This window comes from Pinus tabuliformis, chromosome 3_1, assembly GCF_031772625.1.
Source record: "Pinus tabuliformis cultivar Carrire ecotype Pingquan chromosome 3_1, CPIR1, whole genome shotgun sequence".
Classification (NCBI taxonomy): domain Eukaryota; kingdom Viridiplantae; phylum Streptophyta; class Pinopsida; order Pinales; family Pinaceae; genus Pinus; species Pinus tabuliformis.
The window spans coordinates 505,336,424-505,408,512 of NC_142301.1; the positions used below are offsets into that span (position 1 = coordinate 505,336,424).

General features: G+C 38.5%; 1 protein-coding gene and 1 long non-coding RNA gene across 2 annotated transcripts; one reads left to right on the forward strand and one right to left on the reverse strand.

The window, feature by feature from the left end:
- The first annotated feature begins 12,527 nt into the window (after positions 1-12,527).
- Positions 12,528-59,553, forward strand: LOC149188021 (uncharacterized). The gene is made up of 6 exons (XM_089411543.1): positions 12,528-13,461; positions 58,187-58,239; positions 58,334-58,421; positions 58,642-58,740; positions 59,029-59,159; positions 59,264-59,553. Exons 1-6 carry the CDS (start codon positions 12,607-12,609, stop codon positions 59,307-59,309), a joined length of 1,272 nt encoding a protein of 423 aa, XP_089267669.1. The 5' UTR covers positions 12,528-12,606; the 3' UTR covers positions 59,310-59,553.
- LOC149188022 (uncharacterized) lies at positions 27,041-27,460 on the reverse strand. The gene is made up of 2 exons (XR_016256032.1): positions 27,270-27,460; positions 27,041-27,186 (listed from the first exon to the last, which is right to left on the reverse strand). It is a non-coding gene; the product is annotated as an uncharacterized LOC149188022 (long non-coding RNA).
- Positions 59,554-72,089: the final 12,536 nt, after the last annotated feature.

Genomic DNA, 72,089 nt, shown 5'->3' on the forward strand with positions numbered 1-72,089 from the left:
TAGGTTATGCATACTTGTGATTAACTTAAAACTGGTTTTGGAAAGTTTTGGGCAGTTCTGGGTGGTGACATGTAGGCTAGCGCTAAAATTCAAGCACTGAATCCACGACCATAGGCACATGATTGAGTATTTTAGGCTATAGCTACATGGATAACAATTTATGCATGCGGATGGAGCCTTCTGGCCACATGGAAGGCTTGGAATGCATGTGGTTGTGCTGTAGAGTCAGGAAAAAAGAAAGTTCCAGCTCAGGGAGGGAACACCAGTGGGTTTTGTTTGGCATTTGGGCAATCAGGTGTCCCTAGGAGGTTGTAGTAAAGTTTAAAGATAGTAGGCCCCACTTCCATAACTGGAAGATGGTTGTTGGGTCATGCATAGTAACTCTCAGCTCATGTTTATCCTAGAGAACTTGTAAAAGCTGGTAAATGTTGGATGGGGTGTTACACAAAACACTTGACCTTGCTAATGTCCTTATTCTCTCTAGCTTCTGAGGTACCCTTTCCTATTTTGTTCTTCTTCCCCTTGCCCTTCCTTGCCTAACTAGTAAGGGAAAGGTTCTCATCGTCACTTTTAATGTGGTTCCCATAAAGAGACTCTGCTCGCATCTCCTCTTGTATGGAGTCAACCCATTACCTCTCCCAGTTAGGTAGGTGCTCATGTGCATGATCCCTTTGACAAAGGATGCCCATGGAATGGAAAAACCATTCAGGGTTGTCGTCACCAATTATACGTCTGTCATGGATTCTTGAATTACGGGCAGGTTGTCTGTGAACTATGTGATCATGGTGAGATATGTAGCAACTATACCTAACTTGGACATCATGGTGTTCCTCTCCTTCAATACCATTTTCTTGTTTACATTGTCACTTTGATATAAATTAGTTAGAGCCTCTCACATTTTCCTAGAATATTTCTTTCTGGAAATATGAGGGATCACATGATCCTTCACTCCATTCAGAATGATTCTCCTAGCTTTCACATATTTTTGGTTATGGATGGCTAATGGTGTAGCATCGGTAGGAGGGTTGAGTTGTTGATATGCAAACTCTCAGATCCCATTCTCTATCAACACTAATATTATCCTCTCCTTTCAAGAACTATAGTTGGATGCACCCTCCTACTTATATTCAAACTTTAACCATGTTGCAACCATCCTTGCAACCCTCTAAATCAAATACATAAAACCTTAGAAAATATAACTCTTAGAAAATAATAATTTGTTGTGGCAAACCCTTGTGGAAAATTGATCTTCCCCTTATAGTTTCTAGTGCTTTAATACCATGTTAACTTTTAGTACCAGGTCTGATTTATATTTTTCTCCATAATATTTTATGCCCATAAAATTATTTATGCTCAAATAATTTTGAAATTGTTGAAAAATAAATACATTGGTATTTATAACTTCACAATAAAACTATGCAATATAAATTTATATGAAAATCATTAACAAGATAGATTTTCTGTTGAACAAACCTTCTTTACTTTTATTAATATGGAAAATTATGGCTTTAACCCACAGAGAAATACACATAAAATTACAAAAATAAATGAACCTCTGGATTTTCAGCTTAAGGGAAATTCAACCACCAGAAATTGACTACTCTAGAAAATAAATCGGCCCTAGAAAATATCAGCCTCTGCGTACAAATCTTGGCCCTCCTACCTGTATAACCTGGGCATTTGAAAACTTGACCCCTCTAGAAAAACTCGCCCTCTAAGTCTCAACCCACTAGTGAACTCGCTCTCCTCCCTTTACTCCAAGTGATCATTTGGAAACCTTGGCCTTCACCTAAAGTCTTGCCTTACCAAAAATTTTCAGCCTCCCTCTCCAAGAACTTGGCCTCATCTAACTTCCCTTCCAAAAAACCTTTATTGCACTATTTTCTCTTCTTTTTAGTCACTGAGCCTGTCACTCATTGAGTCATTCACTTCCTCAATTACAATGTGTCTTCACCTCTCCCTTGGGCTTATTTTATAATTTAATTAATCCAAATCCCTAACCCTAATCTCCTGAGCGATCAATGGCTAGGATTAAATCCTAAGCCTGACTTGTGATCAACAATTGATATTAGATCTAAGTCACTTAAATAATTAAATTGTTTATCCTTAAAAACTTGGCTTTTTAGTTAACATTAAATAATGTACTTCTCCTAAGTTAAACTTAGGAAATAAATCATAATAATCACTTAACTCGTCTCAAGCAAGCACTTAAAGAGGTAATTTGACATATTTAACATTATAGACACCAAGCCTATGCAAAAGCATCCGTCTAATGTAATAACATTAACAAATAGTCATATTCGATAGAAAGCCCTTAGATGAGTGGACATAGTTTACAAACAAAAAGTTTTTAAGCAAAGAGATTAGCACTGTCGGAGACATCTATGATGGTCATGCAGTATCTTAGAAGCATTGTTCGACCTTAAATGTTGAGTTCATCTAGCTAACCTTGATATGCTTAAAATTGAATAAATCTAGGGCCTCATTCTAGACAATATTTTCCTTAAGCTCAACCTGGAAGGGTTATATGTTTGGTGACATAATTGAAGGTGGAATTGGAGCAATGGATCTCTTTCTCTCTCTCTCTCTCTCTATATATATATATATATATATATAATTGATTTTATTTTCAAAGGAAAGAAATCAGCCTCGCTCTTAGCCCGAGGGATAGAGTGAGGTTGTTGGTACTAAGCCAACACATAGGTATACTCAGTTAATATTTCATGGTTGAAGCCAATACAACAATATTCATAGGCATTAAGAACCCATTACAACAACATTTATCAAGCCATTATAGCTCATCATGTCACCAACAGGGATTTGAACCTGGGTGGGGAAGATAACAACCATTTTTCCCAACCACTCTAGATAACCTCAATTGACATCTCTCATATAGAAACTTTAGTCTAAGAAAAAACTTCATTGTAAACAATGAAGGCCATATGTAAATCCTCTTTGGAACCCATTAAGGTTTTCCCTGCATGGTATTTGGTATAATGTGGCTGATCCAGGTGGATGTGTGCGGCCACCTGTCTATTCCACTTAGACCCACACCACCGTCTCTTTCAGTTTTTCAGTTTCCTTATTTATAACACAATTTACTATATTTGGCAGTTTTTTCGGGTCCTGAACTTTCGGAGCTATTTTGAGGACCTAAACGACATTTTTTTTTTGGCAAAATGCTTTTAGACTTGCTAGGGAAATCACATCCACGGCTGTAGACCTCGGAGAGATCTTTCCAACGAGGTATCATACACGTCAAACGAAGATAATATGACCAAGTTATGACCTCGGGAAGTTGGTTGCCCAACTAACCCCAATGGGGCCCATAAACTCTTGGTGTTACATCTCCTCGGGTTAGGGTTTTGGTTGTTTAGGGTTTTCTCTTATTGTTCAATAATAAAAAGGCCCCTGAGCCTCATTGTAACTTAGTTCAAAGGAATGTAGCCACCACATCTCTTCTCAGAGATAAGCTACCATCACCTGAGATATCTTATTTCCATTTTGTTTGTAAGCATAGTTCAATATTTTTTATATTAATGAATTGAAGTGTTTTTTCTACTACATCTATGTGTTTATGATTATATCTATAAGTTGTTGTGTTCTTTTTTAAATCTGGATCAATGGTATCAGAGCGGTCTGCTCTTTCTTTGTTTTTCTTTGCATGTCCCCAACAACGTCGAGATATAAGGAGTTAGGGCTTGAACTGGTCGAACCTTTTCAAAACCAACCTTGCAAATCCTGATGACCTCCCATGGTGAAAGAGAAGAAAGACAAGGGGGTAGGATATCTTATCAAAATATTTCTCAAAGAAGCCCTCGAGCAACAAAGGAACACGATGATGGACAACTTTGCCCAGATCCTTCAGCGGCTACCCAGGGGTGATGCATCTACTTCCAGCAGCTACTCTGGAAGCGCCACACCCTTTAAGGTACACGTTAATTTTGAAATCCCCATATTTGAGGATCAGATAGATGCAGATACCATATATAAATGGTTAAATCTACTAGAAGGGTATTTTTATGTTCACGATTTTTCCAGACGGGAAAATATTACTTTTGCACTTCTCGAAACTGCCCCCCACGTCAAGGGCTGGTGGGAAACATACTGTGAGCAGAAGGACGAGAGGGAACCCTCGCTCTATTCAGTTGCACCCACTTGGAATTCGTTTTGGGACACCATCAAGGAATAGTACTACCTTGTCGGGAGCTATGAGGATAAGTACATAAAGTGGACCACACTGCGAGAGGGAAGGGACCAAGACGTGTCAGTGTTTACGAATATTTTTCATACCCTTCACATGAAGTTGGGTATCAAGGATTCTGAGTGGCATTTGATGCTCAAATACCGCAGCTGCCTACATAGGTACATCTAGGATGAGATGGAGTTCCTAGACATCTCCTTGCTCGGCACGACGTACCGATACACTATCAAGATCAAGCAGAAGTTTAAATAGAAGAAGCGAGACTTTGGATCCGCGAATCCAAAGTGATGGAAAGACATCCTCAAACCGCAGAACCAAGGACAAAGCCAAGTCGGGGTTACCCGAGACAACCCACAAGAAAATAACAACACCGTGAAATCAAAAAAGGATATAGGAAAGTGGTGTGAGTTCCATAAGAGCCCCACTCACAACACAAGTGAGTGTCGGGCCAAGCAGTCGCTGGTGGCCGAGTTGAAGGCTTCAGAATCAGATGCATGTTCTGACCCTTAGTCAAAACCTAACAAGAGGAATGACAAAGGGAAGAAAATTATTGATGCAGAGCCTAGCACCACTGTTTCCACCACCAAGATCTAGAAGAATGAACCCGAAGATCCAAAGGAGGGTGAGTGTCTCTTCCACTCACATATGTGGGTGAAGGGTTCGCCGCTGCAATCTATTGTTGACAGTGGGAGCTAAAAGAACCTCATTTCAGCAGAGGTTGTGAAGCAATTGGGCCTACCGACCACACCACACTTGCAGTCGTACAGTATTGGGTGTCTTCACCAAGGACATGATCTCTGAGTCAACCAACAGTGTTGCCTTCCCTACAACATCAAGCCCTTCACATATGAGGTATTGTGTGATGTTGCTCCTCTTGATGTTTGTGATGTATTATTAGGCCAACCATACTTGTGAAAGCGACATGTTGTGTATGAGTCAAGGCCTCGCGCTGTTATTATTTCTTTGGGTAATACATTATACAGGATACCAGAAGTAGCCCCACCTACCACCACCTCTTTGATCTCTGCTAAGCAATGCTCTCAAAGTAAGGAGAAGATCGTAGCCACATCCATGGCCCCCGGGAAGGGTTCCTCCACGCAGCAGAAGCAGGTGGATACAGTCATGAAAGATCACAGGGACATCTTCTCCTCACTTACAGGGGTACCATTGCACTATCAGGTCAAGCATTCATTCAATCTGACTCATAGAGCACCTCTACCCAATAGGGCGATATGTTGTCGTTTCATTGTGAAAAATGCCAAGTACAAGCAGTGACATGATCAACATCGAGTTCCACACAAGTTTCAGGTGGGCGACAAAGTTTGGTTGCATTTGCAGAAATAATGCCTTACCGGAGCCCATCGGAAACTCAGACCACTCTGATATGGTCCTTACACCATTACCAAGACTATGGGAGACAATGCTTTGGAGCATAGGATTCCCCCATTCCTTGGCTTGCACCCAGTTTTCAATGTGGACCGCCTTCGACCATGCTTCCCACCATTACTGGACACATCAGACATTGCAGAACAACTCACACCAACAGAAGTTTCCCCATCTCATGGAGGCACTCAATACAATGGGGACCATTGCTTCTTAAGGAGGGAGGATTGATCTAGTGGATGTGGGTGGCCAACTATCTATTCCACTTGGACCCACACCATTGTCTCTTTCAGTTTTTCAATTTCCTTATTTGTAGCAAAATTTACTATTTTGGCAATTTTCGGGTCCTAAACTTCCGGAGCTGTTTTGAGGCCCTAAACGGTTTTAGTGAATGCAATGACAATTACATTAATAACTGCAGTCCTCGAAGAGATCTTTCCAACGAGGTATCATACGTGTCAAACGAAGATAATATGACCAAGTTACGACCCCGGGAAGTTGGCTGCCCAACTAACCCCAATGGGGCCCATAAACTCTTGGTGTCACATATCCTCGGGTTAAGGTTTTGGTTGTTTAGGGTTTTATCTTATTATTCAATAACAAAAATGCCCTTGAACCTCATTGTAATTGAGTTCAGAGGCATGTAGCCACCACATCTCTTCTTAGAGATAAGCTACCATCGCCCGAGCTATCTCATTTCCATTCTGTTTGTAAGCACAGTTCAGTATTTTTCTATTAATGAAATGAAGTGTTTTTCTACTGCATCTCCATGTTTATGATTATATCTGTAAGTTGTTGCATTCATGTTTAAATCTAGATCAGTGGCTTTGTTGTATCCTTGGGTATGATTCGACCACAATGACCCTTATTTGGAAATAAATAAACAATTAAGAACCTCTTCTTAGGATCAGATCTGTATATTTTGTAGCTAATTGCTCCTTGCTCCCATTTCATGGAAATCAACCCTTTCACAAAACAGACACTCGTGGGTTTCCAAGTCTCACACAACATGGTGGATGATTAAAGTGGATATTTTGTATCACATATGAATACATGTTTAATAATGCATGACATTTCACTTCTTTACTTGGCTTGATAACTTGGTGATATGTGCCATTTCGTGTTTGCAAAAATTGTGCAAACAAGCAAGGTGGAGATGAAGGTGGCACTCCTGTACTAATTATACTTTTAGCTAGGGCACATTGTACCAAAATTAAGGTGTTGTTCATGAACTTTAAGAGCAACATAGCAGTTGGGATCTACCTCGAGTTCTTGAAGTACCTTGGTTTGACATGTTTCCTTTGTACCTTTAACTATATTTAAACCATAGTGGACTACAAATCCCAAGTAGGGAAATGACTGGCGAGAGAGCCAACTCTCATTGTTTATGGGACTACAACAAAATGATTGAGGTTGATCCTGTTGATTTTTCCACGATACTTAAGAATCAAGTTTGAGTCTAAAATCACGATCACAAACACACTCAAATGCCACAACACAAGCACTTTACATAGCGGAAAATAAATAACAGTGGACCAACCACATGTACAAGACAAATTTTAACCCACAATTTGTTATATTACAAATATTTAATGCAACAATTTTAGGGCTCCTGTACCAGGGATCACGACCCTTACAATCAACTGTGATATAAGACACAACTAGAGCTTGGTATCAACAACTATGATGATTGATCTTTCCCTGAACAAAGTACACTTGACTTACTTGCTGATGGTGCACATCCATAGTCCTTTCAATCCACGTACCTTGAACACATATGGCAGGTAGTTTTCCTCCTCTTTTGCTAATCACTGCAACTTTTGATCCCTCAGAAAACTCACATCTCCAGCGCATCAAACTGCGACTATCAACCCTCCTGCTACTCCAATAGTGATTTAGCTTTGGCCCATAAATTTTTTCCCACTAGATGCTCTCCTGCTCCACCAAGAGTTCCATCTCTTAGGGTATTCACAACTACCCTCTTCTTGCATCTATGTTACTCCAAAGAAGACCAAACTTAGGGCTCAACAAACTTCCCTCTTATACTTAGTTTGTCCACCTACAATCACACTGAACTAGGTCACACAAAACTACCCTCACATAATCCACAAGCTGACGTATCTATGGCTCAATCCACAACCCACTCTTCTATAATTTTCCTCCTCAAATTGTACATAACTAAGGCTCTTCGTAATATCCCACAAAAAAATGGATCCTCACTATAACTTAGGGCTACTGGTCTATTGGTCAATGCCTATTAACAAACCTACCATCCCTAGCAAATCATCCATAAGAATACCAATCACTTACCTCTTCAAGACGTCCAACATAGTCCTGAATTTGTCACGGTTTTGAGCACAATGAATAGAGGTTTGCAGACCTCTTTTAGGGTTCCTGAACCAACTCCATGCCAGCCCTACTTTCTGTCACAATAGACCTCACAAACACTTGTAACCATTTCTTCCAACCACTGAAATATCTGCGCTAATCCTTTAAGTAATGCGACCTTGCTCCAGCTATATGACAGGCCTTTCGACCCTCCAAAACAATCACTGTAGGGGACTTGACCATCCTCTTAAGAAACTAATTTTACTGCGGCTAGATCACATAGAATTACCATCAACTTCATGTCCAAAACTCAACTACACATGTCTAACAAGATCCCTAACTTGGCCAATCTAAAATAACACAAGAAAAATAAAAACTTCGATCTTTTTCTTCACTTGGATGAGTTGCTTTAGGTCTACGACCTCCTTAGATTGTTATTCACTTTGATGAGATGCACTTGGATGGATGCTCTCTAATTAACTAATTTGATCTTTACTTACATCAATCTTGGTGGAGTCTTTTAGCCCTCAAGGGACACTACTTCCACCAAGCTGACTTGAGTTGGTATCTCAATCGTAGATAACTTAAGAGATAAAAATATTCTCGTTCATCCAATGCCACCTCATTGAGGCCTTTGGTACCCCTTAGCCCCTTAAGGGTGCCCCATATGTTCTTAATGATCAAAACATCAAAATCTCCTCTTAGTTTTGTGCCCACAACTTTGGGTGCAAAACCCACTGCTTGGGTACACTTGTCCATAAAGCCCATGTGGGCCAAACTTCTCCCGAATCTAGTACTACCCTATGGTGTGGGAGTACCTCCCAAACTATACAAATCAACAGATCCTTGAGGATAAAAGCACTCTTCCTAGCATAGGCACTAGCCCATAAACAATTTGACATGACATTTCGTGCTAGTTAGGGCACCCGATGATTTTGTTCTTAAGGATCTTTAGTAGTTTACATTATGATGCCTTTCTTAAGTACCTTAGATTTTAAAATGTAGTCACTCACAAGGTATCCAAGAATAAGATAGAAAACCGACTTTACTTGATTATATCAAAATACCATCAAGGTGGAGAAACACCTTGCAATGATCCTTTTATGGAAGGAATCCATTCCTTTTCATTTGCCTCTTATGGTTGTGTGACATTTCAATGAGCTAATATCCAAATATAAAAACCTTGACATTTCCCATAAGGATGATTCCATTCTTGTTTATAACTAAGAAGAGAACCGTAATCATAACAACCTCCTAACTACTAGTGAACCTGTTTAACCCGACTATGTTATATTTACATATTACAAAGCACCATCGTGAGTTTTATTTAATAATAATAAGCATAGTGGACCTAGTCCACCTTACATTGAATGATTTTCACTATTACTACTCTATTATGGGCTCTTTAGCCACCCATTATATGTCCAGTGAGGATCCCAACTTTCCAACCTCCATTGGAAAAGCATTGCCCTCAACCATAAACTAGGGTCCCATGGATGAGTGTTGACTACAACATTGAAGTAACCCAAAGAACCAGGGTCCCATGTACAAGCGCTACCCCATTTTGAAGTAATGTAATAAGCTCCACCATAAACTTGGATCCATGTATAAGTGTTGACAACTACGTTTACGTGTCTAGTGTCCCATGTGCAAGTACCAACTACAATACGTAAGTAATCCAAGGAGTTTATCCATAAACCCAAGTTCCATGTCCAAGGGCTCATCTTAAATCCTCACTAAGTATACTTAAGATCAATACTCGACTGAGAATGGCGCTCTAAATGCTTAACATAGTCGTGTGGATCCAAATATATAGATCAAACCATATCCAAAAAATTGCTCACATAAGTGTAATAGGTTTGATGTGGATTTGGAAGGTACAATATTACTAGAGAATAGGAAAGATGAAAATTAGTAGTCATAACTAGCTCTTGACTTCCTGCAACAATGTTCTCCACATAAGATGGAGAAGAGTCATCAAATATTTAGAAGGTGAAAGTAGATGTTTTCCTATAAATTAGAATTGTCCATATACCATTTATCACAAGCCTTTTGTAAATCACACCAACCCTAACATATGTTTCTTGTATAATCATCTTCAACATCACCCCAAATTTCCATCCTTTAGATTGCTTCATAGGCTTCTTGTATCTTTTGTATGCAGTGCTCCATTTGGAGTCACACTATACAAACTCCTTCACACAGTTGAATATTTTCCACTTTGTGTAACTATGTTTGATATACTCTTCATATTCCATAGGCTCTTCAAGAAAAATTATAGGAGGGGTTTCTTCCGCATAATTTGCATTTGCCATATGATCTACATAGATTACTAGATATTCTTCAAGCAGGGGGGCTGATATATATGTGTAAAGTGCCATTAGTCATTATAAGTACGAGATCTAGGGCATTGAGGATGAAAATTTGCAAGGGTTGTAGCACATTCAATATTGATCGGGAGTATATAATATAATATAACATACAAAATTAAATCCCAAAATTCCTTTTGCAATGGCATTGGCATGATGATAATCTTAAGCACCCTACCAAAAGATATTTGCACTATAGTCCACACGATGGTCACATAAAAACTCTAAAATCATGATATATTCACTTCTTGAATTAATTTGGACAATTTATTTTGAACACAAGTGTTTTTTCACGATGAACTCATAAATATAGATAATTTCTTCCAATTACATTCGAAAATTTATAGTAGTTGACTTGAGTGTCATGACTGTGTTCTTCCCTTGGAAAACCTACGAAATAGAGAAAACAAATCTTTTTTTTTTGCCCAAGATAGAGCTCTAATACCACTTGTTAAGTACCTTAGATATGGAAACATTCTTACTCACAAAATATAAAAGAATAATGTATATAGTCCCATTTGCTTGATTATATCAAAATACCCTTAAAGCAGGGTAACCCATTACAATGATTCTTTTATGGAAGGAATCTCTCTTAAAGTTTAGAAACCTTGGCGAATATTAGTAATCCCTAACATGCAAACTGCAAAATCCTTGGCAATATTTTTGTTTAAAGAATCAAAATTTTAAAGTATTTATAGTGTATAACATTTTGATGGTTTTTAAGGTAAAATATTTTACGCTATAAACTTTGGGCGAATCATTTTGAGGAAAAATGAAAATTCATGATTTTTTTTCTTCAAAATTGCATGAGAAATTAGCCATCTTTGAATACTAACCCTTAAAATTTTCCCTGCATAGCATTTAATATTTACAAGAATAGTAAATCTAGTCCACCTTATATTCAATGATGTCCATTAATATTACTCTACTATAAACCCTTTAACCATCCATTATATTCTTAAAAAGGAATAACAAGAATAGTAAATCTAGTCTACCTTATATTCAATGATGTCCATTAATATTACTCTACTATAAACCCTTTAACCATCCATTATATTCTTAAAAAGGATCATAATAGATTTTGTTCTTAAAAATCTTTAGTAATTTACCCTGTATTACCTTTCTAGAGAACAATTATTTGTTGGTCTTGTACAACATTCATTTTGATTCATTACTAAGATTGGTGGATTTTTTTAAAGTAAATTCCCCTCTTCTTGCTCAATTCAAGGAAAAAATACATAATATAACATATTTCAATATAATCCACATATTTTAGGATAACTATACATGGTCATATCAATAAGACTTGAATTTGGGTGAGAAGGCTATCATTAAACCCTCCCAACCCCTTGGGACACACTCAATTGACTAATAAGATTGATAGATATCAATATTATCTTTGTTACCACTGAAAGAGTGTATGTTTCCAAAGTTATTCATATTGAGATTTTTTTTTTTGAGATGAAATTGTGTGAAGGATGCTTAATCCTATCCAACATTTCGGATGTTTCCAAAGTTATTCATATTGAGATTTTTTTTTTGAGATAAAATTGTGTGGAGGATGTTTAATCCTATCCAACATTTCGGGCAGACACTCCACACTCAGTGTCCACCCAAAATATTGAACAAGATTAAACATCCTCCACACAATTTAGTTCGAAAAAAATTCTCTTAACTTGTAACCACAGTTTGTAAAACCCATTTTTATGATTTAAAATACACACCCAAAATAATCCATCTGCACACAATTTCATTCCAAAAAAATTCTCACCCATTTTTATAATTTAAAATACATATAAATTTAATTATATATAATAAAAGAAAATAACATTTCTTCATTAAACAAAGTCTATGACCATGGATGAAATGTCCACCATAAATTTTGGACATAATTAAACATCCACAAAGACATTCCTTATCTAGTACACTTGTGAAGAGAATGATTTATGGCAAAGTCCATCCAATGAATAATAAATAATAACATTGTACAACGTATCCTTGTACCGAGGAGATTGCGGGATGATTCCCAATTTCTTTTTCCACTAAAGGCCATCGTTATCCGCAGAAGCGAAAGCTTTGCATTGCGAGATCGGAGGAACAACGCCACCCGTCACGTGGTCTACGGCCACATGTGAGGCCCTAGGGCCACAGGGAGGGCCCAAACGATGGATGGCACTTTTCCCGATGAATCTCCTGCCAACAACGCAAAAATAAAAACCAAAATTATTTCACGCTTTTCCGATATAGAAGACATGGCCACTGTTTGCGTGACTATATCTAGACGAGCTGCGGGATTGAGCAGAACTATTCTGAGGGACTGCAATGGCAGCGGAAGTCGAAACGTGGTGGGTATTGCCAGCGGGCTTAGTCTGTTTGTCGGCCCTGCTTCTTCTTCTTCTGCTAGTTTTAGCGAAGAAGAACCATCCCACGCCCAAGGATTTGACGCTTTCCACATCTGGCGAAACAGGGAAGCCAAGTACTAATTCGCAGCGAAGGTTGGTTTTGGAGATCCTCATGTCCTCGGGACGAACCAAGAGCTTCCGGCTAAAGCTGGAGGCCGACGCCGCCAATTTCACTGCGCTGACAAATCTGGCTTCGTCGTTCCAGTCCGCCGGGAATGGGTGCCCATGTGACCCTGCGGACGCCGAAGAAAAGGAAGAGGAGGGGGAAGAAACTAGGGCTTCAGGGGTCCCGAAGGCGCTCCATAAGGCCCGGTCGGTAACGAGCCATGTGACCTTAGGCATGGAAAATAACGTCACTGGCGCTGAGGCGGAGGGGAATTACGTTGTGCTGGAGGCAGAGGAGGGGAATTATAGTGGCCTGGAGGCGGAGACGAAGATGTCCGGCGATGACGTGGCGGGGCTAGGTGGAGAGGGATGCGAATCTGTTTGGGCAGATGGTAGGGTGGAGAAGAAAAGGAGGCGGCGGCGGAGGAGACGGAAGAAAAAAGCGGCGGCGAACGGGGAGCTTGTGACGGGGAGGGGCGGAGAAGAAGAAGAAGAAGAGGGGGAGCTAGGGTGCACATGCGGCAATTGGAAGGTTGGGGATTGCCATAAGGGCAGCTGCCCCTATCCATTCACCTCCTTGGGCAGAGGGAGCGTGATGCAGAGGAGAATTAAGCAGCAGTACGATGAGCTCCTTCACTCTAATAAGGCCGGCCCTCTCACCTTAGCCCAGGTATATCAACTAGTACCACCAGTCTATGACATTTTCTATATATATATATATATATATATAATTTTTTTTTAAAGATCAAACTGACGCGAAAAATCAACACTATTGGGAGATTTGTTCACCGTGACTGAGTGAATGTAATGCTGACGTGGCATGCTAACGAAAAATATTACCTAAAAAATAAATATTCATGCCAACGAAAAATATTACCTAAAATATAAATATTAACTTATTATTATGAAATTAGGAAAAAAACATCTACAAAAATAAATATTCATGCCAACGAAAAATATTACCTAAAATATAAATATTTACTTATTATTATGAAATTAGGAAAAAAACATCTACATAGATATATATAACCCTAGATCAATGTTATCAAGTATCTTAACATGCAAAACATTTGAATTATAAAATTAGGAAAACACATCTACGTAGATATATATAACCCTAGATCAATGTTATCAAGTATCTTAACATGCAAAACATTTGAACCTCAATCAGATTTTATCCCTCTCTGCTTGAAATATTTCATCCCTGATGTTTTCCAAAGCAAACATAGCAGGATTCCCCGTATTCCCAAAAATTCCAGATAGAGGGTGGTGTAACTGGAAACCACAATATCCACTGGTAATCACGAGGGACTTAATTGGGTTTGAATCTATGACATATATTCTCCCCATCAACCAAATGCCTTGCGTAAATGGTTCAACCAATTGAGCTGCGGCATGAACTTAAAAGTGTAAGAGGGGTTTTTACCCATGGACAATAGGTCTAGAAGAGGTTTTACCATATGCGGCAAGGCTATAGTAAATTTCTACCTTATCTCCCCATGTGAGTCATAGATATAACATACACACACATTTTTAAATGAGAATATATATTTTAATATTATGGATGATAAATCTGAGAAGAAGCTCAACTTGTTCTCAAACACTTAACACTTCAACAAAGAATAGGGTTTGCTGGAACCTTGCGAATTGTTAAATTTCCAATACTAGCCCAGATTTATTTATGCCTCAACAATTTTTATTCCCATAAAATTATTTTATTACTTCAAACAGAATTTTGAATTGCTTGAAAATAAAATCATTGGCAGACATCAAAGATGGTACGTATAACATTGCAGACACCACATATATTGGACATGGCAGACATCTCATATATTGGACATGGTAGACATCATGTATTTGACACGGCAGGCGTCTCTTGTATGGATATGACAGACATCATGTATTTAACATGATAAACATCTTATATATTGGACATGGCAGACATCACATATTTGACATGGCAGACATCTCAGGTATGGACATAGTAGACATCAGAAATTTGGCATGGCAGACACCATACATTTGACATGGCAGACTCCACCTGCATGGTCACCATGACATCTCTGTGGTTGTGTATCTCTTTATGTCCTCATATCTCCGTAGCAAATTTATTGTGATACTTTGGATACTTTGACAAAGATGCCTGTACTATGTCCCACTTAATACATGGCCTCTCTAATGCATATAATCCTATGCATATTGCTTGGGATCTAATGTTATCCTGATGACAGAAGATATAATACTTAAACAGTTTCAGAGGTGGATCAGTGATGGTATATAGTGGCAGGGACAAAGATAACAAAGCTATACAATATCATGAACAATGGAACTAATGTTTGGTGGCAGTAAACCATGATATGGCAGTATTGTTGATGTATCTCAATATACTTTGTATCTTAGCTGGACAATTGATGAAATCTAATAGAAGAAGAAGAATTGAATTCTTGGTTTTCCACCTTGTGGGGTTTTGCCCTGGTCTTTGACCAATCCTAGTGTCTCTATGTGTGTGTATGCTTTGCTTCTAATATTCCTTTTATTTCCGCTGCATTTTTGTTGATGTTGTTCTTTCTACATAATTGCTAATGATGTTAAGTTATATTGGGGTGAATGAATATGTAAATTATGAAAAGTATATAAGAATGCAATTATCAAAGCAAAGAACAATACGCCCTAAGAAAAATTAACATGGTAATAGAGCTGGGCTGAAGAAAGTTATTGAGATCACCCCTATAAAGTCACTGATGATTGAAGCAAGTGAAAATGGCGGAGACCTAAAAGAATGCCAGAATTTGAAGTAAACCCTAGACAACTTTGTTCTAGCAAGAGAGGTTAGGGTTTGGAAGCGACCCCTGAAGTGTGCTTGGAATAAGAGTTGGGATATAATAAATGCTTGGGATCTTGAAACCCTAGCACAATCAGTGAAAGGTTGATCCAACACTGTGGCAAATTCTATGTAACCCTAGGTATAACATTGCAGACACCACATATATTGGACATTGCAGACATCTCATATATTGGACATGGTAGACATCATGTATTTGACACGGCAGGCGTCTCTTGTATGGATATGACAAACATCATGTATTTAACATGATAAACATCTTATATATTGGACATGGTAGACATCACATATTTGACATGGCGGACATCTTAGGTATGGACATAGTAGACATCATAAATTTGGCATGGCAGACACCATATATTTGACATGGCAGACTCCACCTGCATTGACATGGCAGAGTCCACCTGCATGGTTACCATGACATCTCTGTGGTTGTGTATCTCTTTATGTCCTCATATCTCCGTAGCAAATTTATTGTGATACTTTGGATACTTTGACAAAGATGCCTGTACTATGTCCCACTTTATACATGACCTCTCTAATGCATATAATCCTATGCATATTGCTTGGGATCTAATGTTATCCTGATGACAGAAGATATAATACTTAGACAGTTTCAAAGGTGGATCAGTGATGGTATATAGTGGCAGGGACAAAGATAACAAAGCTATACAATATCATGAACAATGGAACTAATGTTTGGTGGCAGTAAACCATGATATGGCAGTATTGTTGATGTATCTCAATATAGTTTGTATCTTAGCTGGACAGTTGATGAAATCTAATAGAAGAAGAATTGAACTCTTGGTTTTCCACCTTGTGGGGTTTTGCCCTGGTCTCTGACCAATCCTAGTGTCTCTATGTGTGTGTATGCTTTGCTTCTAATATTCTTTTTATTTCCGCTGCATTTTTGTTGATGTTGTTCTTTCTACATAATTGCTAATGATGTTAAGTTATATTGGGGTGAATGAATATGTAAATTATGAAAAGTATATAAGAATGCAATTATCAAAGCAAAGAACAATACGCGCTAAGAAAAATTAACATGGTATTAGAGCTGGGCTGAAGAAAATTTATTGAGATCACCCCTGTAAAGTCACCGATGATTGAAGCAAGTGAAAATGGCGGAGACCTAAAAGAATGCCAGGATTTGAAGTAAACCCTAGACAATTTTTTTCTAGTAAGAGAGGTTAGGGTTTGGAAGCAACCCCTGAAGTGTGCTTGCAATAAGAGTTTGGATATAATAAATGCTTGGGATCTTGAAACCCTAGCACAACCAGTGAAAGGTTGATCCAACACTGTGGCAAATTCTATGTAACCCTAGGTATAACATGGCAGACGCCACATATATTGGACATGGCAGACATCTCATATATTGGACATGGTAGACGTCATGTATTTGACACGACAGGCGTCTCTTGTATGGATATGACAGACATCATGTATTTAACATGATAAACATCTTATATATTGGACATGGCAGACATCACATATTTGACATGGCGGACATCTCAGGTATGGACAAGTAGACATCATAAATTTGGCATGGCAGACACCATACATTTGACATGGCAGACTCCACCTACATTGACATGGCAGACTCCACCTACATTGACATGGTCACCATGACATATCTGTGGTTGTGTATCTCTTTATGTCCTCATATCTCCGTAGCAAATTTATTGTGATACTTTGACAAATATGCCTGTACCATGTCCCACTTAATACATGACCTCTCTAATGCATATAATCCTATGCATACTGCTTGGGATCTAATGTTATTCTGATGAAAGAAGATATAATACTTAGACAGTTTCAAAGGTGGATCAGTGATGGTATATAGTGGCAAGGACAAAGATAACAAAGCTATACACTATCATGAACAATGGAACTAATGCTTGGGCGCAGTAAACCATGATATGGCAGTATTGTTGATGTATCTCAATATACTTTGTATCTTAGCTGGACAATTGATGAAATCTAATAGAAGAAGAAGAATTGAATTCTGGGTTTTCCACCTTGTGGGGTTTTTCCCTGGTCTTTGACCAATCCTAGTGCCTTTATGTGTTTGTATGCTTTGCTTCTAATATTCCTTTTATTTCTGCTGCATTTTTGTTGATGTTGTTCTTTCTACATAATTGCTAATGATGTTAAGTTATATTATTGTGAATGAATATGTAAATTATGAAAAGTATATAAGAATGCAATTATCAAAGCAGAGAACAATACGCCCTAAGAAAAATTAACATGGTATCAGAGTTGTGCTGAAGAAAAGTTATTGAGATCACCCCTGTAAAGTCACTGATGATTGAAGCAAGTGAAATGGCGGAGACCTAAAAGAATGCCAGGATTTGAAGTAAACCCTAGACAACTTTGTTCTAGCAAGAGATGTTAGGGTTTGATGGTTAGGGTTTGGAAGAAACCCCTGAAGTGTGCTTGGAAGAAGAGTTTGGATATAATAAATGCTTGGGATCTTGAAACCCTAGCACAATCAGTGAAAGGTTGATCCAACACTGTGGCAAATTCTATGTAACCCTAGGTAAACTAATCTCACTCTAGGAGATGGTGTGATGATCATTGGACTTAGCTACTGATAAAGAAGATTAAAGGCAACATTGACATAATGACTCTTGGAGGTTGGATCAAGAGGGAGCTCATCACCTCTTGTTAAAGGTAAGTACCTTCTAGATTTATGTTATGACATTGCTCTTGGTTAGATTTATTTTGATTGTGATTTATCATTCTTGCATGAAGATTTGAGTATCTGAGTATTTCTAACCTCTTGATGAAGATTTGATTAGTTGATCTTTCTTAAGGATCATTTAGATGCACGCTGGTGCAACAAGAAGAAATTGGTGCAGGAACAAGATGAAAGTTGGTACAGGAAAGAGGAAGCTAGAGCAATATGCAAACTCTATTACTGCCAATGACAAAGCATATATGAATGCTACAAGTTGATAAAGGTATCTGAATGTTGCAAGGTATATTATATTTTTTCTATGCTTTTGATTTCATTGCGATGTTGGACAACAAGTTAAGCCCAAAAGTATGCCAAAATATTTTCGTGAGCACATATGAAAGTAAGTATGATCTTTGGTACATGTGATATATTGGTGCATATGACTTAAGTTTTCTTGGTATCTTGAATACGTTTTACAATACCTGTATATGAAGCAACTGATGATGACTTGTCATGACCATGACATAGAAAGAACCTAATATAGTTTGACGTAGTGATCTGACAATTTTGTTGATGCATGACAGTAATATGAGAGACAGGTTGATGTTGTGTTTGATGACGATTGAAGAGGCTTCTCATTCAGAATAAGAAACCCATGATTAGATCCCAACACCTATTACTTAATTGCGGTGGATGATTAGAAGTCAAATGATTACATAATGAAACAATGAACATATGATGTTACTGAGAGTATGCCTTTGATTATTGATTTTATGAGCTAACAATGCTTTGCTGACAGGATTGGTTTACCCCATGCAGTATTAAGATCCACTTCTAGTATAAAAGCACTTTTATGATATGTTGGATTACATTAGTGAATTATTGTTACCGAGTTAAATAAAATTTGGTCATAACTGGAACTATGGCATCTTCATGAATTGAGAGACTACTGCTGGATGAGACAAGCTTAAGCTCACGTTTGCTGCCTATCTGCGCAAGAGGGAGAAATGATGAGTATGTTATCCTTTTTCTTAGTGCTACATATTTTGCTCTGACGTTTGATGCCCTATATGAATAGGATAACAAAGAACTGTTGCTCATGGTAATGTATGAGGCAATATGTTAATTTTAGGTATGTTCTGTTGCTTAGCGCAATTTACTTCAATTTTTCCATATTAGCCTAATGACAATATTCAGATTAGCAATCACATCAACATGATAGCAAAGTGCAGATAGAACATAAACATAAATCGCAGAAAACAAGCCAAGACCAGAGGACACAAGATGTGGCACCGGCCAGGGACAAACCCCAATGTGGGGAAACCCTTGAGCAATTCTTCTTATATTCTTCAATAGTTCAATAGAGAGAGATATAGTACATATACATAAGAAGTCAACACTTTGACTTGACAAGATCAAACGTCAGAGATCTTCACCATGAAGATAACACAATGAGGTTGCAGATCTGATGACAAGGACTGCAGATCCAAACTTAGGTGAAGGCCTACTTCTTCAGCTGATTCTCCAAGGTGATTCCATCACCATGCTGCATCCAATCATCCTGCATCCATCATGCTGCAACCATGCTGCATCTATCGTGCATCCAACCATGCCGCATTCATCACTATGACAATATTTTTGTCAAACTCATGTTGCAGCAACATCATACAACCCTCTAATAGTTTGAGATCTTAGCAATTTTACAATGTTAATGATTTGAGCCTTCAAATATCCATATGAAATTGACTGTGATGTTATGGCCTGCGGCCTAACACACAGTTTTCAAGCAACATATTCATTGTGCTTGTCCCTTCACACAGTGACCCACTCAGCGTATAAACAACAGTCACAAGCACCTCCTTACATCAGATTCTTCTTTTCTTTAAATCGACCTCAGGAACAATACTAACATGGCCAAACAGTTATGTTGCCACCTACAACAATGTGACAATATCACAGATCCTTTGCTGTAATGTAATTACCCTTGCAGCGGTTTAGTTGTAGCATCTAAGGGTCCTTTCATACATAGATACGGGTTCCTTAAATTAAGGCTTTCCTCCTTTATTTGCTGCAACCAAGATGTCCTCCTTTAGGACTGGGACAAGGGCAACACTAGCACTACTTTGACAGCAGAAGAGGGCACACCTGAATGGAGCTTAAACTCCTTGATTGGTAAAGGATGGAACCTCCTTATTGGAATGCGGCTAGGGTAGATAGGAGCCTCATCAAATTGCTGCGTATGAGTGCCTCTTGACTGCGTTTAGACTGCAGATCAGACCCCTTCCTTGGACAACAAATAAATCTCTTCCTTGACTGCGTCTAGGGCATGCTAGAACACTAGCTCATGATAGCGTATAAACCCTCATTGACTGCGGCTTTGAGTAGCATATAGAAGGCCAGATCTTGCTGCAAAGATTCCCTCCTTGACTGTGTCCTAGATGTCTTCTATGACTCCTCCGGGACAACGTTTAGGTCACATAAGGATCTTTGTGTTTAGGGCAAATTGACAGCGTTAGAACTTCTCCTTGCTGCACTTATAGAAGCCTCCTCCATGACTGCGTTGAGGTCTTTATTTCATGACTGCTAGGGCAGCGTTAGGGCTTCTTCATTAGGGCAACATTAGGGCTTCATTAGGGTAGTGTTAGAGCTTCTCCATTAGGGCAGCGTAGAGCCTAGGGCACTCCCTCTAGATCTCTCCTTCATCAAAACCCAAAATAGAAATGAAGAGAGATCACAAGAGTGTGTGAAAATGACTTGAAGGCCACCTCTATTTATAGTAAAATGTTGAGGATAGGTGGGGGCAATTTGGTTGCTGGCCGACCTTGACGAATTGTCACATAACACAAATAAATTCATATCTCCATGAATACATGTCGAAATCAGATGATCTTTAGATCAATCCTACACCTCTTGACGAGAGGAATCCAAGAAAAATATCAGCTGCCATAAATAAGAAGACCCTCATGGAGTTTGGCCCTAGTTGCCAATTTTAACACTCCCTCTCAACTAGGGAGAACTCCATCTACTAATCCATCTGCCAGTCTGTACTATCTCAGTTATCAGTGCCCTGCACTGCTCTGCTCTGTTGAACCTTGAAGAAGAAGAAGTGGTCGAGAATGTATCATACCATCCTCTACTAACCCGAAGTTAGTCCCATATAAAAGAGAGTGTCTCATACCACTCTTATTGACCCGAAGCCAGTTCCAATAAAGAGAGTGTGTCATACCACTCTTACTGATTCGAAATCAGTTCCAAATAAAGAGAGTGTGTCATACCACTTTTACTGATCTGAAATTAGTTCCAAATAAAGAGAGTGTATCATACCACTCTTACTGATCTGAAATCAGTTCCAAAAGAGAGTGAGTTATATCACTCTTACTGACTCGAAGTCAGTTCCAATTGATCACAGGTCAATATCATCCTAGCATAGGGAGTATGATAGTTACACGATGTGTCCATCGATACTACTATGGTCCCTATCTTCATTTCCCTACTCATTGGCCAAATGAGAGGTACTTACCATGAGTCCCAGACTGCATGGATAGGATGTCTCAGTAGGAGAAGGATGAACCACTCATCCTGCCTACATGTCGCCAGGGGTATCCCTAGGGAAGGCTAAACCACTCAGCCTGCCTACATAGCAGACCACTAGGGGAAGGTTGAACCATTCACCCTATGGTTGCTCATCGCTCCAAGAAGTACCCCCAAGTCGCTCGAAGCTTCTAGAGCTCAATGTCCATATTATACTAGACCTTCAGGACAGAGTCTCTCCACAACTCCTAGTCGTTCTCAGAAAGTCAAGAATTTGACCTTTCCTAGGGGCTTCATCTGAATATCGACGACTTGCACATCAGCCCCAATGTGTTGGAGCCTTCTTGCTCCCCATTGTACCATATCCCTGATAAAGTGGTACCTGATGTTTATATTCTTGGAGCGACCATAGAACACGGGATTCCTCAACAAATGAATCCCATAGTGGTTGTCACAGAAGATCATGGTGGTATCCAACATGTGTCCAAACAATTCACTGAAGAGCTTCCTCAACCAGGCAACTTGACACGAGGTCATACTCGTAGCTATGTATTCGGCCTCAGTGGTGCTCAAAGCAACCGACTTCTGCTTCCTACTCATCCAAGGTATCAAAGCAGAACCCAAAGAGAACCAACACCCAGGAGCGCTCTTGCAATCCTCCACACTGCCTGCCTAATCAGCATCAGAATAATGATGCAGCTTCACATTTCTAGCAGTGCATCTCAATCCATGAGAGATTGTGCCCTGAAGATATCTCAAATGATTCTTGGCACCAATCCAGTGAGGCTCAACCATATATGAGCTCAACATGCTAATTGCAAAACATATATCTGGACGAGAGTTCACCAAGAACATCAATGCTAGTATGAGTTTATGAAACTCAGAGGCATTTCCCAAATCAGGTCTAGCATCACTACCGCATAACTTCTTAAAGTTAGGCTTCATTGAGGTAGTCATGGGCTTGCAGTTCACCATTCCAAATCCAGAATCCAACTCTCTCTTACTTTTGTAAATGAGAGGGTCTGTACCTACCAGAAAGAGAGCGTCCACATAAGGTACCAGTATGAGAGGTTTATCATCCATAACCTCAAAGTAATGATTTGGATCGGCTTCACTCCTAGTGAATCTCAGCTTCATCAGATAACTGTCAATCCTCTCATACCAAGCTCGGGGTGCTTGCTTTAAATCATAGAGAGCTTTCCTTCACCTGCATACATGAGATTCCTGATCATGAATCTCAAACCCCTCGGGTTGCTCCACATCTGAGGTCTTGCTATTACATGAGGGGAATGGTCCCCTTTGTAAGATTTCCTTTGGTACATCTCGGGCATGTACCTTCATGCTCTTCTTGAATTCAGGCATCCCTGTCACCATCTGTCTCACATCGGGTAGGGCCCCACAATGAAGATGGGCAGACCTCCGGTGCCATAGAAGAGATGTGACATATGACATGGTCTCCATTGGACTTCCTGCAATTTGATACAAATTGCCAACCCTGAACCCAAGAGTAAAAGCATCTTTAAAATTCTTTTTCCAAACACGTACCTTTCCATTGATGAATGCCACCTTGAAACCTTTGACTTCCATTGTCGAAATGGACACCAGGTTCTTCTTGAGATCAGGTACATAAAGAACTTCTTGTAAATGAATCATGTTACCCTCATTCAATTGAGGGGTAACATTCCTTACACCCTTTCCGGGATAGGTGGCATTGACTCCAAGTATAATCTCCACGATTGTTTCCTTCTCTATCAAATTAGAGAGAGCTTCCTTCTATCCGATGAAGTGCCTTGAAGCACTACTATCAATAAGCCAGATTCCCAAAGAGTCCGGAGGAGAAGTAGTGGAGAGGGCCAATATAAGATAATACTCCTTTAGCTTATCAGAAACAACATTTGATTCTTCATACTTGGAGCTCCTTGCTTTCTTTGAAGAGTCGGCGATTTCCTTGATGACTTGCATTCCTCCGATCATTGAAGATGCCCTTGGAATGATTGTTATCATCATCAAGTGATGTGTCCCTTCTATTCGGACACTCCCTCGCATAATGGCCAAACTTATTGCAAGCAAGGCATCTGCCTTTCCTTTCATCCTTGGATCCAGACTTCCGATTGAAGTGACCTTTAGGTAGGCCACCAGATGCTTCTGTTGCGCCACTCTGATAATCTTCTTTGCTTCAACTTCACCCTTGGTGAATTTGAAGTGGGATGAGGAACCCATTGAGCCTTTTGACCTTGTCCAACTGTCTTCGGCGATTGCTCTTTCATTCTTGCTTGGGCTTTGTCTTCACCTCAACTCTGATACCATGTTAATTTTAGGTATTTTCTATGCTTAGCGCAATTTACTTCAATTTTTCCATATTAGCCGAATGACCATATTCAGATTAGTAATCACATCAACATGATATTAAGTGCAGATAGAACATAAACATAAATCGTAGAAAACAAGCCAAGACAAGAGGACACAAGATGTGGCACCAGCCAAGGACAAACCCCAATGTGGTGAAACCCTTGATCAATTCTTCTTATATTCTTAAATAGTTCAGCAGAGAGAGAGATAGTACATATACATCATAAGTCAACATTTTGACTTGACAAGATCAGACATCAGAGATCTTCACTATGAAGATGACATAATGAGGTTGCAGATCTGATGACAAGGACTATAGATCTGAACTCAGGTGAAGGTATATTTCTTCCACTGATTCTCTAAGGTGATTCCATCACCATGCTGCATCCAACACCATGCTGCAACCACGCTGCATCCATTGTGCATCCAACCATGCTGCATCCATCACTATGACAATAGTTTTGTCAACCTCATGTTGCAGCAGCATCATACATCCCTCTAATAGTTTGATATCTTAGAAGTTTTACAATGCTAATGATTTGAGCCTTCAAATATCCATACGAAATTGACTGTGATGTTATGGCATGCGGCCTAACACACAGTCTTCAGGCAGCGTATTCATTGTGCTTGTCCCTTCACACAGTGACCCAGTCAGCCTACAAACAACAGTCACAAGCACCTCCTTACTGCAGATTCTTCTTCTCTTTAAATCGACCTCAGGAACAATACTAACATGCCCAAACAGTTATGCTACCACCTACAACAATGTGACAATATCACAGATCCTCTGTTGTAATGTAATTACCCTTGCTACGGTTTAGTTGTAGCATCTAAGGGTCCTTTCATACATAGATAAGGGCTCCTTCAATTAAGGCTTTCCTCCTTTATTTGCTGCAGCCAAGATGTCCTCCTTTAGGACTGGGACAAGGGCAACACTAGCCCTACTTTGACAGCGGAAGAGGGCACACCTGAATGCAACTTAAACTCCTTGATTGGTAAAGGATGGAACCTCCTTATTGGACTGCGGCTAGGGCAGATAGGAGCCTCATCAAACTGCGGATTAGGGCTCCTAGATTAGGTTGCGTCTGAGTGCCTCTTCACTGCAGATTAGACCCCTTCCTTGGACAACATATAAATCTCTTCCTTGACTGCGTCTAGGGCACGCTAGAACACCAACTCATGACAACATATAAACCCTCATTGACTGCGGCTTTGAGTAGCATATAGAAGGCCAAATCTTGCTGCAAAGATACTCTCCTTGACTGCGTCCTAGATGTCTTCTATGACTCCTCCAGGACAATGTTTAGGTCACATAAGGATCTTTGCGTTTAGGGCAAATTGACAACGTTAGAACTTCTCCTTGCTGCACTTATAGAAGCCTCCTCCATGATTGCGTTGAGGTCTTTCTTTCATGACTGCTAGGGCAGTGTTAGGGCTTCTTCATTAGGGTAGCGTTAGGGCTTCATTAGGGCAATGTTAGAGCTTCATTAGGGCAATGTTAGAGCTTCTCCATTAGGGCAGCGTTAGAGCTTCATTAGGGCAACGTTAGAGCTTCTCCATTAGGGCAGCGTAGAGCCTAGGGCACTCCCTCTAGATCTCTCCTTCATCAAAACCCAAAACAAAAATGAAGAGAGATCACAAGAGTGTGTGTGAAAATGACTTGAAGGCCACCTCTATTTATTCACATAACACAAATAAATTCATATCTCCATGAATACATGTCGGAATCGGATGATCTTTAGATCAATCCTACACCTCTCGACGAGAGGAATCCAAGAAGAATATTAGCTGCCATAAATAAGAAGACCCTCATGGAGTTTGGCCCTAGTTGCCAATTTTAACACAATATGATTGAACTCTTCAGTAAGTTGTTTGAGTCAGTACCAGATAGTAATGTGGAAAAAGTCGAAGTCGGGATTAATTCGGCAAGGGTCCAAAAGTTGAAAAACTCGGCAAAGTCGGGAGTTTTTCGAAAAAGTCGGCAAAATTAAAAAAACACAAAATTATTCATTTTTAATTTTTTTTTTAACATCTAGAGTATCCACAACATCAAATAAATGCATTTCCACATAAACATGTAAAGAAAGCTAATATATAATATGTATATGAAGTCTAGTGCTACATCACATATCAAAATAGTGAATCAACTCCTGAATTTTGAGTCCTGTCTGAGTCTCAACTCTCAAGAGTCAAAATATCAACAAAAAATATAATAAATGTACATCATGAGTCATCTAAAAGTCATCAAGTAATCACTAATCAGTCACTGAGATCCTCTTCCCCTTTTACGGGAATAGGGAATGGCTTTGCCTTTTCCTCTAGAGGAAGAAGACCCTGCCCCTGGGGATACAAAATGAAATGGACTCAATCGTCCTCTAGAAGCCGATGGAAGAGGTGGCCTCTGTGCGATGTTGCCGCTGCTGCTGCCCACCCTAGACGGTGTCACCTCCTCCTCAACATCCTCATCAAGCTCTGCTACTGCCTCCTGACCCTGATGTTGCTCCGCCTCCTCCTCCTCTATCTCTGGCTCTCCCTCCTCTGCAACTGCTACATCCTCTAGATCCACACCTAACCAATCCGGGATCGTGTCCAAGATCGGCCTCTCAGTCTCGACTCTCCATGCAGCGGTGGTATCAATATTGTCCAATGAGATGGCTTCCACATCAGTAGGTTTCTGAAGCTGTCTCACCCACAATCGAAGATTGTAGTAGACGTAGACCATGTCATTGAGGCATTGGGACTCCAATCTGTATTAGGGTCATAGATTGTAAATTAGTACTTAGAAAATTTAAATATTAAAATTAATCAAACGAATTCAAAAAATTTAATTTGAAATCTTTTTAGTTTTTACCTGTTGTGCTTTTTGGAGTGTATTTTGTCAAATACACTCCAGTTGCGCTCACACCCAGAGGAACTGCATGTTTGGCTGAGCACTCGAATGGCAAGCTTTTGGAGATGGGGTACTCTGGCACCATAGCTTGTCCACCAAGCATCTACAAGTTAAAAGAAAAATGAGAAACATAAAAAAAAACATTGAAATTCTAAACTTGAAAGTTTGAAACAAACTGAAGCTTACCTGGCATTTTGGTCGTCCTATTCTTAATAGCCATGTTAAAACCAAATGTGCCACCTCCCATCCTATAGACCTCCATTTCTTTAGAAATCTCCTCACGTTCTTGCTCAGATGACACCATCCTCTCGACACAAGTGAAGAATCCATCCATCACCTCGGCATCAAATCTGAAACCACAAGCATAAGAAAATGCAGGGTTGAGGTAGACACCTGCAGCATGAATGGGGCGATGGAGGGTATTGTTCCATCGCCGATCAATCACTCTCCATATGACCTGTTGTTTCTCTAACCCCTCATCTCCCTTATCTGCATAATAAGCACGGATGGCTTTTTTGGCCCTATCCATGGCCTCATACAAGTAGCCCATTGCGGGCTTCTCTCCATCAACCAACTGAAGAACCTTTACCAAAGGTTCTGAAATGGCATACACCTCCTCTACTGCTGCCCAAAAGCTCTGATCATATGAAACTAGTCTGCATATGCCCTCTCCCTCCAGTTTGCGGCTAATAGATAAAGAACGCCAATCCGCTGAGAGAAACATGCTCTTCACCTCCCACATAGAATTCAACAGAGACTGAAGAGATATGAAAGGAGTGGCCATCGTGTAATGACAGGCCGCACCAACTCTTTGTTGTTGGTGAATTTTCTCATCAAGCTAAGCACAAATGAATGATTATATATAAATTTTGTTATGCTTTTGGATGATTCAACAATATCCCTCACAGTAGGAATTTTACCTATATCCTCAACATCAAGTCAATGCAATGAGTAGCACAAGGTGTCCAAAACAAGTTAGGATACCTCTCCATAAGCATCTTGCCAACTGCAACATAATTTGCAGCGTTTTCCGTTATGACTTGGACAACATTGCTTGGGCCTACTTTCTGAATGAAGAGGTCCAACAACTCACATAATGTACGTGCATCTTTAATGTGTGCAGATGCATCAACAGATTTCATAAACATTGTCCCCTTGGGAGAACTAACCAAGAAGTTAAGAAGGGTCCTACCCTTCTGGTCAGTCCAACCATCTGACATGACTGTGCATCTAGTGTGCTCCCATGATGCCCTAAACTCTGCCAATCTAGCAGTGCACTCAGTGTTTTCATCTTGAAGAAGAGGCCCTCTCAATTCTGCAAAGGTGGGGGCTTTGTACCCCGGGCCAATGACAACAACAGCATCAAACATAGGCTAGTAGAATGGGTTTGTCTTGGCAATGTTGAAGGGAACATCACTCCATAGAAGACACCTATTGACCAACTTGTCAGCTTCTGCCTTTTCCTTTTTTTTCATTGATGATTTGATCCCAGGTTGTGAACCAGCTGTTGTTCTAGGAACAAAAAAAGATGAGATAGAAGGATGAGTACCCATGGGTGAGGAAGGTGATGCTGCTGTAGAAGCACTGCCACTCTCAATTCCCCCCACTCTTGAGCCCCCTACAAGTTGGTTTCTTAGTGCTGCCCTGGTGTCTTTTCCTTCCTCTTTATCCATCAATGATTGAATGGCCCGTCGGATGATTTCTGGACTTGGTTTTTTGCAAAGTTCAACATTTTGCCCCGGAATTTGCCCCAAATGGAATTTTAATCTGTTGATGCCTCCTGACATATGCTTGCCACACAACTTGCAAGTCAAATACATTCTATTGACCCCCCCAGTTTCGGGTGTAGCATCAGGCTCACCAAACTCCCACATAGAATCCAAATCCTTGGCATTTTGTTTTAAACTTTGAGCTTGAATTTAAAGTTTAAACCTGGGCACGAAAAAAATTGAAACAAATTCAATTAGCAATGATCCATCAAAATAGTAGCAATGATCCATCAATTTAATGACAGAACAAAATGTCACTGTAATATATATGACTTCTCAATAATATATGACAAGAATCCATAGGTAATACCGTAATACATCACATAAAATTTGATCATATTTTTCCCAAAATATGGAAATATTAAATGTCGTTCAGTGACCAGTCACAGTGATTTTCATTTGATGCCCTTTCTGCAACTGTGCTACTCTACACTGCCCACTAACAGATTCAAATTTCATAGGCATTAATGTGACTCCATGGGCATGAATCTGTTAAAAAATTAGCATAGTGCAAGTGAGGAAAGCTACCATGTAACAGGCATCAACAAGTTTCCTTTTGATGAATTCAACTTCATCCCAACGTTTGGATTCAACATGTTCCCAGATTTTGGAATAGCCCCATTTGGCTTCCATGAATCTTTCACAATTGATGAAGTTTATAACTTTATTGTTATTGTCCATGAAAATGCCTTGATGACTGTTTTCGCATTTTCTTTGAATGGAAAGAATGCATGAAAGTGGTACTGTCACTGTGATTTCAATTTTCAGCCCTTGTCATTTCCACATCTTGTTAAGAAATTTCAAAAATATTGGATGTGTGGATATGGTAATTAGTAATTACTAATGAGGACTCGAGATATAGCATATATTCAATGGTTTGATTCAACTATTTCACCTTCCTTTTCTACAGCAGTTGATATTTTTGTGGTTGAATTTTAGTATTTTACTCATCAAATTCATGCTTTCTGCTGTCCTAAATAGTAAACAGACCTTCATTGTAACTGTTGATCCTATGATACGATGAATGATTCAATTCCCTTTGACTTGGAATGGTTTTCCATTGGTTAATAAACTGTTAACTTGTTAAGTTTCCAACGAAAATTTTCAAACCCACAAAATTGAGAAATCAACCACCAGAATCCTTTAAAAGTTTAACGTGTGTAGCAGTAGAACCAATTCATGCAGGACTTTTGTTTTTAATATTTATAGGGAAATGAAAAGCAATAAATATTAAACAGGAAAGGATTTAACATTGGATCTACCGGCAATGTTGAACTGGAACAGTTATTCAACGGCAGATTGTTCAACGGTCAACCTTGGCAAATGCTATCAATCCGGCTCACAATTTGAATTTACGCCGGCTCCTCTCCACGCTTGCAAACCCTCGTTCTCTCGGTTCTCCACAGCAGCCACAACGAGCAATGAAAAACGCACAGGCCAAATGGCAAAAACTAAACCGAGTTAATAACCCTTTGCGGCTTTTTATCAGCCAAAAAAATTTCACGCTGATTTTTTCGATCGACTCGCGATTTAATTGGGAGTATTTCGATAAAATCGCGATTTTTTCGTTTATGAAAAAATCGCCAAAAAATCGGCCGATTTAATCCTTTCGCTGAAAAAATCGCAATTTTAGGAATAAATCCCGATTTTTTCGGGACTTTTTCCACACTACTAGATACAAGCATTTTGATATGTTTTTGATCTTTAGAGAGTAGCATGGATTGATGGATGCGACCCTCTTTGGTAAGGGTCTGGGCTGATCGAGAACAATGAGCATTGCTCTTCCCCCTTGGTTGAGCTCCCAGGGTGGGGAATGGAACCTCTAGATCTCTCCTTCATCAAAACCCAAAACAAAAATGAAGAGAGATCACAAGAGTGTGTGTGAAAATGACTTGAAGGCCACCTCTATTTATAGTAAAACGTTGAGGACAGGTGGGGGCAATTTGGTTGTTGGCCGACCTTGACGAATTGTCACATAACACAAATAAATTCATATCTCCATGAATACATGTTGGAATCGGATGATATTTAGATCAATCCTACACCTCTCGACGAGAGGAATCCAAGAAAAATATCAGCTGCCATAAATAAGAAGACCCTCATGGAGTTTGGCCCTAGTTGCCAATTTTAACACAATATGATTGAACTCTTCAGTAAGTTGTTTGAGTTAGTACCAGATACAAGCATTTTGATATGTTTTTGATCTTTAGAGAGTAGCATGGATTGATGGATGCGACCCTCTTGGGCAAGGGTTTGGGCTGATCGAGAACAATGAGCATTGCTCTTCCCCCTTGGTTGAGCTCCCAGGGTGGGGAATGGAGCTGGAAGGTTCTCGGGGATGAGAGACCTCTAACCGATAAGGCTAGGGTCTCCCCTAGAGTATGCCCTAGCTAGCATCTTGCCCACTTTGTGGGATAACCTCCCCATCTGGCCAATGGGAGGAGGGACTTGGGATAGAGTGTGATCCCCACCCCTTACAGTAGGTGGATCTCGCCCAAGTTGGTGGATGCAAGTGTTTTACCATCTAACTCTCTAGGGTCAAGATGGGATGATCAAGGACAATAGGGTAGAGTGTGATCCTTACCTTTGGTAAGTTGATCTCACCTATTGTCAGGGACTTTGGGATAGAGTGTGATCCCTACGCATTGGGGTAGGTTTGATCTCACCCACTGTCTTTGGATATAGGGTGGAAGCTGAGGGCTCCCCAGTGGTGATTCTTCTTCTTTGGGTTCAAAAGTGTTCAACATGAGACGATTAGAGATGATAACGAGACATTTGAGACAAGAAGATCAACAGAGACAATAGGATAGGCATGATCCTTACCTCTCACTGTAAGTGGTATCCCTCCTATTTTCTGTGGTTTCCGGGTGGTAGCATTGGCTCCCCAATGACAAGATTCCGGGGTAGTAGCATTGGGCTCCCTGATGTGGTTATAGGTTGAGCAAGGCTCCCTGATGTTGTTCCCGATTGAGCTAAGCTCTCCAAGTCCCACTTTGTCAGCCCCTGGCACTAGTTCTCTGCCTCAAAACCCTACAGTTCATCATTCATAAGAAGTCATAAAAAAATAGATTTTTTTTGAAGGTAGTTCGGCATTTCCTCAATCTGTTTTTCCTGAGCCTACTCTTGAACTTTCGAGTTTGTTTCTTTCTTTTCCAGCGATTTCAGAAGTTGAAGAAATAAAAACAGTTGATTTTTCTGCTTCATACCAGACTGCCCCTGCGATTTCTCAACTAGTTCCTATATCTGTGGTTCCACCTCCTCCTTTTGTGTTTCAAGCAAGAAACTCTCCTCTTCCATTCTAAAATCAAAATATGGCGATTCCAGGATTTCTTTAAAACCGTTATGCCCCTCTCAATCTACCCCAGCCCATGAATGCTATGCCTCAGGATTATTTAAAGTTGCTACCAAGATTCATTGGAGAAGATGACATAACGACATAAAAGCATGTAGCAACTTTTTGTGCTTTTGCAAAAAACTTGAATGTGGAGTATCTTGATGTGGTTATGAGATTATTTGTACAATCATTGGATGGGGAAACAAGAAAATGGTCCAAGACCCTCCCAGCTAATTCAATCAATAATTGGATAATTCTTTTATACAGAGATGGGGAGAAAAGAAAGATCATGGATATTTCTTAACTGAATTTAATGCAATAAAGAGAAAACTAGATGAAGAAGTAGCCGAGTTTATCAAAAGATTTAACAATGTGTATAATAGTCTCCCTTTATAGATAAAACCACCTCTTGCTGGTGCAAAAGTAGTTTTTGGAGGAGCATTCGAGTCAGATTTTGGTTTTACTTTAAGAGAAAGACGGTCTCCCACCTTAGATCAAATTCACACTGATGCATTGGAGATTGAAGCTAATCTGTTTGCAACAGGAAAAATAAAACAAAAATCAGAAACATTAGATAAAAAGAAGGGAAAAGAAGAAGCAGGATCTTCTTATCATCCTAAAGATTCACATGAGCAAAAGCTGGATGAGATGACGAAGGTTATTAGAAATTTGTCTAATAAGTTGGTCAAGCTTGAACTAGACAATAAGAATCCTCCTAGACAAATTCAACAAGGACAAAATAGAAATTTTAATCCTTAGTTTAGAAGAGCACCATTGCAGATTATGCAGAGGGAGAAGAAAGACCAAGATCAGGTTCAACCTCCTCTGTACATTGAAGATGAACCAGAAGAAGCAGTGGAACAGACTCTAAGATTACAGGAGAATCAATATTCTACTCTGTCAGAGGAGGAAGGAGAAGGAATATATGATGAGGATTCAAATCCTGAGCCCCAAATTGCATTAGATGATGAAGAGATTGATGAATATTGCAGGAAGTTTACAGATTTAATGCAGGCATAATTGCATAAGAAGTATGATCTCAGATCAAGTGAAAGGCGGAGGACTCGGGATCATGTAGAAGAGCAATCAAAACAACCAGCTCAACAGTTTGTGCCAAAGACGGATGAAAAGGGGAAGCAACCTTTGAGAACAATTCCTATTCAGTAGGCAGAAACTTCTAGGAGCCAACAAGTTAAGGTGGCACAGGAAAAACAGGTCCAACAACCTGTAATAAGTCAGAAAAATGTGCAAAAAGAGAAGCCAACAGAGGAGGAGAAGTCCAAAGTAGCAAAGGAGGCTCATTCTTTTAGTATTCAGAAAGAATTAGAGAAGATCAAAATACCTATTCCATTGACTGAGTTGGTGAAACAATCTGCTTACAAAAAGCAGATTTCAGATTTTATCAATTTATCTCAAACCAATGATGCAACAGATACAGTCAATTTGCAGGAGGAGAGGCCAGTGGTGATGTTTGGCCCTCATGTGGAGGAACAAGATTCTTCAACTCTTTTTTATATTTCTCTTCTAATACATACTTTTATTCCTCATAATTGTATGTTGGATTCAGGGGCTTTTCACAATTTAACGCCTCTCTCAGTGATGAAGTAGTTAAACTTCTAGATCACCAAAGTGGTGATGTCTAGCCCTCATGTGGAGGAACAAGATTCTTCAACTCCTTTTTATATTTCTCTTCTAATACATACTTTTATTCTTCATAATTGTATGTTGGATTCAGGGGCTTCTCACAATTTAATGCCTCTCTCAGTGATGAAGTAGTTAAACTTCTAGATCACCAAACCATACAAGGATTTATATTCCTTTGATTCTAAAAAAGTCAAGTGTGTTGGGCTTATTAAAGACCTTGTGGTCTCTCTGGCTCAAATTCCAGCTAGAAGTATTGTGATGGATGTGGTAGTGGTAGATATTCCAGCTCGATTTGGAATGCTGCTTTCAAGATCTTGGGGAGCTAAACTGGGAGGAGTATTGAAGCTGGAATTTACTTATGCCATCATTCCAGTCTTCGGTGGAGAAGAAAGAAGACTGTATAAGGAGTCTAGGTTGTAAAGACTATCACAAAGGAAGGTTCTAGTAATTATCCTATTTATAGCTAGGAGAAAGATGATTTTTCTTGTTTTATGTTGCAAGTACCTGAAGAAATTGTTGAAGATACAAAGGTGCAGGTTTCTTTAGCAGTCCAGAACAAAGAAGCAATAGTAAGTGGAGTTTGGAAGTTATATTTTGATGGAGAATATTCAAAGGAAGGGAATGGTGCAGGTGTTCTTCTGCTTTCCCCAAAAGGTGAGATCATTCCTCTTTCTTACAAATTGGAATTTGATTCTACCAATAATATAACAGAGTATGAGGCTCTAATTCTTGGTTTGCAAGCTGCTAAGAATATGAAGATAGAATGTATTTCTGTCTTTGGAGATTCCGAGTTAGTTGTGAAACAGATCAAAGGGTAGTGCCAGACAAAGCACCCAAGGCCTAACAGAATGAAGTTTGGGACCTAGTGGATAATTTCTTTTCAGCTTTCAATATTCAATTTCTACCAAGGGAAGGAAATAGATTGGCTGATTCACTTGCAGTGGCAGCCAACACCTTTAAACCTCCACAAAATCCTAAGTTGAGGTATGAAGTTGAGGTTCGAAACAGACCTTCAATACCAGACAATGTTAAATATTGGCAGGTATTTGAAGATGATGAACAAATCAAAAGGTTCTTGGAAGTGGTAGGTGAATTTTCTAATTCAGAAATTGATCAAGAAGCAGAAGTTGAAGATAATGCAGAGCAAGGAGTTAATGATGAACCACATTGGAAGAATTCCATGGCTGGCCAAAAAATTGTTCAATTGAAGGGTAATGTGATTCCCAAAGGTTTGGTACCCCTGGAAAAATTGTTTGATGCAAATGATGTTCCAGTAACTGTCAATAAGCAGAGTTGGGAGGATGATGTTGAAGATTGTAACCTTGGAACTGAACAAAAACCCAAACTTGTGAAGCTGACAAAGGGCATTTCTAAAGATTATAAGCACAGGTATGTGGATCTGTTCAAAAAATATATTGATGTTTTTGCATGGTCTTATGAAGACCTCAAAACTTATGACACAAACATCATACAACATAAGATTCCTTTGAAGCAAGGGGTCAAACCATATAAACATAAATTAAGACAGATTAACCCTTTGCTTTTGCCTTCAATAGAAAAGGAAGTGAAGAAATTATTGCAGGCAAAAATAATTGTTCCTTTGAGGTACTCAGATTGGGTTGCTAATTTAGTACCAGTGAGGAAGAAAAATGGAGAAATTAGATTATGTATAGACTTTCGAAATCTGAATAGAGCCTCACTGAAGGATAATTACCCTCTTTTGAAATGGATCATATTTTGCAGAGAGTCACAAGGTCTTCAAGGCTATCCATGATTGATGGGTTATCAGGTTATAATCATATTGTAGTGCACCCAGAGGATCATAAGAAAACAACCTTCATAACTCCATGGGGAACCTTTATGTATGCTGGTGCAACCTTTCAAAGGGCTATGGATATAGCCTTTGTGGTGGAAATAAATAAATTTGTGGTCATATAATTAGATGACATCACAATGTTTTCCAGATCAGATGAAGATCATCTAAAACACCTTCAACAGACATTTGAAAAGTGCAGAAAATATGGACTATCACTAAATCCAAAGAAGTCTCACTTTGCTTTAAGAGAAGGGAAATTGTTGGGGCATATCGTGTCAAAGGAGGGAGTCAAAATTGATCCAAAGCGAGTAGAAGCAATCAATAATATAGCTCTGCCTAGAAATAAAAAAGAAATTTAGGTTTTCTTGGGGAGAATTAATTTTCTCAGGAGATTCATTCCTAATTATGCAGAGATTGTTAAAGAAATCATTGATATGCTAAAGAAGGATGCAAAAGTTAAATGGACCCCAACAACCAAGGAATCTTTTGCTAGAATTAAAAAGGCTTTTGGTGAAGCACTTGTTTTGGTAAGTCTTGATTACCAGAAACCATTCCAAATTTTTTCTTTTGCTTCACCTTCTACTGTTGCAATTGTTCTTTTACAGAGAAATCAGGACAATAAGGAGCAACCAGTAGCATTTTTCAGCAAAGTATTAAGAGATGCTGAGTTGAAGTATAACATTTTGGAGAAACAAGCCTATGCTTTGGTTAAAGCCTTGAAGGCTTTCAAAACATATGTTTTGCAGTCTCAAATCATTGCATATGTACCAAACTCAGTTGTTAAAGATGTGTTGACACAGGGTGACAGTGAAGGAAGAAGGGGAAAGTGGATAACTAAGATTCAGGAGTATGATATGGATATTAAGCCAACAAAATTAATAAAGGGACAAGGATTAGCAAAGATTTTAACAAAAGCAAATTACCAGGCGATGGGAATTAATTTGCTTGCAGAAATTTCAGAATCAAAATCAGATGATGAAAAAGGTAAAGAGAAGGAACCAGATAACATAATTCAATATAAATATCTCTGCTCTGATTGGTATAAAAATATTGTTCATTAATTATCATTTCTTAGCTGCCCAACTTCCCTAGACAGAACAAAATATAAAGCACTAAGACTGAAAGCACTAAAGTATAACAAATGGCCAGTTATATTGGAAAGATCCTGTTGGTGTTTTGCTGCTTTGTCTGACAGAGGGGGAAACAATTGAAATTTTTAATGAGTATCATGGATGTGCTTGTGGAGGACATTATAATTGGAAAGTAACAACACAAAATCTTGAAGGCTGGTTTTTATTGGCCTACTTTATTCTCAGATGTTTACAGATTGGTTAGATGTTGTGAAAAGTGCCAACTTTTTGCTGAAAAGAAAAAGTTAGCACCACTGCCATTAATTCCTGTGTTTGTTGAAGAGCCTTTTAGGCAGTGGGGATTGGATTTCATAGGGGAGATAAATCCACCTTCCAGTGGACAACACAAGTGGATTTTAACAACCATTGATTACTTTACAAAATGGGTGGAAGCAATTCCAACTAGGAAGGCAACTGATACAGTGGTGATCAAGTTCCTGGAAGAAAATATTTTTACAAGATTTGGCTGCCCTAAGAAATTGGTTACAGACAATGCCCAAGTATTCAAATCTGCAAAACTAATTAATTTATGCCAAAATTACAATGTCATTCTTTCTCATTCTACCACCTATTACCCTCAAGGAAATGGGTTGGCAGAATCCTCAAATAAAGCTCTGGTAAGGATACTCAAGAAAACAATTGCAGAAAATAAAAAGAATTGGGATTCTCAGCTAAAGTTTGCCTTATGGGAAAACAAAGTGACTACCAAAAGGTCCACTGGTAAGTCACCTTTTGAATTAGCATATGGAGTAGCAACCCTTTTCCCTAGTCAGTTAGCAAACAACAGTAGCTGCACTCATTCAAGATGTTGAGGAGGAACCCAATGCATTGACTCGAAGGATTAACTAGCTAGTAGAATTGAATGAGAATAGAGAGCAGATGATTGACAATTTGATTAGCTATCAAGAAAAAATGAAACTCATTTTTGACAGAAAGGCCAAAGAAATATTTTTTCAGCTTGGTGACCTTGCCTTGAGATGGGATGTAAGAATGGAAGATAAAGGTAAGCATGGAAAATTTGATCCTCTGTGGTTTGGAACTTTTAAAATAGCAGAAGCCAGAGTCAACAATACTTTCATTCTAGAAAATTTGGATGGAGAACTAGTGCAGCTGCCTGCCAATGGGCAATGTTTGAAACACTACTTTCAGCATTGAGCATTTTTAATTTCCTCCATTTTAAATATCTGTTTGACCACTGTAAGTACCCAATGATTTTTTCATTATAATGTTCTAAGCTATATAATATGACTCCATGACTGAGGTGAATGCACTAATTTGTGGTTCTTAGTGTTTTGTTCCAAAACACTATCCCCAGGTGGAGCAAAATGTTGTAGCTTGTTTTCAATGTCTAAAATGTGAAAGGATCATTTTAATGCATGCGCTTTGGTGGGGCCCAGCAGGAGTCAAAAGTCCGAAGGTTAAGTGTCGGGCAAATTCATTGCGTGATGTTGATGGTGGTGTTGGGTCTTCCCCATAGGACATCACAACAAGCACGAACGTTATCAATAGGGGTGCCTCTGTAAAGATGTCAGCGGGTAAACCGCTTTTTCTTGATCAACAGTCGTGATCTTCTGCGGCATCACCCCTGATGGGCCTGCTTACCACCATTGGTGCTCTCGTGAGTTAAGGGGGTGCCATTTGTGGTCTACGACAAGTGAGCGCGGTATAGCCATGTCCCCTGCCACATCACCGCCACATATTCCACATCACTGTCACGTCTTCCACGTCATCATATCGTACACCCTTCACTTCTTCGTTTAATTTTGTTTTCCCCACTTTTTTCCCGTTTACCGATAAAACCTTGTTTTTGCATTAAAGTTCACTTATTTGCTGTTCATGTTGGAGCATCCCCGAGTACACCTGCGTCCGCCAACTCATCGATTTGCAATCCAACGTTGTCTAAAACTTCCAGGTATTTATCCATTGTGTCTACCCCACTTAGTTGTTCAAAATGTCAAAGCAAGTTTCTATGGCAGGTTCTACCACCCACATTCCCTTAATGGACACAAAGAGACATCCTTGACCCTTTCTGCTTGTTGAACATGATGGAGCTTCGTCAAAACATTTTGGCTGGTCAATTAGACTCCCTTGTATACTCTGCTGTTGTAAAATCAAGGCTATTTTCTACCATTATTCCTCAAACATATGTTTACCCAGAATTTATCACTTGGTTGGTCTCTTCCCTGTATCCTCAGAAATGTTTTGTCATGAATTCATTGAGGGAGAACATTTTCCAAGTTTCTGCCTTGTTAATTCAGCAGGCCCTTGATTTTCCACCCTCAGAGCATTATACCTCTTTTTCTGAAGAAACCTTGGTTTCTGAGTTCCAAAACTTGTTTGGAGGAAATTATGTTAAATTGTCTTTTCACCTCATGCCAGTTGGGCATGTTTAATCTTTAGAACCAATTGTGTTCCCCCTAGGTAGTTTTGCTGAAGAAGTTCAACTAGTTTTGCAAGTAATTGCTAGGGTTTTGGGGAGGGAAAATACTTCCAATATTAACCGTGTAGTTATTGGATTGTTTAATTTGGTTATGTACCTTGGAGTGACTCTTAACATACTAGCTTTTTGGGAGGGTTTTGTGAATTCCCAACTACCAAATTTGAATCTCACTGGTTGTTTTAGATTTCCATCTTTGTTGATTTACCTCTTCCTTTATGTCCATGTTGAGAAATTCATGCATTTAGGGCTGAACATAATGGATTTGCATAAAAAGAAACGACCAGTGATAAACTGGAAAGATATTGTTAGAAGTCACCCTGACCATGAGGGTTTTTCATATTTCACTGCCTCTTTTATGTCAGTTGCCTACTTAGTTAGAAACAACTCTGTCCCACCATGCCTTTTGCCAAAAGCCCAATCCATTTTACAACAAAGCAAAGATGTCAAAGTGGGGGATTGGTTTTGGTTTGAAGATTATGTTGAGATCAGATTATATGGAGTAGAGGTCGCCCCTTATATTCTTCCTTCTTTTGTACCAATGAGATTGCTTGCTTTAGAGTTTAGTAGACAAAGTTTGAATGTGAATCAAGTTCATTTTGTACCAACAAAGAAGGGACATTTATTCAAATTGCCTAGAATTGTTGGACCATTTATTGTTAGTAATAGACATGCTATGAAATAGGTTGAAGATATGCTTCAAGATATGCATCTTCAAGAAGGAGATAAATGGCCATATGATCCTCATCAAATTATTTCAAGGAGAAGGGTAGAGAATTCTTATGCTCCTTATATACATGAATCAAGTCCATAAATTGAAAAGTTGGCTAATGGTGGTAAATTTGTAGCACAGAAGGGAATAGAAGTTGAAACTCCTCATCCTGTAGAAAAAGGATTGAAAATAGGAATTGAAGAGATCATTGAGCTGGATGAAGAAACTACTCACAGTTCTAAGAAATTAAAGATACATGAGAAAGAAAAGGAGTCTGAGCCTCTAGTAGGAAGTTCCTCTACTGCAGCTGGTTTTCAATTACAACTGGGAGAGATGATATGCACACCTTCTTCCCATGCCCCTGAAGATAGTCAACAAAGCTCTGTTTCTATTTTGGAAGAGTTATATGGTCAAATTGAAGAAAAGAATAAGAAGATCAGGGAGAATGTTGTGTCTCAGCTTGAAGCCCAATTTGAATCAGAGTACCACACCAGGCTGTTATTAGCCATGGATTTGGAAAGGAATCAACTTAAATTGTCCTTTTCTCATCTTTCTTCTTTGTCTGTCTCTTCAACCTCAGGTTTCAAAACTGTGAATCTAACTGTGGATGCAAGGGATATTCCATTGCCTGACAAGATCAATTTGCACAGGCAAACTGGAGAACTAATTTATAGTGATTTGAGCAAAATAGAGGCCTTATTGGGGAAGGTAATTAATCAATTGAAGCTAGAAAAGGCAAACTCCAGAGCCTTGTACACCCAAAATGAAGAATTAAAGAAATTGATTGCTAAGATTGGTGTAAATCCTGAGGATAGATCTGCTGTGCAGAAGCTTTTACAGGGAGCAAAGAAAGAAATTCAAGTGTTGAGAAAGAAGTTAAAGTTTCCTACGGTTGAGCATGTTATGGCCCCAGAGGTAGCTCAGATTGAAAAAGAAAAAGAGCTTCTAACCAAAGAATTACTGGAGAGGAACAATGAAGTGGCTACCTTGAAGGAACTCAATGCTAATTTATAGCAGAGGATGGATACTCATGTTTGTACAATTATGGTATAATCAGATTCAGAAGATCCAGTTCGTAAACTGACCAGGGTTATGACTGAATTGAAAATCAGAGGATGAAATGAAGAAAATGCAAAAGAACTTGGATGACCCCAAGGAACTGTTAAAAGTTAAAGAGAGGCAATTGACTATGACAAAAGATAATGCATCACAATACCAGAAAGATTATCAAACAACTTGTAATGAAATCAAAGACTTGAGAGAGAAGGTAAAGGGCAATATGTCACTTATATAGGTCAGAGAGATTATCTGGAATGATATCATTCGACAAGTGAAGGCTATTTGGGATTATATGTTGATCATAGTAGAAGAGAAGGCCATTGTCAGAGACCTAGAAAGCATCATTGCTACTCACAAAGAGAAATCCCAACGAAGTGCCCAACTAGCAAAGAAAATGAAGACTTTCTTAATTCCAAATCACCTCAGGAGTTTAAGAAATATGCAAGTTGAAGACAGGACAAAGCTAGTGTTAGAAATAAACAAAATGGTGCAGGAAAATTTGTATAGAAACACTATAGAGGCAAAATTAGGAGAAATAAAGGAATCTGTTCCAAGATTTAATACAAATTTTGATAAAAGGATCAGGGCAGGGTTGCCCTCATGTTGGGATCAACAAGGAAATTTGCTTCCATGGGAAAACTGAGACTTTCTTAGTAGAAGCAAAGAGTAAGATTGATTCTTCCCATGAGAAAACAATAGTTCTTAATGGGTCTACTATTGTGAATTACCTTCACAGAAATTTTCAATTGCTATGGTTGATTAAAACCCTCTTTATAGAGAAACCAACTTACAGTTGGATAACCAATTTTAGGATGGCTCATGCAAGATTTGTTAAATGCCAGAGTTCAGATTTGACAATATGGAAAAAGTGTAGAGAATGGATGTCTCCAACAATAGTAGCAGAACCCGGACCTTGTACAAGCGAGCTTGCCCCACAGTGACAAGTGATCCAATGAAAATTGGCGACTTGTTTTATTTCATGAAATATTCAAGAAATTGTATTTTGTAATTTTGACTCATAATTTTGTTGTTATTTCCAAAAAAGTTCAAGTCCTCAGAAGGACTGAATAGAGCTTAAAGTAGTTTGTAAGGTAGTTTTAGAAGTTTGTGACAGTTAATAGTTTTCATAATTGTCACCTTTGTAATGTACTGCAAAAAAGACTTTGGAGAACCATTTGGGGTTCTGGAATTTTGACTTCAGAAGGGAAAATTTTATGTGTAATGTTTTTACCCTTTCTTGGAGATTAAATAATATTTTCAGGGTGATTCCAAGCAGTTCTTTGAGTTTGATATATGTTCCTGTTCATTGTAAGTCATGTACTGTTCTTTTTTCTTTTGAAAAGAGTAATGAAGCTGCTGGTTGTTTTATATAACACAAATTTACTAAACTTACAATACCTGTAATCTTTAAATTAAATAACCTTAAAAGGTGCTCCTCTTTTCTATTAGTTCATTTTTTTGTCTTTCATATATTCTGCTAGGTTTAAGGTAAGAGATTCTTTAGTAACAACCTTCTGTTCTAAACCTTCTATCATTTCTTTCCATCACCCTGCTACAACTTTAAATCATTTTCATTGTTAGTGAGGCCAACTTGAAAGGTATTTTCATCCCAAGAAGATTCCTGTAACATTACTTGTGAAGTATGCTTTTGAACTATCACAATGGGACAACAAATAGCATTCATTATCTTTTTATATGGATGTCCTAGGCATTGGCCTCTTCTCAGCCAGAGGTTGTCTCTAGGGTTACAACAATTGAATTACATTATGAAGACCGATACTAGTTACATTTTCAACATATCTCTCTTTGATGTTAAACATGGTATTTTTTCAAATAACCTTCTATCATTTCTTTCCATCACCCTGCTACAACTTTAAATCATTTTCATTGTCAGTGAGGCCACCTTGAAAGGTATCTTCATCCCAAGAAGATTCCTGTAAGATTCTTGTAACATTACTTGTGAAGTATACCTCTGAACTATCACAATGGGACAACAAATAACATTCATTATCTTTTTATATGGATGTCCTAGGCACTGACCTCTTCTCAGCCAGAGGTTGCCTCTAGGGTTACAACAATACATTTGAGTTACATTATGAAGACCGACACTAGTTACATTTTCAACATATCCCTCTTTGATGTTAAACATGGTATTTTTTCAAATACATCCGTAAACTCCTGCAACACTGGAAAATCGTCAAGACTTGACTCTTTGGTCTTCTTTGGCTCTTCTACATGGGTTGCATGTAGTTGACATCCCTTCCTGAAATATCTGTTCCACTGCAAGGTTGAAATTTCTCTTATAGAAATGGGTCTTGGAATTTCTTGCACAAAACTCCGGTTTCCTTCTTCATCAAGACATGTAAATTTCTTGTCATGGCAATCTAAGATGACACGGTTCTTGTCCAACCAATCCATTCTAACGAGGATATCATAAAATCCCATTGGTATGATATTCAACTCAACATTTGCGTTCACTATATTCAAATTTATGGAAGAACTCTTGACAATTTCATTAATCTTTCTTTTGGTTCTAGTGGCTAGCTGAACCAACCATGATTTAGTAAGCTTGCTTTTCATTAAATGAAATCAATCCACTAATTTAGGATAAATGTAACTATGGCTTACTCTTGAATCAATCAAAATAGCAACAAACTAATTTGTAATCATACCTTCCACCTCAATCATCCGGGATTGATGTTCCACCTGTGGATCCTTTAAGGTTGCATATATTCTTGAAATATCTCTACCCATGTCTTCCACTATTGTAGCTTCTGGAATGTTTTGTAGGGTCCTCATTTTGTCATCAATGTGAGGGCAATCCTTATATACGTAATCTCACTTACATCCTAAAATTTAATTGGTGGTCTTTCTTCTTTTTCCAAGAAGTTTTTCTGTTTGGATTCATCTTGATTATGCTGATTTTGCTAATATCTGTCAGGACTATTTCTTTTAGAAGAAGGTTTGAAACCCTTCTTTCTCTGATATCACTTTTGCTTTTTTCTTATCTCTCTAAGATTTCTGGAAAGTTTCTTAGCTTTTGTTCTACTCATGCAAGTACTTGGCCTTTCTAATTGTTTCAACTTTCAACCAAAGTTCTAGGCTCATCAAATTGAATGTTGTCTTTATAAAAAGATGTTAGTTCACTTAAGAACCTCTAAATTTTCACTTCCTCCTTGATAAAGCCTACATACCTCATCAACTATATGAAATTTCTGTCTCATTCTTCCTAATATGAGTTCAAGAACATCTTCTTGTTGTTGAAGAAAGTGTAACTAGGTTCGGTCTTCATAATGACATGATCTTTGTATTTGATGTAATAAAAGGAAATAATTTATTTTTGTAATCTTGCTACACGGGTTTCATGAGCAAGAAGTGTCTCTAGATAAAAGACTTCTTCTTGATGTCTTTAGGATTTATGTAAATGTCAAAGAGTCATGTCATGTGTATAGAAACTCTTTATGAGTTCATGTAAATATGTACAAGTCTTCCAAGTTGTGTAATAGCCCTCCAAGACCAAGATCAATGCCTCAAAACAAGCCTTCCGAAGTCTGTAAGCAAAGCAATAAGGAGATGATCATGTCAGCTCAAATAAATGAATTAAATATATAATTATGTCATGTCGGCTGGAAGCAATAGACACGTCGGTTCATAAGGTAATGTCGGCTCAGGTTATATGTGCACAACCACTATAAATACCCTGTTGGGGTATCCACAAAAGGATAAGACAAAACTCGTAATTGCCTCTGAAATTTCGCATAGGAGAAGAGCCGCAGTAGGGTTAAGGAGCCACAGATCAGTGGGTTAAGGAGCCGCAGTCAAGGAATGAAGATGCCGTAGTCAAGGTCAAGGAGCCACAGTCAATAGTTGCAGTCAAATCCGCATTGAGGTAAGACATGTTTCAGGGTTCAAGCTGCCTCCTCGGATGGGTATAAGGAGTAGCAGGACCAAGGCTTGTCACCCTCTCGTCATACTTATAGATTGAAGGAGCATTCCAGATTATCCTCGGATGAGTGAAAGGAAGTCATATGGTATGGTATCACTGTAATCTTCAAGCACAGTATTTGCAATACAGTGATAAGATTTCATACGCATGGCAGACTTAGAATGATGATCTTGGATAGAGGTATACTCTCGGTGCCGACTTAGTCTTGGAGGAATAAATGGCTTTTCTTGACTCAAAATAAATATTTTCTTTTGTTACAAAGAGTCCAAATGGGACTATAATACATGACACAAATTCTTCTTTGTCCTAGAAAGACCTAGAAAGACCTATAAGCACAAAGAACATGATTTTGACCTAGACTTGAGCATGAAACCCATGCTTTGAATAAAATAAAATTCTTTTTCTTTCTTTATACAAAATATACAATGTCATGTTTACAAAAGGTCATTATGAAGACCGAACCTAGTTACAATTTCCAACACTCCCTCTTAACTAGGGAGGTATTCATAATCCCATCATGAAGTACAAGGAATCTCAATCTTGAAGCATTCTCATAAGAAGAGTCAGATTGATAAGCCATCTGTCAAGCATCTATATCATAACCAACATTGTCATTGAAGGCCTTAACTAGACAAGCTCAACTTCATTCGAGAGCATTATGCTGGGAGGCTTTACATGAGCTGCCACACTACCTCTAAGGCACATACCCCATCCAGATGTTCACCGGGTATGTCCTTTTAGGACTATTCTTATCTTGGATTTCCAATCTTGAATCCTCAAAGAATATCAGTCCTCTTCGACTACTCTTATCTTGGATGCCCTACCTCATCCTCAAAGAGCATCGGTATACAACTTCTTTCCTAGATTCTTTAATCCATAAGAAGTTCCAATCTCATATGCTTATCCAATCCTCCAGACTCCATTCTTTCCTTATGGCCTTCACTAAGACTTACGATTGTTAGTCCTGGTCTAGTGCATGACACATAAAGATAAGAACTATCCAACATCACTCCCTCTCAATTAGGGAAGAGATGTCTACCAAACCAAGCTTGTCTCTCAAATACTCAAGCTTCTTGTTTGGTAATGCTTTAGTCAGAATATCTGCTACCTGTTCATTTGTAGGTAAATAATGCAACTCCACGACCCCATCTTGTACTAGGCTTCTGATGTAGTGGTACTTATTATTTATATGCTTCGTCCTAGCATGAAACATCGGGTCTTCTGTCAATCTTATGCAGCTTTCATTGTCACAATGTATGCATGTAGGGCTAAGCAGTCCTTCAAATAAATTTGATAATAATTTCCTGAGCTAAACAACGTCTCGACAAGCTTCACTTGCAGCAACACACTCAACTTCACCACTACTTAAAGCAATTGTATCTTGCTTTCTGCTCATCCATGAGACCATGGAAGATCCTAAGCTGAAGCATCCACCTGTTGTGCTTCTTCCATCTGTCTCACTGCCACCCCAACCAGAATCTGTATATCCCATGAGCTGAATCTCATTAATGGTTCGTTGCAAATATCTTAGGATATGTTTCGCTGCAATCCAATGATCATGTTTTGGCTCCATCTGAAACTGACTGAGGACATTTATTGCAAAACAAATGTCAGGTCTAGTATTTACCAGATACATTATGGACCCAATCAACTGTCTGTAGCAAGTAGGATACACCGAACTAGAATCTGAGCCCGTCAACTTCTTCAAATTGGTAATCATAGGAGTTATCATAGGCTTGCTGTTCATCATGCCAAATTTTTGTAGTATCTTGATCACAAATTTTCCTTTGACCAAGATATATTTCTCCTGGCTTCTGCCAAACTTCTAGTCCCAAGTAATAATGCATAATCCCCAGATCCTTCATATCAAACTCGGTTGCTTCTTCTTGCATACTTGAATTCAATGTTCAACACCTGTAACAAGTAGATTATCTACATACAATAGTATGATGGCTGGTTCATCTTGGACCACCCTGATGTAGAGATTAAGATCTGCAGAGCTGTTGGCACCAAGTCTCAATAGATATGCATCCATTCTTGCATACCAAGCTCTAGGTGCTTGCTTTAAGCCATATAGAGCTTTCTTCAGTCTGCAGACATGAGTCTCCCTCTGATTTATTTCAAATCCTTGAGGCTGCTCAATGTAAACCTCTTCATCAATAGTCCCATTCAGAAAAGTTGTCTTAACATTCATTTGATGCATGTTCCATCCCATTGTAGCAGCCAAAGAAATAAGAGATCTGATTGTTGTATATCTAGCTATAGGAGCAAAAGTTTCTTCGTAATCAATAGTTTCTTTCTGTGAGAAGCCCCCTGCCTCAAACCTTGCCTTGTATTTATCAATGCTCTTGTTTGCAACCTGCTTTATTTTATATATCCATTTTGAAGTGACTATCGATTTGTCACTTGGTCTAGGAACAATTTCCTAGACATCATTCTACATAATTGATTGGTATTCTTCTTGCATCGCATTCTCTGTCCCTTGATGTTTAGTTGCATCTTCATAGGAGGAAGGTTCAAGTTCAATGAGCTTCGTCATATATGTTGCATATCCAAAATACCTCTTAGATCTTTTACTTTCTCTAACCGTTCCTTTTGTTGTATGCCCTTTTGCTTCTTGTAGAGTTGTCCTCAACCAAGCAGGTCTCTTATGGATTTCAGGAACAACAACTTGTTGAACAGGTTCACTAGGTCCTTCAACATCATCTTGATTTGATGCATAGTCTTGACCATTGTTGTCCCTAGAGATATCCTCAAAAATGGGCACGTCTTTTTCATCATAATCAACTAGAACATCTTTTGATTTCTTGTAAGCCACATTTTCATCAAAGATGACATCCCGACTTACTTCAATACGACGATCCTCTTTAATGTAGATTCTGTATGCTTTAGATGAAGCATTGTGACCAAAAAAGATGCCCTTCAAACTGGTAGGATCCAACTTCCTTTTGTCCTTTAGAATATGCATATAAACAAGACATCCAAATATTCAAAGATGATCCACACTCGGCTTCTTTCCTGTAAATGCTTCTTTCGGTGTCATGTTGTTGAGAATCTTGTGAGGACTTCGGTTTTGCAAGTAGACAACTGTTACGCATGCTTCTCCCCATAAGAATTGAGGGAGATCTTGATCATGAAGCATGGCTCTGACACATTCTTCAATTGTTCTGTTCTTCCTTTCAGCCACGCCATTCTGTTTAAGATTATAAGGAACTATTAGCTCCCTCTTAATCCCTGCTTCCTTACAAAACACTATAAGTTCTTTGGAGGTATATTCTCCACCATTGTTAGACCTCAGAGTCTTGATCTTCTTTCTGTCAGATTCTCCACTTCATTCTTAAATTCTTGAAACTTCTCGAATACCTCATCTTTGTTCTTGAGGAGATATAACCACGTTTTCCTTGAGAAATCATCAATGAAGGTCACATAATATTGATGCCCACTAAGAGATTTTACTGCCATAGGACCACATACATCCAAGTGTATGATATCTAAAAATTCCTTAGATCCAGTATCACTTTTTACAAATGGTTTTACGTTCTTGCCTAGAGCACAACCCTTGCAAGTCCCTTCATGTTCTTCCTTTAATTTGGGGATGCCATTCACCATTTGATTTAGAGATGGCAAAATCCTATAATGAAGTTGTCCATACCTTCTATGCCATAGTTTGGAAGGGCTCACATCTAAGTGAACTAGGGCTTGAGATAGAGGTGTACAAAATCTATATAATGTTCCCTCATGAATCCCAATTACCCTAGCATGATTAATACTAGAGTCCTTACCCCAAACCAAAATCTTACCCCAAAACAAAAGCAATTCTATCACCCTTATTCTCTAGACAAAAAATAGAAAGTAAGTTTTTCTGCAAACTTGGAACATATAAAATATTGCTGAGGTGAATACTTCCACTAGACCTGAGCTCCAATGAAGTAGATACAATCCCTTTCACTGGATAACTCTTCTTGTCTCCAAGTTTGATCAAATGAGAGGACGTTCCTTTTGACAAAGTCTGGAGTTGACTGCATTAAGTGTTGGGAATCACGAATGCCGTTAGACCAAAACCCGCAAGTGTTAGTCAATGATCGCATTACCAGAGATAAGGATCCACGAGAGGCGGTTAGTCCATGTCATGAAACACACGGGGAGCGTTGGTTTATCCAATGTCCAACAATCTCCCCCCCCAACGCTAGCCAGGTGTGTATCGAACTTGTGACCTACGCTCTGATACCACTTGTTGGGAATCATGATTGCTGTTAGAACAAAACCTGCAGGTGTTAGTCAACGATCGCATCGCCAGAGATAAGGATCCACGAGAGGCGGTTAGTCCATGTCACGAAACACATGGGGAGCATTGGTTTATCCAATGTCCAACATTCACCTGTCATATGTCTGGAAGCACCACTGTCAATAACCCGTACATTCTCGTTCTTGAAAGTCCTAGACAAAGTGGAAAATAAACTTCCATCCATCACTTCTTTTGCTAGCTTGGAGATGATCTGTAATATGTAACCCTTGATAGATATAACGAGATTCCCATGAAACTTGAAACTCTCTATATAACCCTAACCATAGTGCCAACTAGGATGTGATAGCATGTTGGAAAATCAAGAGACTTGAAGATTATAAATGATTTTTGTTAACTTGATAATTACTTGTGATATTTGTTGGCTTCTTTATTTATTATATCTTGTTCATCAAGCAATTACCAAATAATGAAGATCACAACGAGACAAAGTACACAAGATATAGGCTCCAAGCCAGGGCAAAACCCCTCCAGGTGGAAAACCCAGAAAGAAAGCTTTTCTTCTTATAGAATCTTCTTACAATGCGACTTCCAAGACCCAAAGACCAAAACCCAGAATCCTCCCAAACACCAAGTCAGCCCACCAACAAGATCTCTTCAAGACAACTTCAAAACTTCGACCTTCTGCAGCTTTGCCCTAGAATTTTGGCACTCTTCAGAATTTTGGCCTCTTGCAACTGGCAGTTACACACTAACTCTAGCAGCTTCACTCGTGTGGACATAGAGAGGGATTACCCCAAGATACTTTGACGTCTTCTTCTTTTCTTTGTCCTTCCAAGTCTTTTTCTCCTTCGCTATTGCAGCTCGAACTTGTGATGTGATGGTGCTTCAAATGAGTCGAGCTCCTTCTATTTATAGCCTTCTTGAGGGGTCAAATAGCCCTCCTTTAGGCCGACTTCATCTTGACTGGGCCAACTTGGTCTTGGAGGAATAAATGGCTTTTTTTGACTCAAAATAAATATTTTCTTTTGTTACAAAGAGTTCGAATGGGACTATAATACATAATACATGACACAAATTCTTCTTTGTCCGAGAAAGACCTAGAAAGACCTATAAGCATGAAGAACATGCTTTTGACCTAGACTTGAGCATGAAACCCATGCTTTGAATAAAATAAAATTCTTTTTCTTTCTTTATACAAAATATACAATGTCATTTTTACAAAAGGTCATTAAGAAGACCGAACCTAGTTATAATTTCCAACAATTAAGACAACTTCTTTCTCAGACTTCATGCAATCTTTTTTTTTTTCAACATTTGGATTTTCATTGCTTCTTTGACTCTTCTTGCTTCTTCAAGTTGGGTCTTCAAGGAAACAATTTATTCTTCAAGTTCTCTCTCTAGTTGACCAAATTCTGCTTCAAGTTTGTTCAAGTCCTCAGATCTTTCTTTGAGATGACTTGTCAAAATACCTTCTCTTCTTTCTGCTTCTTCTAATTGGAGTCTTAGGAGGACAACTTCTTCCTTTGTACCATCAAGTTCATGATTCTTCTCTTCAACATCTTACATCTAATTCTTAAGTTCTTTATTTTCTTTTCTCAAGCTATTTATTTCTTTTAGAGCAGCCACAAGCTCTGCTTTAAGGTCTACTTTAGCCTCTTCTTCAGATCCTTCTTCATCTTCATAGTTTTCCATGTTTTTGGTGTTTTCAAATTTTCCTTCATCTATCTCCTTTGATTCTTGATCATTTCTTTGTACCATATACTCTGGTTTTGGCTCAGTAGACACCAGGACTGTTTCTACATAAAGCTTTTGTAGATTTTCCCAAAGACTTTTGGCTGAAGAACATTGACCCACCTTGACTTTTACAGAATCTGATAGACTACTCAAGATTGCTTTCATCGCTTTTGTATTGTATTCTTTTGACTCCTCTGTAGTTGTGCTTCCAGTATCACAACCAAGACTCATCAAGTAGTGCCTCATTTTGACTTTCCACAAATCATACTTCGTTCCATCAGACGAAGGAGCTGGGAAACACAAACTTTCTTCAATATTTTATAAGTTTTTGACAACATAGCATTGGAAGGGACTTCCTTTGAATGCTTGGAGGATTGTTTTCTTGATCTTGCCATCTGCTCTTCTGGGATCATCCTTCCAGCTGTCAGGTCAGACGAAGGAGCTGGGAAACACAAACTTTCCTCAATATTTTACAAGTTTTTGACAACATAGCATTGGAAGGGACTTCCTTTGAATGCTTGGAGGATTGTTTTCTTGATCTTGCCATCTGCTCTTCTGGGATCTTCCTTCCAGCTGTCAGGCTATGACTGAAGGAACCCGTTCTGATACCAATTGTTGGAAATATTGAGAGGAGGGGGGCGGGTGAGTCAGTGTTTCGTCACTTAGTCGATTTTTAACCGTTAACAGTTAACAACATTAACCATGCATGAACACCGAAGATTTATAATTGAAAGAAAGTCTTTTCTTACTATATAAAAAGTACAATCAAGTTTATCAGCGTCAATTGAAATTTTTGTAGGATTCAAGTTTTCAACCTACAGGAGACACCAATTCCCCAATTGAGCACCGAATCAGTGAATTCGCGGGCACCAACCCAGAGGAGACACCAATTCCCCAATTGAGCACCGAATCAGTGAATTCGCGGGCACCAACCCAGAGGAGACACCAATCTCCTAGCTGAGCACCAATAACGTGAATTTGTGGGCACCAACCCACTGGAGACACCAATCTCTTAGCTGAGCACCAACTCAGTGAATTCGTGGGCACCAACCCATATGAGACTCCAATCCCCTAGCTGAGCACCAACTCAGTTCCAAGTTGTATTGTGAACTGTCCTTAATCTTCTGGTCTTCAATAATTCCTTCTATCTCAATTGATAGTCACTTCACCATGTGATCTTCAGATTTGCACTCTCAACTCTTATTACAGCCACCTGGTCTACACTTGAACTTTTCTTCTTGTTCAGATGGTCTCAGCTCATTCTGGCCTATATTGTCACAGAGATGCCCTCAACCTACTTGGTCTGCTCCTTTGATCCGCTCCTTAATTTTTACTCAAGGCTCCATGCAGGTTTCCACACACAAGTAGCAGTGGTTTTATGCACAGGACTTAATTTTAGATTCAGCCTCTATGCTTTAGGCTCCATGCTACACTCTCAGCTTGCTCTTCAATTGCTCCACAGACTTCTCAGCTCAGTTCCACAATCTTCCAGTCTTCTTTAGTTGGTTCTGGCCGACTATTATTTCTGATGCCGCTGGATTCTATGTGACTTCAACACCGCTTTGTCAAACACTATTTAGTATTGAGTTCTTGAGAATTTTGTAGCCTATATAGGATGCCTAGCTTAACTTCATAAATATTGCATTCACTGTCATCACCATTGAGAACTTGAATGTCAGGTGCCCAAGTGACAAAAGAAGGAAAAGATCTTCAATTAGATTGATTCCTTCATAGAGATCGTCGATTTCAAAATTAAAGGCCTGCAACACACTCAAATGAGATAGTTGTAAAATTATCACAACAGTGTAGAAAGGATTTGGCAGAAGACGGATTGTTGACCTGGCTCATACTGTATACAATCTAAAGCTCTACCTTCAACACTAAATTCTCTTCACATGCGAAGACTGCATTATTTTTAAATGCAAAATCAACACAATGAACTCGTTTGGAAGCACCTTGATTCTTCCCGCAATGTCATTGTAGTGCCATTACACTTATGCCATTCCACTGCAACTTAATCCACCAACGCACATCAGTTCACTTTCTTTGTCCACTCAAAAGAAATTAAGAAATTATGCTACGCACTATGAAGTGGAAGATTCCCATTCACATTACACAGATTACACAGTGGCTTACACAATGTTTCAAATGCACCTTAGATTACACATCAGCTTACATAATGTACTGCATGCTCCTTAGCTCGTCTTCACTTTCTCTCCTCGACTCAGATCTGTGTACTATTTCAGACCTTGTTTATCATCCACTGAGTTGATTCACCATTTCGAATGAGCCACATGTGCAGTATTTATACCAAACGAGTGGGGGGTCAAGGGTTAGGGCTGACCTGTCTTCTAGCAGGGCTGACTTGATTTCTGGCAGGGTATATATATTAATATATTCAAAGATTAATTTCTCCTCAACCTCGAGGAGTTATAGGGCATGCCACCTACCATTGGAAAGGTCTCTACGAGCACTACGAGATGGTGTAATCCATTCTTGTGTTTATATTGATTATGTCCACCAAAATCTTGATTTACTTCAGGGGCTGCTTTTGGCATCAAGGCCATGCTTAACCTTTGCTTTGACATCAATGGCAATACCTCCACACTAACCTCACCTTGCAAACTATCCAATTCATATCTTCTCTCATGTCCAGCAGGAGACATTTCTAGACTACTCCTGGACTCTTCATATGCTTATAACTCCTTGGATGAATGAGTGGGTGAGTGATGATATCTTTGAGTTCTGTTAGCAATTCTTGAGTGCATAGGTCCTCTATAGTCATTCCTCTTTGCATGAGGTTTGCCTTCTTTCTCATGTCTTGAGCCTGACCCATTATTTGTCTTTACAACTGGTCTAGGCTTTGCAATAGCTGAGTGTTTCTCTAAATTTGTGCCTCCCGTTGCTCTTTTATTATTCTTTCATTGTCAACCCTATAGCCCTGCACTTTTACTCTCAGATTCATAGTCTCTACCAATTTAGTTTGTTCCACTCTGCTTAAATGTCCATTAGGTTTAATCTCTTCATTACCCAAACTTCCATCTCATGACTATAGGCTGTTCGTGCTTCTTCCATGTCTCTGATTTGTAGCCTTGAGCTTGTTTTGTTCTGTTGATACCCTTAATTCTGCAAAATGTGCATACAATTAAATCTTGATAGATGAAAACAAACCATTTTACAATTCTGGAACTTATGTATATAATTTTACTGCTCTTTAACAGTAGTAGTGGTTTTCTTTGGGTTTTCTGAGAATTTATGCTACTCAAAGCAAAATTATGAGTTGATTGATGGATTCTACTATTCGTTAGCTTTTCATTGACTAACCTTATGCTCCATTTTGAGTTTCAAACTGAAATTTATGCTTCATGGAAGTTAATTGGTCTTTCTCTGCTTTTCTACACTTATCCAAGTGTAACTTTTGTACACTAATTACATTTTTCACTCAAGATGGCTTGTTGGAAAGCTCTCACTGAGCACTTTCATTTTAACGTCATGGCATATGTGTTAAAGGTACACCCAAGCCTTGCAATTTTTTTGAAAATGCTGTTTTTAGGGCTTCAAAACAATATAGCACTTGGAAAATCATAAGAATATTATAGCAAATTTGTTGATTGGATTGCTGATGTGGCATCTAAGTCCACATGCCTCCCACGATTTGATGCCAGGTCATCCCGTTGGGCACCTAACTTGCCTCATCATCACTTATTATCCTTTTCTTTGCTTTTCCTATATCTTTCTCTCCCCCCTCCTTTCTTTTTGTTTAATCTCCCCCCTCTTTTCTCTTCTTTTTATTTATTTATTTTTAATGTTTTCAGGCCCACCAACCTTACTGCCACATGGCATCCTTCGGGATCCCCAATCGGACAAGAAGGTCCCACTCCTTGACACTATACTCTATATTTGGCACTCATCCAATGGGAAGTGATGGGTGGTTCCCATCCTCTCTTTTTCCTCCGGCACCAAGCCTCTGATTGATCAATCCATTAGACAGTGCAGGACTTGTTATCCCTCCTTGTAGGGGTACATATAGTCAATTTTGCCGAACCGAGCAGTTTGTAGTGTGGCATTGCCTTCTTCTATAGTCTAGCTGCATTATGGTTTTGGGCACTTTCACATTTCCCAAGGCCTGTGTATATCAAGGCATGGGTCACACCTCTCGAGGCAATTTTGGGGCGATCCATGGATGCTTGGACCTCTCCTATGCATGCCATGTGGAAGATCTTTGAATACTGTCCTATTTGTCATTTGTTGAGTTGATTTCTCCTTATTTTGAGGGTCCATTTGCACCAAAAACACATATGGCAGCAATTTGGGGTACTTTGGTATGACTTGGATGATGACAGGGCGTGCATTTGAGACTCTTTCAATGATGTGTCACTCTCTTAGTGTGTTTGGGTGATGTGGATGTTGCTTAGGCAAGGCATCTTCAAGAACAAGCAAGCTGGAATAAGGATAAAATGCATTATATTTGATGTCACTTGGTTGGATGGGGGTTTTATGGCCCAGGTTTTGATTTATATCAGCATCCTTCATGCTTCATGGAGTTCGTTGACCCAAGGCATGACCATATGCCTTCATTTGGAGCCTTCATGAGGTCGTTGCACTAAAAAGGAGGAACGTTAGTCTTTTTGACTTGGGAGTTACTTCGCCAGGGTCTGAGGATTGATCAAGGACCATCTACCTCAATTATGGATGATTCTTGGGACATCTTCAAGCAAGTGTTGACCACTTGCACCATTCAAGGAGCCTTTAGAGGCTAGGGGTTGGCATCTTGGATCATTTGTTCTCTTCTTGGGTGGATTGGCCCCTCTTTTTGAGGGTTTTACTCGTCAAATCATTGTACACGTGGCTTGACCACTTTATTTTCTTGCTGTGTTAGTTAACTTAATTTTTCGAGTTTGATTTAGCTTTTTAGGGTTAGATCTAAAGAATTAAATCAAATAATGACATTTTATTGTAAAGGGAGTAGTTCTCACTCTATAAAGAGAGGAGAGCTTCCTCATTTGTACTTATGGTTGAATTGTGAGAGCACTCCTCTCCTTGGAGCTTAATGGAAATATCTTTTGGAAGCAATTTGGTTAAGGGTTTATCTATGTGGTGAATGCTTTTGATTTAGAAGCTACTTTTTCTTAGTTATTTCTTCTACATTATTAAAGGCATAATTGTGATTGTTCAAGACTACCACATGGCTACTAAGGTCAATCCATTAAGGGGCTATATAGTCACATGGAAGAGGAGGGTTAGGACACTAGGCCTCATCTTGTCTTTGTTGGACTAGTGTTATTGAAATTTGACTTTTGGAATAGCCTTTATTATGGGTTTTTCCTTAAGAGGACAAGATTTCTCCTGAATCCATAGTTGATCTTGTGGTTGAAGGATTTCCCGTGGTGGATTCTCTTCTTGTGGGGCCATGATTTTATGAATTTAGCACTGTTTTTCTTTGATGTTGATGTTGCTTTAGAAGTTTAAGAAATTGGAAAACATGATTATTTTTGTATAGTGTATTGTTTAAGTTTCCAAATAATTTCTAATAATTTCCAATATTTTCCCCAATATTACTGATAATTTACATTTCGGACCCCTGGCAATAAATACCCGATAATGATAAATGAAATGTTGCTTTATTATAAAGGCTAAAAAATTACACTAGGGAACACTTGGGGAGAGCGCTCCCTGCGGTACAAATGTCCCAGAGAATGCCACACTCCCTGCTTCGAGACTGTCCCAGAGAGTGCCTTGCTCCCCGCAGTGGTAGGGAGCTTGCTAAGAAACTCCAGAGTGTGCTTCCAATCTGTCGAAGTGTGCTCGCAGGGGTGTTGCTTGGACACTTCTATTTGAAGTGCTGTTCTGGTGTTGGAGTGGCTCATGGGAAGGTGCTCCCCATAATATGGGATGTTGCATAGTGGTAATCATATAGTCTGCTTCTTAGTTTCTAGGGGATCCTATATACCATGGTATCATTTCTCGTGCCAGGAATTGTGTGGGGATGGATATTATCACAGAATTGACCATAAATCTAGGCAATTTCAACCAGAATCAAACCCATGATAATGAGAACCAGTAGAACTTAGTCACGAAATTGGCCACTCCTGTGCCTAACAACTCAGAAATTTTAAAAATGGAGCTGGAGGAAAAAAGAAAACTTCAGGATGGCCAAGGGAAACGAAGGAAGAAGAATTCAGTCTTTCAGAAGAAGATCCAATCGGTGAAGATCTTCATGAGGAAAAATAGGAAATTATTCCATCACAAGACTCTGAGCTTGTTCTGAATCCAACCAAACTATACTCCAAGCCTTTCTTAATCCAGCACAGGACTCCGAGCATGTACAATAATGCAGCAACAGTGTAGTGAGACTTAATTGTCCCAAAGAGAAGCCCCGCAGAACAAAAAGAAATGTAGAAGAATGTGCTAATGTCTCAGAACCTGACTGAAGAAGGGCCAGCACACAGTCACTGAAATTTCGATGAAGATGATAACAAGATATTTCAGAAACTATCAGAAGAAAAAGAAACCAACTTAAGGTGAAAAATAAAGAAGAATAAATGAATTTATGAGCTGGTTTTTCAGTTTATAAACCAGCCCTTTAGTTATAGCCTTGGAAGTTGGCAGTGTATTTTTTGTATTTCTTGTACATTTTAATACAATTTCCTTTTTGTGTGTAAAAAAATTGGAATAGCTAGCATGGCTGATGATAGAGGTATATTTTTATCAAGTTGTGGTCATGTTGGCAGGATTCCCACAGGAGTGTATGGCATGATATCAAAAGTTTTGAATGAAATAATCATTGATTATCACAAGACAAATAATTGCTATGTTTGTTGCTTAATAATTTGAGCTATTTATTTGATGTCTTCTGTGAATGCTTTTGCTTCTTTGCTAGACCAAGGGGATAAGAGATAGCGCAGGAACCAAGTCTTCACGTACTGTAAGAGCTGATAGCATTCTCCGTGGAAGCTTGTTTAGCATCAAGCTTATGGTTCTTAGATGTATTCCTTATAAATCTTGAACTCATATTGAGCAGTCCTAGTTATGCATAATATGTGAAATTGTAAACGAATAGATTGTGGTAATTGAAAATTTGTAAGCAGCCAGTGTGGACCTCTCAAGCCACGGTGAGAACATGGATGCGTAATAAGTTTGGGGTTACAATATTAAGGAATTTTTGGTTCTTAAATGAGTTGGTGTGGGTTTTGTATTACATATGTTTCTTTCATTTTCTTTCTTATTAGAAGGGTAAGTTGTTATAAATTATTAATCTTTTATTCTCTATCTGTAGGTTGGGCGCTTTACCAACTGCCTTGTGGAAGCAAAAGCTGCACTGCTGCAAAAGTATGTCTTTATTCTTTGTTCTTCTCTATTCTTTTTATCACAGGTTTTGGTTTCTACTAACTCTCTGGTTGTACTCGTTTGCTTTTACACACAGGTCTGAAACCATTCAACGTAAGTTTACAATCACAAAGTCACTTTTAGTAAAGGCGGATAAATCATCATTTGATCGCCTTTGTGGGCAGGTTAGTAATAGTGCACTTCTTGCAATTGGCAATGTTTGCATCTTTCACTGTACTTTTACACTTATTGGTTATACTATTCTCCCTGTCATCATTTTGAGTCTGGAATTGCTTTTAGGTTATGCGATGTTGAAATTTTCATGAGCTCTTTGAAGTTTGTTTAATGTTTACTCTAATACTCTGGTAAGTTTTCCTTCTGCTCAATGATTATGAAGTGATACAGATATATAGGCTAGAGACCGAACAAAAGAGATTAGAGGAGGACACTGAAGTTTACAATCGGCTTCAAGAACAGCTCAAGCTTTCTCCAGCCTATCAAAAGGTATATACTCTACAGTTTGATCATGGAGATGTGAGGCCAAACTTTCTAATCCACCCAGCAAACTTCCCCCGTGAGATTGATGTAAACCTACTCTGAATTTGTAAAAACAACTTTATGTCTGTCTGACGGGGGTGTGTTTGTGGGGTAGATAGAAATCTCTATAATTGTGATACCCGAGGAGATACATTCCTTTCTCATTATAACTAAATGTTTACCTCTAGTTGTTAGCTTATGGCTATGCAATTTAATGTATGTGACCATGTCTTATTCCATCGATACTACCTGAAGATGCTGGAGCATGGTCACAGCCACTTCCAGTCCCAGCTCAAGACAGGCCAGCTGTTAGAAAAGTCTGAGACTGAAGATGCTGAAATCTCTTTTGAGGCGTTATTAGCTCAAGAAAAGAAGGATTCTTTCTGGTAATTTTTCTGACCTAAGTTGCTAACTTTAGAGAATATTTTACCCAGAGTTTCAAAGGATTTTTAAATTTTGGTTTTAATACACCACTAACTCAAATTTGCAGGCAAAAGCATGGTCATTTCAGGTCATCAATGCCTGTGAGTTTTTGATATTTTTGACTTGACTTACACATGGCAAGAGGAGATTCCGAAGTATCTTTCTTGTATAGTTACAAAGAAGAATTAAATACCTATGGGTGATTGAGGAAGTGATGTGTGGAATTATTTTTTTCTTTTACTGCTGAGGTGATGCTTGAAAGTTCCATTCATGATAATATTTTCCAAGTCAAATGTGCAGCTTGTAGACAAGAATATAAGAATATTTCAGTCTACTATAATATCTCACGTGTCATTAGATGATTCTCCTTTTATGGGTTTGCTCGTCTCCAAGCTCCTAGTTCATGTTGGTTTTGCTGTGCCAAGCAAGTATAGAATCTTATAAAAAAGAATCTTTTTCACCCTATGCAGGCCGTGGGGTTCATAATAATTTGTGTGTGTGTGTTTTCAATAGCTTGTGATTTGTTCTTCTTGAGCCCAACATGGCTATCTGAAGTGCTAAAAAACATTTGAAGAGCCATAGATGACGTGTTTACCAATGTGAGATCATTCTTTCAATCATTGATCACAAATCTTGAGATCACGAAGGCTCCTTCTCCCTGTGTAACCAAGGAGGGAGCTAGGATTGGAATTTTATGAAATATGTTACATATGAAGAATTTACATACGCAAAAGGAGATAATTAGGATTGACACTTTTTAGGAAAGGTTACATTAGAAGAATTTACGACAGCCCCTCATTCACAGATTGTTGATGCAACCAGGTTTGAATTAACTGCAGCCCCACTTTTGTACGGTGAACTGACCTGCTTTTACAAGTGAGCTGGCCGACTAAGGGAAAAACTATGTATATGCCTTGAGGGGATTGGAACCGTAGTGGGTGGCTTGAAATTCCTTTGCCCTTTGCCAATTAACTGCAAATCAATTGGCATTTAGCATTTGATTTTGTTTTGATGAACTACATACTGCGTCTCTAGTGTTTTCCTAGAAGGGAAAGAAGTTCTGTTCCAGTGAAGATTTTTTTTGCTACTAGTTGTAGGGGAAGGCCTAGTTTTTTCTACAACTAGGCCTGCCATCATTTGGACCTTGTGCATAGGGTCAGTATTAAACGTCCCATTCAATAACAAGTTTAGGTTCTTTTCTATCTCTACTATTCTCTATTGTTTCTACACCAAGCTGTGCCTTTGAAGAAATCGATGTCTTGTAGTCATTTATTTTTTAAGGAAAAATTTCAAGGCCCCCTAAAACGAGAACCATGCAAAATTTATGTAGTTCGTCGACATTAGGCTTAGAAACAGTACAATGTTTTTTGCAAACGAGGCATGTCTTATGCTTAATTTTCTGCTGGAATTGAATTTTGATATTTTGGACTTGAAAATGGAGTTATTCAAAACATTGTATGAAAAGTCATATTTCAGGTTTCAAATATATATTATTACCTATATTCAATTAATCCATGTTTGGTTGCGATAGTGGCTTTATATTAATTTTAACTTTAGTGCTTTTAAGTTATGATGTGCTTGAAACTGCAAATTAAGGGAGTTTTACAACGTTAAGGAAAAAGTAATGAAATCCTTTATGGGAATGTATGAAACAAGGCTACTTGGGAGCGGGAGTGGGGAGTGACATTTTCAAAAGCTGTCGGGTTCGGAGTGATTTTTATAAAATATATATTTTTATATATTTGATGCATATATGTCAACAAAAGCATGTAGAATGATGAATTAATGATAAACAACATAAAAACATGGATTAAACCATATAACATCATTCATCTCGTAGTTATAATTTTCATCAACCATAGGTTCACAAATTACAAGTTATCATTTATATAGCATGTAAGTGTGCACATAACCAGAATAGCATGAGTGCAATCCATCTCTGAACTGAAAATGCATCAACAAATAGGCTCTAGATGGTCTCTAGCATCCAAAAAATACATGCTACACCAAATTTCTACATACCATCAAAATCATTGTCTATCTTGGGATCTTTGTCATCAATATCACCTTCTAAGCATTAACATAAGATAGAAAAAACGTAGCATGTAAAGTCAAGATTTTGTTTGAGTGATGGGTACATTTTTAGTAGGGTCATGATAAAGGAGTTCTACAACCAATGTCACTAACATCAAGGTACACAAAGGGCTTGGTGCTCTTGATTAAATACGAGTTCCATACCCTAGTACATGACAAAATCCAATGGAAACTTTGTAGTCCCCCAATCCTGAAGTTTTGAAAAATTGACAAATCTGCTAGATTTTAAGTGAGATCTAAAATTCTACTTTTTCCATATGAAATCCAATAAGGTCAGAACCACTCTCAAACATCCTATGTCAATTCATGATAATATTAAAATTTAAGTAGAAGGATGAAAATGAAAGATAAAGGAGAATGAATTGCGTATCAATATTGAGGCCATAGGCTTGAATATTAGGTTGCCCCACTCAAAAATTCTTGTTTCCAATCTTCAATAGCTCCCTTTATCGCTCCTGAATTGGCAAAGAGTGCAATTTTTTTAGGGAGCGCGCTCCCGAGGTCGCTCTTGATGCACTCTCACTTAGAGCGTGCTTTGGGAGTAGATTTGGGGGGGGGGGGGGGTGCGCTCCCACGCAACCTTGGTATGAAGATGCCCTAATCCTCATACAATTCAATATGATTTGAAAGTGTTGCGAATCTTGGTTTTTGCTTTCCCGGGAGAGGATGAACATGCCCCTACCGAAAATTCAGGCTAGGATTGATTATTGTTATTATCCGGTTCAAACCATCTATGGAATTTAAGGGATTTCTTCCAGTTTGATTTCGCAGAGTGAAACCACTAGCAAAGCCAAATTTAATCATTAAGGTGGAGAGTTGAAAGGATGAAGGGCCTCACCCCACCATCTATCTTGGAAAATGTGGATAGGGGGGAAGTGCTGACAAGTCCTACCTATCCTATGCATCTGTCCATACAATCACATGCCCTAATTTTGACCCATACATTTTACATAAAGTAAAATAACAGTTTTACACAGGGACATGCTCCCTTTGGGGCATCCCTCATACTTTTGTTCCTAGGATGGGGAAACTTAGTGGGGGGTGTTTACCCATGCCCCACTTAGGGAAAACACATGGAACTTTAGGGGGGAGGTTTCCCTATTCCGGGAAACTCGTAGGTACTCTTGGGAATGCCATGATGCATTCCCATAATTTTGGCCCATTGTGTAAAATACAAAAGAAAGTCAAAACCCTTTGGTGAATGTGAATATTTATTTCATGTTTCTTGACTTGCCATTGCTTATATATATATATATATATATACACACTTAAGGATTTGGGATGGGTTCGTAATGTTAGGGACCTTGATGTTATATATATATATATATATATATATATATATATATATAGTTAAGGATTTGGGATGGGGTTCCTAATGTCAGGGACCTTGATGTTTCTTAAGATTTTGGGTATGTCTCCACATGCTCCCTAGATGAGTTTCCCCATTCTTGCATCCCCTTGTCCCTAAAACTTGGTGGAACATTGTAAAAGAGTCATGCAAAATGTGTGGACATACTGGAACAAATGTATCGATCCTTATTAGAATGACAAGGTCATGACCTTTGTGAAGGATTTAGCCTTCTCTTAATGGATGGAGAATCCAAATGTCTTCCAAATTGTGGTATGTATAGGAAGAGAACTTTGACTTTGCAAGGCACGAAAATGGCTCAAAAATTCACTTGAGGTACATCAAAATACAAGGTTTACTATAAGATAACCAATGTGATGCTCAATCCTCCTATGAGCATGTAAACCCACTAATAATATTACAACATACTGCGTAACATTCACAAGATCACATAATCTACAAAAAGCACATGCTGTGGGGCTTTAATGCAACAAATGATGGTTTGTTCATTTGTGTGTTTTTTGTTGGAACTAGGCTTTTTTCAAGCTTTACCACGCTAGAGCAATGTTGTCACATAGTTTTTGTTGACACCTAATCATTGGGATTGGGTGAACATTTGTAAATAATGTAAATAGTAAATAATGGAGAATAAGAAAATGAAGAGATAATGGGAGGTGAATTCCAAGAGTCTCTCCCTGCTTGTATATAACCACGAACAACCTTAATGAATAAAAGAAATTTGTTTTGAGGAGTTACCTCCTGGCCTGACATGGTATCAGAGCCAACTCCCAAAAATAGTCTTTATCTGTAACTCCCTTTTGCCATTTTTGCAGTCTTCTCCATTTTTGCAATCTTCTAGGAATGGTTATGCCCTTATGCCTATTGAGTCCGTCATATTTGCTAATCCCTGCCATCCTTTGTCCCTATGCGCTTGGTGCCTTGAGTACTAAATAAAGGACGCGTAGTGATTGAATGTTGAACGATTTATTTTCTGCTTGTGCATTGAATGGGCTATCACCGGGACTACTAAAGGAGAACGATCACAATGGGAATCAAGATGCTACAAGAGTCAAGTTGCGGTGTGAATTTCCTAGAGCGGTTAGCGAATAGAGTTGAAGTGCTATAACCACGAACTATGATGCATATCACTGCATTGAAAAATGGCCTGTTATATGTTGTGTGTTGGTATGGTGCATAGGGTGCTGCATTCTACGTGAAGACTGTGTGCAATATTTTCATTCAGTTTTGAACGTTGGTGGAAAATCCCACAAAGTTGGTTGAAACGTTGAATTGAAATCGTGAATGTGCACTAGAAGTGTCAAGTCGAATGTCGGTAGTATGTTTGCTAACCGTGTTCGTTGAAGACTTTTGTTCATTACCAAGTATCATATGCATTATCTCATGTTTATCGTGACTGTGTTGGCGTGTACGCCTCTGCTTTGGTCGCTGCATCTTGCAATTTTTTTTTTAATTGTTTTTTTTCGCCTCCCTACTGTGATACCTTAGCCCTCCGCACTGTATTACCTCCTTAGTCTGTCTACTACATATTCGACTCCCACCCTACGTAACTCCCCGTGTTGCAGTATTGTGGTGTGGTATCACACTGCTCCACCGACTGCCTTTTCGCACGTGCCAACAAATCCACCATACCGTCGGTTGCCATTACGTTGAATGCCCACTGTGTTTCAATATAATACTGCATCATACCAACGCCCCTTTGAAACTACCCTTCGTGGGCCCGTTGAATGAATTACGCTGCGTTACATTGTGTGTATTATGATTGGCATTAACCTGTGATCGCCCGATAGTTATATCACCTCCTGGCCACCTCCACGTTGTCTTGTTAATACACCCCGGTCCCTCAAATACTCCCTCCCTCAAATATACTCTCACCCATAAAGCACCTCCCCAAAATAATACCTCTGTTTTAATATATCATAGTGCATTTTTTACACACATTACCAACAGAGATGCAATTTCTTACAGTCTATTGGCAGCATAAGTACTTTTTTTTTATAGTACACAAATTTTAAAATGCATTCATTGATATCTATTTTGGGAGTGGTTCTCACCGGGAAGGAGAACTATCCTAGGTGGTCTTGAAAGATCAAACACACACTCATTTTCAATGAGTTGTGGAAAAGAGTTTGTAAAGGTGTAGGTGATAATGCCCCTGAAAAACCCACTTCAGATAAGGAGTTTGATATTTGGGAAAACAAGAATAACAAGGCATATGCCTTGATTGCAACATTTGTAAATGAAGAGGTGAGTCACCATATTTCACCATTTTCAAATTCTTTTGAAGCCTTACAGAAGTTGAAGGAACTCTATGCTCTGAACATGAAGTTGTCCAATTGATGATTAAATTGTTTAGTTTTGAATTACAAAATGATGATCCTCTTGCTTTAGCATCAGAAGTAAGATCTATTATGCATGACATCAAAGTCACTAATGTTGAACTAGACATTCCTCTGATAGCTTTTGTCAAGGCACTTTATCCCACTTATTCAAATTATCTCGAGTCATTGTAAGCAAATGGAAACTTCAAAGAGATTACCTTTGAATCCCTTGTGAAGAAATTCGCTGAGAGAGAGAAAGCTCTTGGGAAGAAGGCAACTCCTCAGTGTTTTGAAGACGCTGTGTGTCTTGCACATAGAGAGAAGAATCATGCTCAAGATTCTTCCGGAGGAATAGGTGGTCGAAGAGGAAGAGGAAGAAGAAATTTCAAAGGCAGGGGGAGCAGACACTCTCAAGGAGAAAAATCTGATATTCATTCCATACGTTGCAATAGAGATGGATCACATGATGCATCAATATGCAGGTTGCCTTGGGACAAAATTGAGCAGGAAAGAAATCAAGCCAAAGGTAAAACCAATGACAAAGAGAAAGGTAAAGCACCGGAATCCGCTCACTATGTTGTGGCACATTATAATATTGGAGTAACTGAAGACTTATTTAATGCTTCACTTGCTTCTTGGAAAAATGATTGGTTGCTTGATTCAGGAGCAACTTGCCACATGATTTTTATAAGAGATTTTTTGAAGAATTTACTGACAATGTTGATGGAGCAGTATACTTTGCAGACAATCAAAATTCAAGCCATCAGGGTTTGGCACAATCAAGCTCAAATTACCTGGTCTTCCAGACTTTCTTTTGCATGATGTTTTATATCTCCTATAGCCAAAAAGAAACTTGCGGTCCTTGGTCCACAATCGCCAGCAATGACACTCCATTCATACGTTTGATGGAAAGGTTGAGGTGAGAAAAGTATTGGATCACTCACTTGTCATGACAGGGATAGAAGAAGAAAGACTTCTGAAGCTGCAAGGTACCTCTACTTGTGCACAAAATTTCTCATACAATTCTCATTATGATGAAGGTACATTTCCATAAAGTCTTTTATGGCATGCTAGATTTGGACACTTGAACTATGACAACCTTCACTTGTTGAAGAAAAATGGCGTTACTGGTTTGCCAACAATTCCTAGGAAACTTAAGCAATGTGATGCTTATATTTTAGGAAAGCATAGCAAATTGCCTTTTCATGTTTCACATTCCAGAGCACATAGAAAACTTGAACTCATTCATTCAGATTCATGTGGTCCAATCCTTGTTCTTTCTGCAAATGGAAATAAATATATGATGACATTTATTGATGACTTCACCAAAATGTGTTGGGTTTATTTATTGAAGAACAAATTTGATGATTTTCAAACATTCAAGAACTTTTATACATTGATTGAAATGATGCACAATCTCATATTCGCTCTATTTGCACTGATAATGGGAAATAATACACTTCAAATGAATTTGAAATTTATCTTCGCCAACATGGGATCAAACATCAAGCAACTGTGTCTTATAATCCCCAACAGAACGTAGTAGCTGAAAGAATGAATACGACAATCTTAAATATGGTACATTCCATGATGTTTTTCAAGAATGTAAAATTGATGTTTTGGGCTACTGCAGTTCTATGTGCTGTTTATGTAAAGAATAGATGTCCATCTAATGCTATTAGAAACAAGACGCCTTAAGAAATGTGGTATGGCCACGTTCCTTTGGTAAAACATCTTAGGGTCTTTGGTTACCCCTGTTATGCTTTGATACCAAAGATACAAAGAGACAAACTTGGTGTAAGGAGTCGTAAGTGTATCTTCTCGGGATATTCAAATACCTCCAAAGCATACCGTCTCTATGATGAAGTTAATAAAAAGTTTATTGTATCTAGAGATGTAATTTTTCTTGAATCTTCCAAAGCTGACAATGTTGTTGAGCGACAACTTGATCACTTGGATAGATTCAGAGATGCAAAATCATTTCAAGAATTTGATAATCAAATTCCACATCTTGAAGGGGGGATTCATATATTGGATCAATCTGTGGAATCTTCTTCTGAAGCACTCTCTCCCCTACATGAATCTCCAACCACTGATGATACTTTGAGTGACATGATTGACAAAATTGGGAGACTCAATCTTGATTCTGTCCCAACTTAGTGAATTGAGCAGCCTGGACCATCTCAAAAAGGTCCCCCAAAATGGTTGACAAAGACACTTGAAGGTGTTCATCCTAATCAGGTTTGAAAGACAGGAACAAGAAATTCAACCAGGACAAGTGGAGGTGATGTAGATGATTCTGATTCACCTGTTGATATGGATGTTTCTTATGATTGTGAATCGAATTTGTCTACAAATTTTGAACCAACTTCTTTCAAAGAAGCAACTTCTCATGATGAATGGAAAGAAGCGATGCAAAAGGAGTACGATGCCTTGATAAAAAATGACGCTTGGACGCTGGCTGCTCCTCCATTGGGAACCAAACCAATTGGCTGCAAGTGAGTCTACAAGAACAAGTATAAAGCTGATGACTCATTTGACAAGCACAAAGCCAGGCTTGTGGCAAAAGGTTTTGCACAGAAGAAGGGGTCGATTATGAGGAGACTTTTTCCATCACTACAAAATGGGCCACCATCCAGACACTCTTTGCCCTGGTAGCTCAAAATGATTGGAAAGTCCATCAAATGGATGTAAAAACTGTTTTCTTGAATGGAGATCTGAAAGAAAATGTTTTTATGTCCCAACCAGAAGGATTTGTTGTGAATGGCATGAACATAAAGTATGCAAACTTGTGAAATCCTTGTATGGCCTCAAGCAAGCACAACGAGCTTGGTATGAAAAGTTATTTGAGCATCTTCTGAAACTCAACTTCAAACATTATGATCTTGATGCTGCAACTTTGTTTGTTAAGAAAGTCGTAAAAACAATTGTATATCTTGTGGTATATGTAGATGATCTTTTGATGGCAGAGAACAATGAGAGCTACATTGCATCCATAAAGGAATTGAGGAAAGGTTTTGAAATCACTGACTTGGGCTATGTTCACTACTATCTTGGTATTGAAGTAACTCAACATCCGAAGTATATATTCCTCTCTCAAAAGTACATTGGAGATCTGTTAAACAGGGTTGGCATGACTAAGTGCAATCCTTTGACTACTCCAATAGAAAAGAACTTAAAGCTCACATCCATTGAAGGAAAATAATGAGGATGCAACAAGGTATAGACAACTTGTAGGAAATCTCAAATACCTGACTACTACTAGACCGAATATTTCATTTGTTGTTGGAATCCTCTCCAGGTTTATGCAAAAGACTTGTGAGGAGCATTGGTCTGCGGCAAAAAGAGTTCTAAAGTACTTGAAGGGAACCCAAGACTTTGGACTCAAGTATACACAGGTGGGCGACTTCAGTTTGATTGGATACTCTAATTCAGAGTTCGATGGAGACAAAGAAACTAGGGTATCTACTTCAGGTTATGCTATGAGTCTTGGATCATGAGTTGTCTCTTGGAGATCACACAAACAATAAGTTCTAGCAGATTCCATAACTGAGGTTAAATATGTGGCAGTTGCTGAGTGAACAAGATAAATTTTATGGCTTAGGAAAATTATGGAAGATTTGCAGGTAAAACAAGTACATTCAACTGCACTCATGATTGACAACACCTCTGCAATAAAGTTGGCCAAGAACCCAAAGTTCCATGATCGAACGAAGCACATCAATACAAAATACCATCTGATTTGACATCATGTTGACGCCAAGACAATCCATCTATGCCATTGTTCCACTAATGAGAAGATTGCAGACATCTTCACCAAAGCGCTTAGAAGAGAAAAACTCGAAAGATTTAGAACGATGCTTGGACTCACCAACATCCCTTCAGATTAAGGGGGGAATGTTGACACCTAATCATTGGGATTGGGTGAACATTTGTAAATAATGTAAATAATAAATAATGGAGAATAAGAAAATGAAGAGACATTGGGAGGCGAAGCCCAAGAGTCTCTTCCTACTTGTATATAACCATGAGCAGCCTTAATGAAGAAAAGAAATTTGTTTTGAGGAGTTACCTCTTGCCCTGACAGTTTCAATGATGGTCACATTATTGTTTTGCACAACCGATAGCCATCCTTCTTCATGCGTGACCAACCCCTCTTCTTCATTAAATTGGTTTTTCAACACCAGTACTAGATCTTATGGGTTTTAAGCTCTACATCCATATTAATGGCAGAACACTAATTCTTGAATGATCTACAAGAATCACACAACTTAGTGGAGCAATCCTGTTGGCAAGTTTTGTGATCATAGTCCACTGGGTTAATATGGAAACATGCCAGTGATCAATTATAAACATCCAAGCTAGCTTGGTTTCATGAAATTAGGCAGTGATCATTATTGTTCACCATATGCACAGGTCATACATCAAAGACTGTAGTGATTTAATTGTTCATTCTTGTAGAAACTTGTAACCATCTATACTTGTTAAGAGTGTAGATACCATTTTGTGATTTCCGCCTTTGTGAAATCAAAGTTACATAGTTCATATCCATATGTGACTCGAGCATACAATGCCATAGCATCAAGATTTCTACGTAGTTCGGCATGAGATTAAATATTCGCAGTAGACTAGTTTTCAGATTAACTTATGCCCATGGTTTTGATCCCGTGCCGATTACTTGAGCTTTTTTGAATATTGTTAAGCTTGCAGACAAATCAGAAAGCGTAAAGGTTTACTTAATTGCCTAGATATTTTCTTACCGATGCCACTATGTGTTTTTGGTGTTAGTTTCATTGTTATTTTTACAATCCTTTCCTAAATAATTCTGCTTCTACGATTACAATATTAAACCCTATTACGTCCCTCATTTATGCTATTTCATTGTAACATGGTTGTTGCCATGTTGTAGCATTGTCGAAGTTGTGTTGTCTAACCACTCTCCACAAAATTGAAGAATAACATAGATATGAGATTTCGATCCCACTTGGATCTTGGTCAAATGAGGTTTCACCGGGACAAGTAGATACCCAGATTCAAAGAAAATAGTAGATACCAAGGAATGGGTTTTGAGGAGAAGGATGGGACTCAACCAACAACTAAACATGACCGGTAATTGGTATGGCAAACCTCCATAGGTCTAAAAACCTAAACAAAAGCGTAAAGAGGGGGAAGATTTAAACCTTTCAACATGATTTGCAACATGGATTCATAGCAGGTTAGCAGTGTTTGGAACATGGATTCAGATATGCAAGTGAGTTTTTCTACAAAGTATGCTTAATACCTTCTACTTGAAGAGAAAATGTTATTTCTAGAAATCTTCAAATGACCTTATCCTCTTCAAATGTTATTTCTAGAAATCTTCAAATGACCTTATCCTCTTGTAGCTATAACAATGGCTTATCTACAAAATTATGCTCAACAATCATACATTTGTTATGATGTTTGACCCCAAGGACGGGACTCAACCAACGACTAAACATGATTGGTAATTTATATGTCAGACCTCCTTATGTTTGAAAACCTAAAAATAAGCGTAAATCGAGGGAAGCCTTGAATCCTTAACATGATTTGCAACATGGATCCAGAGCAGGTTAAGGGTATTTGCAACATCATGTATCAACTTTTAAAGGTGCTAAAGAAAAATGTTTAAATTGTCTTCTTTGTTACGAGTACCTTGCACTCCCTTTAACATCAACTACTAAATCACACGATAATATCTTCATTTCAAGGCTATTAGAGATCTTGGTGTTGACATTTCTTCCTTTTGTTAATCCTTCATCCTCCTTAGGGTGCCTTGAGTGATGTGTTTTAATCATCATTCAAGAAAGGGTTTTGGTTCAGTCCATTCATGAATTCCTTAAATTCTTCGATGAGATTTGCAGATGTATTTAATTTTGTCAGCAGTAAGATTTATTTTGGCCATTTTATATGACTGTTTTTGTTTTGTCCTGTCTGATTCTTGATATTAGATCACTTGCTCTCTTCACTCTTTGCCTTTCAAACCTCTATCTAGGTTCATCATAGGGCAAGGATGGGAAGCAAGATCAACAAATCACCAATTTATATCAGAGATGCAACAGTGATTTCTAATGGTGAAAAAGTTATAAATAAACATATACGTTAAGGGATAAAAAACAATTTATTTATGAGTTATTTTTGAATTTAATTAATTTAAATTTATTTTTACTTTTTCAAAAATTACTATATGAATTTGACAACTTCTAATATTTTATCATATAATATATTAATATTCAACTATCTACAACATTATCAATTAAAATTATATTAATAATAAATAATGATTGATTTAAAACTATATCAATCTAATAAGAAAGCGAAAAAATAATAATATACTAATATTATTAATAAACACTGTTAAAGTCAATAATAAAACAAAATTGGAAATAAAATCAAAGCAAATAAAATAAAAGAAATCATAGAACAAAACAAACACTAATCAGGACAGAAGAAGGGAAAAAAAAGGAGGGGAGAAAAACCCAGGGGGTTAAGAATAAAGGGAAGGGACCCATGAACTGCTTAACTTCCATCCATTGTCCCTATTAAGAGTGTTACTTCTGTTTTCAATCTCAATGACTTCACTTAATTTTCGGTGATGGAAATGATCAACCTTATTTAGGAACTTAGAATTCAAAAATAACTAATAAAGAAATTTCTTTTTATCCTCCAACATATCTTTTTATTTGTAATTCCTTTTGACCATTGGAAATTTACCGTTGCATCTCTCATATAAATTAATGATATGTTGATCTTTCTCCCCATCCTTTTCCTGATGATAAACCTAGATAGAGGGATAGAAGTTTCAAACACGTCGACCTTAAGTTTTCTATGTGATTTCTCCAGAGATCTTGGCTTAAATCATGAATCACAGAAGCATCCAATCTGAGAAATTAAATTTGAATATATTTATTTAATTAGTATAATTCATTTTTGATCAAATTACGATTTTTTTGAGCTCCAGGTTTATGACAATCCATGGTATAAAATCAAATGAAAAAATAAAAATAATGTTGAAATGAAAATAACTTCATGGTATTCACCATGGTATTGGTTTGGTATTCATGTGAAATATATCCTATTTAAAGGGGAAATTA

Excerpts from the sequence above, each read along its gene's own strand:
- LOC149188021 (XM_089411543.1), top strand. The coding sequence starts at position 12,607 with ATGGCAGCGGAAGTCGAAACGTGGTGGGTATTGCCAGCGGGCTTAGTC. Across the intron at positions 13,462-58,186 it reads GCCCTCTCACCTTAGCCCAG|GTTGGGCGCTTTACCAACTG; the intron begins GTATATCAACTA and ends CTCTATCTGTAG. Across the intron at positions 58,741-59,028 it reads TTTCTCCAGCCTATCAAAAG|ATGCTGGAGCATGGTCACAG; the intron begins GTATATACTCTA and ends TACTACCTGAAG.